The sequence below is a fragment of the Barbus barbus genome (assembly GCF_936440315.1).
Source record: "Barbus barbus genome assembly, chromosome: 9".
NCBI lineage: Eukaryota > Metazoa > Chordata > Actinopteri > Cypriniformes > Cyprinidae > Barbus > Barbus barbus.
The window spans coordinates 28,598,446-28,670,534 of record NC_136737.1 but is presented as its reverse complement, the minus strand read 5'-3'; the positions used below and the strand labels follow the sequence as shown (position 1 = coordinate 28,670,534).

The window sequence follows — 72,089 nt, the reverse complement described above, 5'->3', positions numbered from 1 at the left end:
GTTGTTATTCTTCTCGTTATTTCTCTACAGCGGCTAATGAACCGGAAGTCCCACATGGTCACAGAAAACGCCTTACTTCCGCATTGAAAAACAAGGTGGATATGTTTTTAACATCCTAAAAGCTCTATACTCCAAAGATAGCCTACTACAAGCTAGTCAGTGTATTCAGTAAGTGTCATGGATTATGAGTTGCTTCAGAGGCATAAGGCTTTGCAAATATTACATACATTACAACACCAATAAAGTTGACACAAAAAAGGAAATTTACTTTTGGTTCTTACAAGTAGTTTTAAAAGCAAGTTTGTACTTTTACTTAAAAGTATGGAGCAATGGAGTAATATTTGTCCAGCAGTATCTATACTTTTACTCGAGTAATGGAGTTGTGTACTTTGTCCACCTCTGGTTTCATCAGGGTTGGAGAGCTTTGCAGTAAAGTAGATATCCAGGAAAAGTTATATTTGATTATAGAATTGGGTGCAACAGCGCCGGTGATCTTTAGTGGAACTATGTGAAGGTGAAATAATAAATCAAGTGATCAAGACCTGATTATTAACTGAATTTTCTGAAGATGACAAACAAAGCTTTTTTTTTACTAATATTTTTGACCAATTTTCCATTCAGCAAGTATTTGAACAAAAGACTTTATGTTTATGGTTTATTAAATGGAGTAAAATTGTACATTGACAATATTGGAGACTTCTGAGCTTCCTCAAGAAAACATATGTAATGAGGAACAGGAAAATTACCTAAAGTAATTAACAACTTCTGCACTTCTTTTGTAATTTTAAATAAACACACATTTTATGTAATTTTATTCTGGGGGAAATAAACATTTTGATGAATTGTCCAGTAGATGGTTGCAGTGATCCTCACATGCTGCTCACTATAGACCAGAGGCTGCATGCAGAGCGCCCCAATGTTTTTGTTTTGTTTTCATCAAGGCACAGGTTTGTCTGTTTTAGTCTATTTAATATTATGTTGTCCTCATTTGCATGTGACACTGTATCCATGTTTACCTGATGAAATTATTTTCATATTTATTATTGTTTTTATTTGTAAATGTGATTGATATTCTGTTGATGTTTTGTGTCGTACAAAATAAAACGAGTGAGTTTCTGTGACAGCTATGATGGGCTGGCTTTAAAACCTGCTGTATATAACCTCCTGCGCTCTCACAGACACAATATAGGAGTTAGTGTGCATAATCTGTGAATATTTGATTTATGAATTCATGTCAGGCCCGAGGGTTAAAATCAGTGAGGAACCATACAACCAGAAGCAAAAGCACATGGCTAATTTGAAAGGTTTGCATGGGTAGAGCGGAAAAAGTGTTCAAAATCACGAATTAACTAAAAACATCTTGACTACAAAAGGATCAGTTATTAATACTTTGTCTGAAAGCAAAAGCAAAAAGACCTTGACATCTGCTGATTCATCTGTATTTTGTGTGTAAGGTTGATTAATTGTGATCTGAAACTGAAAAACATGTTTTATATATGAAGTGCACACAAAACTATTTGGAGTATTCATATTCTATAATAACTTTCCTTTTCTTTAGCCAGACATTTTTACTACTTTTTGTTATATTCTATGATATACCAACGTAACAGAGGACCTGACGCAGAGAACGAAGGAAGCCCGGAATAAACTGTGGCCATTGGTGGAGAAAGCCCGAAAAGAGGGTCTTCGTGCTGGTTTCAAGGGTCCATTTGCTATTGTTGATGGAAAGAGGATTTGTGCGGACCATATCTGACTTCTAATGGACATTAGAGGTTAGGTGCTCTTATGCCAGTTATGGTTATTGCCATTTTCACTGCGGAACTGTTAACTGGCAAAGTATGGAAGTTGACAAGCAGCTGATAAATACACAGTATTGTTGTAATATGTTAAGCGGAGACGGTTTAAAATAAGTTTACGCTGTTAAAGAGGGGTTTGGATAAGTTTTAAGTTTTACACTTTATTGTATTAGATTTGATATATTCTTTATTACTGTAGCGGTTAAAAGTTTTTCTCGTATTGTTCGTATGTCAGTTAAACTTTCTTGTTTTTCTCTCAATGTACGGGGGATTCGTGATTTATCTAAACGCAAAGCTTTATTTTTATTTTGTATGTCACAGAAAAGAGAGATTTATTTTCTTCGAGAAACGCATTCTTCTTTCAAAGATGAATCTTTTTGGTGCAATCAATGGGGAGGTGATATTTTATTCTGTCATGTACTAACCTCTCCGCTGGAGATCTGATTTAGTTTGATCCTCTATTCTTCAGTCCTTTTCTTCTTCTGAGGGCAGATGGATTATTGTTGTTATTCTTTTGGGAGATTTCTTGTTTATCTTGGCCAATGTTTATGGTTTTAACAATCATAAGCAAAACAGCAGTTTTTTTCATGATCTTTCTTCTAAAATCTTTGATTTAAAAAGTAAATATCCCTCTGCTGCAGTAATAGTCGGAGGAGATTTTAAAGAAGCTCCTGACTTATGTATAGATTTCCTTCAAAACAAGAATCACGCAGAGGTAACACCATTATTAATGATTTTTGTAACTTCCTTTCTCTATTGGATGCTTACAGGTTTATGCATACTGATGCTTGTTCATATTCTTGGTTTAGTGCAGATCTCTTAAAAAATCAGGTATAGATTATTGGCTTATATCTGATTTCATGTCTCCTTTTATTAAATCCAGTGATATCTGTCCTGCTCCTCCTTACTGTTCAGGTATTAAGAATATTATTGAAGAATTTAAAGGAAAACCATCAGTCTCAATATCTTCTAATTGGGAGTTGTTCAAATATGAGTGTAGAAAACTCTCTATTCGATTCAGTAAACCGCTGGCAAAGGCAAAATCTTTAAGGTATACCTCTACATTAAAGAGTATAACCTTGTATGAAAATACCATATGAACCGTTAATGCAGGATCTGAAAATGTTTTATTTAGGAGAAAAAGTGACGCTTTCCTTGACAGTTCTCAAAAACTGCTTTTTTTCAACAGCGCGTCATATTACATCACGAGAGGGAGTCGTGTGCATCTCTGCTGGTATTCAGTGGAGCGGGCGTGAGTCAGTGTGTTTTCGGCAGTTATGTTTATTTCTATTTATCATGGTCATGGTAAATTATTGTGTTTGTGGAGGTTGCACAAACTCCAGCCTGTCAGGACATGGAGTCCACAGGTTTCCTAACAAGAAATAGGACGGTATCTTCCGGGCCTCGGTGCGTTAGTGCAGCTGAAGAGATGGGACTTCACTAATGCATCTGCTTCAAACACCGCCGTGGTGTGTAACTCAGCGATCACTTTATACCAGAAGATTATCATCCCGGCGATATGATGCAGTTCAACATGGGATACTGAAGCAATAAGCGAGTGAGACTCAGAGCTGGTGCGGTTCCTTCATCGGGTCCCGGTCAGCCTGTGTTCGGCCGCCGGCGGGAGACATGATGCTCACGGATCCGTCAGAGATGCTGCTCCACGAAAACTGTGCACAGTAAGCCTTGTTTTTTAACATTTGCTATCTACCAAATCAGTGAACATAATTATTTAAATAATAAGACACAACGGGATGTATATAAATTGTTGTAAAGCACAGCAGCTAGCTTGTAAGCATTAGCAATAACGTTATATTTTTAAAAAACTGTATAAAATCGTTACCATATGAGAAGGCATAGCTGGGAAGTTAACCTCAGTTTGCTAATATTATAAGCATCAAGTCTAGTGACAGCTTAGTGACATTGTTAGCACAGCTAATTGGTAATGTTTTGTCATGTGGTGTGTTTCTAAGGCTTTGTAAGATGGGAGTGTGAAGATCTGAAGCTGTGGAGGCCAGCTGTTATGAAGCACCTCTACTAGACTGCAGCTTCCACTCCTAATGGAGATGCAGATGTGATGGAGGCCAAGTGGAAAAGCATGGTCAGCAGTGAATGTGATCTAAACTTGTGTTTGCTTCTCCCAGCATGCATCAGTCTGAGAGTGTTATACTGCAGGTCACCACAGGCTCCACGAGAAGGCAGCACTGTCTTGTCATGTCCACTACACCTGCTCCTCTCTCCAGATCCCTCCAGAGGATCAACAAGATCAGGCTGTTGGCGTCTATCTGGCACAGCATTCACCATTTAACACACTTTAACAACACATTAGTGTGATACCCACAATGAAAGATTGTTAGTATTTAGCTTTAGAGTAATAAATGATCTCTGCCCTAAACACACTCATGTCTGCTGGCCTGGAGAGGTCTATGCTCCTGTCTGTACCCACACTGAAAGATTGTTAAATGTTTTTAAATGGGTCACATGGTATATTTTTCTTTCGGTAGTATGTGTTTGGTGTGTGTATATATATATATATATATATATTAACAGTTGAAATGTTGTGTTTTGAGTTGGGTATTAACAGTGCTGTGTAATAATATTTATGACTTAGTGCTGTATAAATAAAATAAAATAAAAAAAAATAAATAAAACTGAATTGAATTAACCATAAATGCAGATCTGCTGGATTGTGATTATTTTTATTGATTATCACCAAAATGGGGCCATTCAAAACCTTTATAACGTCCTCCTTCCTCTGTAAACTGTCTTCTAATGGCTGACACAACACATGCAGGTAAGAGCTGCTCAGAAGACCATAGGCCCAGCGGACCACTTGCCTGTATGCTGCCAATATTGATTATCTTACACCAATGGCATCAAAAAGTGTGACTTATAGGTAGTCATGGCCTAAATAGAGTTAACTTGTATAATAATAATTTCATATAGGCTGTCTGTAGCACATGGGTTCAGACAGCAAGCCTCAAAGCCTGGGAGTCAGATACTGCACATCAAGTGTGGGGGTCACATTCTCCACTAAGACCCGGTATCTAACTCCCTGCAGCACTCACTTTCCTCAGCTGTGACCATGGCCTCGCTTTTCCCACACAAGCACATAATGAAACAAAAACGTGTTTATCTCTCTCTGTCCTGTGGTGAGGAGAAGCCGCTATATCACGTAACGTTAGTGTCGGATATTAACAAGTGTGACACGCCTGATCAACGCTTATTAGTTTCTATTACTGCTAGTATCAATACTAGCATTGCTATTGCCTGATTACATTAGCTAACGTGTGTATATCTGTAAGCTAACACTGGTCTCTCACCAAACACCTGCCCTGTTCTCCTCACATCAACTCAATTTGTCTCCTCTGACCGTTGTTCTGTCTAATCCAGGCCTGTCCTGCTCTCTTGGCTGCATAGCAGGCTCATAACTGTATCTGTGGTCCGTCATATGAGTGTAAATACACATTTAACATTTCCTCAGCGTCTGAACTTTCTGCGATCCATTGTTTTCCTGTGGTTTAAATGGACCGCTCTCCCTTTTGATGCGTCACTTCCGGTTACTGGTCGCTGAGTTTCTTAATATTTTTATTACTCATTGCTTAGATGTTCAGGGTATTCTAGTAGCGGAGCATACTTTTCTAATTAGTCAACTGGCGGATGACACCTGTCTGTTTGTAAAAGATGAGAAGCAGGTTCCTGTTATTTTGGATGCTTTGAGTTTATTTTCTAATGCTTCTGGTCTCTCAGTCAATGGAAATAAGAGTGAAATTAAGCCGTTCACAGTCTGGACAAAGATCAGATCGAAGGTATTGAGGTCAAAAATTCTGTAAGATATTTAGGTATTTTAATTAGTAAATCTCAGACTGATACAATTGTAGATCATTTCTCGCAACGGATACAAACATCTAAGAATATTTTCAATGGTTGGTTACAAAGAAACTTAACCATTTATGGTCGTGTTTTGATATCTAAAGCGGAAGGTATTTCTAGGATTGTTTACCCAGCTTTGTCTTTATATGTTGACCGAAAAACATGCTCATCTATTGACTCTGTTATTTACATTTTTGTGGAAAAATCAAACTGAATATGTTAAAAGGAAGACACTGATTAGAAATACTTTGGAGGGAGGTGTGAATGCTTTGGACTTTAGTAGCTACTCTCAATCAAGTTTTTAAAATTGGTTGGATTAAACGTTGCCTGAATGCTGACCCTAATTTGTTATGGTTTTATATTCCTAAAGTGATCTTTGAAAAATGTGGAGGTTTAAATTTTTTATTAGCTTGCGATTTTAGTTGCAGTAAACTCAGAGTTAAGCTCTCTAATTTTCATAAGCAAGCTCTGGACGCTTGTAAGCTTGCCTTCTGTCACAATATGTCCCCTCATAGATGTATTCTATGGAATAATCACAATGTGCTGCATGGAAAAATGTCCGTCTTTATAAAAAACTGGTTTGACAAAGGTGTAATTTTTGTTTTAGATTTGTTAAAAAAAGGATGGTAACTTCTATTCTTATTGGAAATCTCACCTAGAGTGTTTGAATGGGTAATTAATTCCATTTCACCCAAATTGTTACATTTGTTTAGGGCAAATTGTTACAGTTCTTTAAAATGTGAAATCCCCCAAAATTTGATTGGAGTTCTAGAGCTTTGTAATATTAAATGTAACAATTTCTGGATTAGAAAAACACTTATTAAGAAATGTAGTTCTCATCCTAAAGCATTTTATACGTGGAAACTAAAGGACCCTTTTCTTTCTACTATTCAAATTTGGGCTGGTGTTAACAAGTTTCTGTTACCTAACAAGATAAAAGACTTCACTATAAAATTCTTCATATGTACTATCCCTGTAATTCTCTACTTTCATAATTTCAGTTGGATATCTCGTCACAATCCACATTCTGTAATTCTAATTTGGAAACAATATCACACTTATTTTTTGAATGTGATTATGCACAGGATTTATGGAAAGAAATGTCTTGGCTTGTTTTCTCAGCTATTTAATTTTGAAATAAGTAATGTACTGTTTTTGATTTGGGAATCAGGATCAAAGGATGATATCTTGAAATTCTTAACTCTTTGTGGCCTATTTCATCTTCATACATCTAAAGTTACTGATTGTATGCCCAATTTTAGGATTTTTTGTATTGATTTGAAATTATTTTATGAATCCCTCTGCTCATCACTTAATAAGAAAGCTGTTAAAACAACTGTATTGATGGAAAAAATTATTACTTTGTCGTAAGGATTACCTCCTGAGTATTTCTTGAAGTTGACATTTTATGTGTAATTTTTTATTTTAGTTATAGTTTATTTTAATTTTTCTATAAATTATTTTATTGTTTACAGTAACTATTTATTTCCTTTTTCTTTACATTTCTTTTTTTTTGTTACTACTTTTGTTCAGGTAATTACTGTTTTGTATTCTGATTGTGTATGTATTTTTTTTGCTTTGACTGTATCCCCTGTGAATGTTATTTGTTTAATAATAAAAAAAGGGGGGGGATAAAGCTCCGACCAGAAACGAACAATGAAATGAATTGTCTACCTGTTAAATTGTGTTTTATTAACGTCTACACCTACCCCAACCTTAAACATGCCCTTACAATAATGAAAAAATATGAATTATTTTTGTACAGTGTGACAAACATTACACTGTATTGTTGTGCGCATGCCCAGTAGCGCCATACATATCCCTTCTAGCCTTAACCAGATACGTGTTTCAGCGATAGCAGCGTCAATAGCAACGAACTAAAGATAAAACTAAATGTAATATACATTCACTAAACGAAGACTGTGAACATAAAATGAAAGCAGCCAATGGGAAGAGAGAAAATAAGATGTTAATCTACATAGACCTGGATCTATAGCATTTCAAGCCAATAACAGCAGGAACCTCCTGTATGTGGCACACTCTCTGGCAGATTATGACTGTAAAATCATTGTAGAAGTCATTTATTAAGTCAATTACTTTTCAAGCGTGCTGTGACAATGGCTGAAAACACGGCTGTAACTAATTTAGAGAAAGTTGTATTGTAGAGTCAATACACCTGTATGTTCCCTGTTATTTTTTACAAACTTATAGTTGCTTCAGAGGATTCAATACTTTATTGTCATTTAAACTTAGTCAAAGGGGATTTGGTTTGGTGAACTCACAAAAACAAAGCACCTCACGCACATTGATCACATTTGTACATTACAGTAAATAAGTCAAATAATCACAATATGGTAAACACACAATTTGTCGTCACACAGACTACTGGTGATGTGTGTGCTTAAAAACAGTACCTAAGCTGATCAGACCTAGTAAAACAGCACATCTACATTATATTCCACCACCATTAACTTTTTCTGTGATCTGCTGCAACATATACATTTTCCGCTTTGCATTTACAATCATTCATTTTTCACAGGATACAATGATATCATACAACACTGGAAATGTAAATAATCTCCTGTGTTCACAGAAAGATTGAACTTCACACCTGGGGCCTCATTTATAAAATGTCCGTCTCTTTCAGATGTCAAATCTATGAATCGCAAATGATCTTCAACTCACACGCAATTGAATGGTTTCAGCTCTCTGCCTTGTAAACGACTCCTAATTAATGTCATTAACATAAAATATCACCAATCATAATTTAGACCAGCGTGCTGCAAGAACAGAAACCTGCAGTGCTCAAACAGTCTGTATAAATATGAGCGCTGGCGTGGATTAAAGCGTACTCACACTAAGATCAAATCTGAGCGTACGCACACTTTAGAAATGAGGCCCCAGGTGAAAGACAGATGGACGGGCTGAGAAACATTTCTCAAAGATGATGAGAAACAGTGTTAGTCATTTTTGTTGTGGGAGAAAATTGCCTAAGGAATAATTCCCAAGCAATTGCTTCCAGTCCTAGTTCTCATTGTCATCCTCATAGTCATCATTATCTCCATCATCATTGTACACCAGTGTCTGAAATCCTGACATGGGGAGGGCCTGACACAAGTAGGGACTGTCTTCAGGAACAATGTCTGGAACATGTGGGTAAAACATCACAGTGGCTTGATGTAGTTTTCTCTCCAAGTTGGAGACGTTGGATGAGAGCAGCTTTTGCACCAGGCTGCTCTGTGTCTTTAATGGCAGAGCACTGAAAGGTACACTGCTGATGGAGATGTTCAGTCACTCTTCTCATTTCCTGGTAAAGCATGCGCTTTTCCTCAGCTGCCCAAGTCTTCATATGCAAGGCATCTATCCCTCGCCTTTTTAGACTCCGTGAAACATCATCTTCTTCGATCTGGAGGAAGACAAAAGACAACTAAATGCTATGTCATTTTACCAGGTGGTTTCTAAAATGACTGTCAGGTAGTTGTGGTTAGTAAGCGGTGTCAGATGGTTACTAGAGTGACTGCTGTGTGGTTACTAGGGTTAGGTAACTATACTTACAGTGTCATCAAAGCAGAAGTAGACATGCCAAGAGGGATCGCATGCTTCCTGAAAATCAATTGTTGCAGGGAAGATGCTCATCTGTGGTGGCCACTGAATGCTATTGTATTCCTTTATTGCCTGTCTCAGTCTCTTGTTGGACAGTCTAATGGCAATGCCCTGTCCATCTGAAGCAAAGTTAGGAAACACACATGCAGAGAAATGAATCGATCAGTTTGTATCATGCTCCTTTTTAAAGTTTGATCATAATGTCTTATTGTATCTACTTATCCACAGTACTTTACCTGGATATTTTCTTTTCAGATGGAGGAGGACAGCTCGATTCAGTTCTAGCCTTGCAGATCAGTTGGCCTCTGAGCTCACAGTCAACATCTTTAAGGGTCGACTGGATGTCTGAATCAGATTCTTGCCATCTTCTCCCAATGCGGTGTTTTTTCTCCATGTTCAGCAGAGAGTCTTCAATTCTACATGGTCAGCAAATAAATATGATAAAATTTTATTTACACACTTGATCAGAGTACAGTAACAGACAGATTACTGCTTGCTTACTCTGTTTCACCTTCCATGTACGACTCACGAGTCCCAGATCTATACATCACAAGAAGTGCAGCACAAATTCAGTAGCTACCAAGCAGAAACCTGAGCAAACATTGTATATGTTATAAGGGAGGCCTTGGTGGTAAGTGATTACTTATTATACCACATTAAATTACTGCAGCATTATAGCAACTCTTCATTTATAACCACTGTGACAGTGTCCTTCAAAACTATGCTGTTACTGTATTCACACCTAGGCTTCCAGCAGGGCACTATAAGACGGCTGTAATTACCATTTAGTCTTACATAACACATTAAACTCTTACTTCTAACTGAATCAGCTTGATGATGTAGTCCCTTTTCCATCTACAGACAGATCATTTTAAGACATTACTACTGCTCTAATAAAGTGCTTCATTTAATGTTACTCCTTCACATATCTTACAGTATTCAAGACATTCACACATTCACTTCAGTTGCTTACTTATTGGTTTCTGTGTCTGTTGGGCTAGCTCCATCTCCCTTTTCTTCCATCTCTCCCTCAGAAACCAACACTAGACAACAAAAATAACAGGAAGCAAGACAAGCGTCAATGGTACATAGTCTGTGCAAAATGCGCTTGTAAATGGAATCTAAAAGTCTCCCATTTACAACTATTGTTACCTGCTTCTTATGTGCATTGTTTACCTGGTGCCTCTCTGATGACAGATGAGATATCTTCTTGAGCGAGAATCGATATTTTCTCTGCTTTGTCTAGTCTTTGCAGGAGCTGCACCTCAGTAAAGACAGTTTAATTTTCTTATACTGACCAATTTGTGTGTGATCAGCTTCACTCCAGAAAATATCAAATGCATAAACAGTGAACCACCAGCACAGAATTTTGAAAGGTTATGCAGCAGTGGACAAACCTAGGTCAGTTGATTTCCTCCGTCCATAATGCAAAAGGGCATCAGTCAGCAGGTCAAGGCGGTGAGATGGGGTCATCTCCTTTGTGACTCTGGCAAATCTTCGGAGGAAAGATCACACGGTCCGTGTATGTTTTGATAATTTCATTTCTTATTAGGAAGGGAAAAACGAGAAATGAGAAGAGGCTCGTTTGTTCGTATTTGTGTTTAATTGAACAAACGGAGAACGAAATGTTGTCTTGATTTCTCATGTTTGGTTTGCGCTTCACAAATGTGTTTCTAGCTTCATATTTCATTCGCACACGTGGGTGGCGCTGAAACGCCCCTTTCACCTGATTGGCCTGATTGCTCCGCTTTCAGTACAGGTTTAAATGCTGTCAGGCAGAATAAAAGTCCCTATGAATGTGGCGCAGAATATCACACTTTAATAACACATTGTCTGAAACCACCACTCACTGTTACTGAAATATAATAATGTGAGCTATAGTATGCTAATACATTATTTCTTGGTTATATAGCATTGTATAATAATCGCATGTCCCATTGATAAATGCTGTGCAAAAAGTTCTGTTCATTTGGATAAAAGTGAAGTGCAAATACAAATCAATATTGGGCTGAATAGTACAAAATGTGTCCGTGCCATTTCCCACTCTTGTCCACAAGTATTTACTGATATTTAAGTTAAACACTTACCAAACAATGGCTGCTGTTGACAACTAAAGTCATGTTGCAGTTTTTTTGGATGGAAGCAATCCAATCAGATTTTGATAATTTAAATTTTTCCCTTCTTTTCTGTAATTTTGCCTTGTATGGCTGACCAGTCTTGTTGTGAAGGCCACATTTATAATGGCTTTACAGCATGCATGTCTTTTTTGAGCTCCCGGGCATTCCTGGAGAAAAAAAGTAAAAAATATTATAAAAAATTATAATATAGTACATTAGACTTATTCCAGTCAGCCACAGTAAAGCAACCAAATGAATCTACAATTTGTATAGGATTTTTAAGGGTAGTAAGAGTTGTATACAGGGCTATTCTATTTATTAATGATTTCTGCTTGTAAAATGGCTTTATGTCATTCCAATAAAATCAATAGCAGAAATTCCAATAATCTGATTAAATGAATATGTTGTAGTATAGTTTTTGATGACATGAAACTGGAAATGTTAAAGGGTAATAACCCAAAACTTATCTTTAATGATGTCACTAAAGACATTCACTTTTATATTTAAAACTAAACATATACCTACCGTAAATCCTTCCAGTTTGATCAAATAATATAAATGTAAATGTAACTACAAAACCTAAGAGTTAAAATTACACGTGTAGATTAAAGACCCAGCGCGAGCTGTTACGTCAAATGCTGCAAACATACAAAATAAAAGTCAATGTAGAGCTTTATAAAATATTATCAATACTACTCTTCAAAACTCAAAACTTGTTTTTTTCCGATTAACACCATAAAGTGATAATTCTCAAAATCAATTTTAGTAATATAACAATAATAATAATATATTAAATTCACGGTCTCGCTGTCTAAATGTTCTCCTGTAGTTCATATCAAATGACACTTTTTTTGGCAGTACATATTATGACAGTCGTCTTATCTCTCTCCAGCATCCAAATAATCAGAAACAATTCAAAATAAATAATTTAAATATGTTTTATCTGGATTAAAATGACTGGACTCAAAATATAAATGTAACAAATGTATTTTTATTTTTTGTAATAAATCACTATGAAATTAATTGCTCCTGTAACCTGAAATGGATTAAGTATCAATTAAATACAAGAACAAATGAAACACACCCTAAGAAGAAATACTAAAAAGGTCAGAATAGTTATAACTATTACATATTTAAAAAAATAACATGAAGAAAGCAGTTTAAACACTTTAAAGTTCTTGAAAAGACTTTATCTATAGCCATACTGGAAGCTGTTGAGAACAAAATGGCACTTAAATTAGTTTCTAAAACTCATCTCTTCTTTTCTGTTACGGTATTTCTGACAATCCGGTGAAATCAAAGGCCAGTGAACTGAAAAAAGGGGGGAAACAATGTATTATTTCTATACTATATAGTATTTTGAATATTTGATCTACTTGTGTTCCTCTTGTAAACATACTGTACCAACACGAGCCTAACATAACAAGCACCTGACTGAAACCTAATGACCCATTAATATTCATATATTAATATATATTCCATGTACAGTTAACTCATACTCGGTAGTGAGACACACAATCTGGGTATACATACGAGAAAACACATATTAAATACACCTCAAAACTTCAGAAGTAATAAGTTAATACAAACGTTTTTTTTGCTGAGTAGACCGAGCACAGATACCTGAATCTGAAACGGGGAAGAATTATAGTATCATCATTATTACATGAATTGCACTGAAACTGTTATACAGTTGAATTTATTCATACCATAGTGTCTGTGTGTGTGTGTGTGCATGTTTATGTGGTTTATGAGGACACAAATTTGTATAATGACGTGGGTATGACAGAGGTATTACAATATGAAGGTGGTTTATGAGGACACTGCCTATGTCCCCGTAATTCAAAAGGCTTAAAAAACATACTAAATGGTGTTTTTTTGAAAATCTAAAAATGCACAAAGTCTCCTGTGAGGGCTAAGTTTAGGTGTAGGGTTGGTGTAGGGCAATAGCACACACAGTTTGTTCAGTATAAAAACCATTACGCCTATGGAGAGTCCCCATAAACCACAAAAACCAACATGTGTGTGTGTGTGTGTGAGAGATTTGGCTTCAACACCTAACTATGTTTATATGTTTGAACATTCCCTATTCAGGATAATTCACTCCATCTTATCTGTGTCACTAATTCAAAATTATATGCATAATGCAAAAATATATCTTGTTTATCACTCATTTTTTAGCAATATATATTTAAAACGCGCTTCGTGAACTGTATAGCGCCATCAGTGAACAACAAACAAAAAACCCCGACGCCTTTTTCATCATAGCCGGTGACTTCAACCACGCAAACTTAAAGACAGTTTTGCCAAAGTTCTACCAACATGTGAACTTTGCAACAAGGGAAAACAACACACTGGACTTTGTTTACACAACAGTTAAGAACTCTTACAAGGCTGAACCCCGCCCCCACCTCGTGTACTCCGACCACATCACTGTTATGCTAATCCCAGCATATAGACCACTTCTCAAACTCACCAAACCGGTTGAAAAGCAGATCACAGTATGGCCAGACAATGCCACCTCAGCACTGCAGGACTGCTTCCAGGACACAGACTGGAATATGTTTAAAGAGGCAGCCACCTACAACAACCACACAGACCTGAATGAGTACACTGAAACTGTGACTGCTTACATCAAAAAGTGCACTGATGATGTCACAGTCACCAAGACCATCACCACACGTGCAAACCAGAAGCCATGGATGACAGCAGTGGTTTGTGGGCTGCTAAAGACCAGAGATGAAGCATTCAGATCAGGAGATAAAGCAGCCCTCAAAACAGCAAGAGCCAATCTGTCCTGTGGCATCAAAAAAGCAAAACGGTCATATGCCCAAAAAATCAACAACCACTTCACAGACAGCAGAGACACACGGAGCCTGTGGCAAGCCATTCAGACCATCACTGACTACAAGCCCCCGCCACAGGCCTGTGATGAGGACACATCCCTCCCCGATGCACTCAACCACTTTTATTCACGGTTTGAAATGCAGAATGACACACCTGCACAAAAACTGCCCACACCTCCCAATGACCGGGCGCTCTGTCTGTCTCCAACCGACGTAAGGAAGACCCTATCTAGGATTAACCCACGCAAGGCTGCGGGTCCTGACAACATACCTGGCCGTGTTCTGAGAGACTGTGCTGCACAGCTGACAGATGTCCTAACAGATATCTTCAACACCTCGCTGAGTCAGGCAGTCGTCCCCACGTGTTTCAAATCCACAACAATCATACCGGTACCAAAGAAATCACCTGTGTCCTGTCTCAATGACTACCGTCCCATAGCACTGACTCCAATCATGATGAAGTGCTTTGAGAGGCTAGTCATGCATAACATCAAAACCAGCCTCCCCAACACACTCGACCCGCTCCAGTTTGCATACCGTCCAAACCGCTCTACGGACGATGCAATTTCCTCCACCCTCCACCTGGCTCTTACCCACCTAGAAAATAAAGACTCCTATGTTAGAATGCTGTTCATTGACTTCAGCTCGGCATTCAACACAATAATCCCACAACAGCTCATAAATAAGCTAAGCCTGCTGGGCCTTAACAATTCCCTCTGTAACTGGATCCTGGACTTTCTAACTGGAAGACCTCAGTCAGTCCGTGTCGGCAACAACACCTCGAGCACTACAACACTGAGCACAGGTGCCCCACAAGGCTGTGTGCTCAGCCCGCTGCTCTTCACACTGCTGACCCACGACTGCACTGCCAAGTTCAGCTCCAACCACATCATCAAGTTTGCTGATGACACAACAGTGGTAGGTCTCATCAGCAACAACGATGAAACGCACTACAGAGAGGAAGTGGCACAGCTGGCTGAATGGTGTGGCACAAACAATCTGTCCCTCAATGTGGAGAAGACAAAGGAGGTTGTGATGGACTTCAGGAGAAACTCCGTTGACCACCCCCCACTGACCATCGACAGCTCGACTGTGGAGAGAGTCAGCAGCACTAAATTCCTGGGGGTGCACATCACAGAGGATCTCACCTGGACCACCAACACCATGTCACTCTCCAAAAAGGCACAACAGCGCCTACACTTTCTCCGCCGGCTGAAAAGAGCAAGTCTCCCTCCACCCATCCTCACCACATTCTACAGAGGCACCATTGAGAGTGTGCTGACCAGCTGCATCACTGTCTGGTACGGGAACTGCAGTGCTGCTGACCGCAAGACCCTCCAGCGGACAGTGAACACAGCTGCAAAGATCATCGGTGCCCCTCTCCCCTCCATCCTGGACATCTTCCTTACACGATGCTCCAGCAAAACCAACAGCATCGTGAAGGAATCCACCCATCCCTCCCACAGTCTCTTCCAGCTCCTACCATCAGGAAGACGGTACCGGAGCATCAGAGCCCGCTCCGCCAGACTGCTCAACAGCTTTTTCCCCCAGGCTGTGAGAGCCCTGAACTCAAACCACCCCGCCCCCCTCTGAAACCCCATGCAAACCCCTACCTCCTGAACATGGACCACCCCCCACCCCAAACCTTACCACACCAAAGAAAAACTGTATGGAACTTTAATTATTTTTTTTAATTTATTTTATTCTTATTTTTCTTTACACTATGGACACTCTCCTCTATGTGCACTATGGACACTTTACACTATGGACACTCACACTCTACACTATGTGCACTATGGACACTTACACCTTATCGATCTAATTCTTATTTTTTTTTTTTTTTTTTTTTCTACAATATCCTCATTTGTATATTTGTATAGTTGTACATATGTTTAAACTGTATTATCTGTATCTGAACGTGTTTAATGTTAACTGTATGCACCAAGGGTCTGAGAGTAATGCAATTTCAATTCTCTGTATGTATGTACTGTACATGTGGAAGAATTGACAATAAAGCTGACTTGACTTGAACTTGAACTTGAACTTTACACTATGTGCACTATGGACACTTACACACACTGTTGCGTGTGCACAATCTCACAAAAAACTCAGCAATATATGTATGTTTACATGCTCATGCACTACAAATCATCCTGCACTGTTCCCCAACCAGCTGCTGACTCAAATGTCTCTCTTTGCACATGTACAGTATTTGTGAAGCATTCGTATAGTTTGTATTTTTTATCTTCTATTTTTTAGTTTGTATAGGGTAATATTTATGTGAAGCATTCGTATAGTTGTATTTTTTATCCTTTTAGTTTGTATAGGGTAAATACTTATATATAGTATACTTATAGTTAAATCTGTTAGTAGTGTATAGGTTTATAGTGTTTTTTTACTTCATTGTTGTAATGTCTGTATTTATGTAGCACCGTGGTCCTGCGAGACACGACATTTCGTTCCACTGCATGTCCCCACATGTAGCGGAATGACAATAAAGCTCAACTTGACTTGACTTGACTTGACTAAAAGAGAATTAAATGCTTGACATTCCTTTGACCACAGCAATATTGCTGCTCAGATTCATTTAAGTAAACACCTTATTTAATGCATTTACAATTGTCATTAGAAAAAAAAAAATCTATTGAAACGAATGTAGCTTAAACAAATGAATCTGGACGTGGTCTGAGACATGAAAACATCGACAGGGGAACAACAGAGTCTAATAATGATACAAACATTCAGTGGCGGCTGGCCAATAGAGAACCACACACACAAAATAATAACTATATCAATTATTTAAATGTATATTTGTATGATATATTAGAAAATCTTCTGAGAATATGTTTTCACCATCACCATATGACCTCTCTTCCTGTAAGCACGTCTCAATTTCAGCTGAGGGCCAGAGAGAAATCGTCTTTGTAGAATTTAGTCAAATGCTGATTCAAGATATAAATATATTCAAGATGTGACAAAAAATTTAGCTAATCGGCGTCTCAAATCTTAACTGAAATGGGTGATTGTTCTGTTGCCCCAAGTTGCTAAAATCAAGGCTGGTCTGTAGTGGCGCAATTTTCAATTACGTGACAATAATCAAGTTTCCATCCAGATTGTGCGCTGTTTTGTTATCGACAAAGAGATATGCGTTAAAAAAACTTTGCGAAATTTGCTGTCTAGAGCCTGTTTCCATCCAACTGGCCTTTTACAGATAAAATGGTGTGCGTCATGACGTCATCCCTAAAAAAACTAATTGTGGCATAAGTTTTGGTGTATCGCCAAAAAACGTTGCCCTTGACCTGTTTCCATACATAATTTATCCTATTGCGTAAATTATAGGCTAGGCTAGCTGTTCTTCATCTATTTGAAACAAACAAAAAAAGCCTATATTAAATTGTGTAGGCCTACATAAAATATTTTTTATTAAGTGTCAACAACAAATCATTTAAATTTAACGGTAGAAAGAACTCAGAACAAAGCAAGAATAAAAATATAAGAAAGCTAACAAGCCAAAATGAATTAATTTAAACTTTTGTACTTCACGTTCATGTAAAACTAAATGTGCTTGGTATAATATCACAGGGTTTCCCACACAGGTATCGTGGCTTCAGAAACGTACCCGCGAAACAGGACCAGTATCGGGGTCCACTTGTACGCAGTGACAGATCCGCCGTGGCTCCGCGCTGCATCCGCGATTAAAACCTTACCGACGCTGCGGGCCCGTTTGGGACCCGCAAATTAATACATACATCCGCCGCGGACCCGCAACGGATTCATAAAAATCCTGGCTCATCTGGCCCGGATCCGTTTTGGACCCGTTTATCTAATTTTCAAAATCCCTTTTGTTCTTGCTTTAGGATAAAATAGGATAAAACTAAAACCATCACTAGGCCTAGGCTACTACAGCAATATAGGCCTAAGCTTAAATCTGCATTGCCTTGTATTTTTAACCTAACAATATTGAAAATAGGCCTTACAAGTCAAGACATCAATTTACTGTACAAAAGTAATCACTACTCAATGGAAATATAAAATTGATATTTAAATTTATGGACAGTTATAGGTTATACTCTACATTCATTTTGTGGTCAAAACCTAATTTAGTGCTTTATAGGCCTAGGTCGGTGCAAACATAAAATATTTGATCTATTAGGCTACAACTTCAATGAAATGCTGCACTATGCACAGCTAAAATATCAGAAAATGAATAACTGGTGAACGACAATAAGTTCAATAAAAAGGTTTTTTATTGCTTATTTCTCCAATTACTCCGTTTGTGTGGATGGAGGCGGGACACGGCTCCTCGTTGCCTGATCCGTCGCCAGGTTGAACCACCTGATTGCGTGCTTGGTGACCTCCGCGTCCGTGGCTGACTGTGTCACCGTGTTTTTCCTCACAGCACCTGTAATCAAACAGACAGATATGTTTATGTTTATGGTATATAGCATCCAAAGCCAAGTATGCTTACTGTTGTATTGTTGACACTAGGTGTCGCAGTGGTAAAAAGGGGAAGAAGAAGATGATAGTTGGTTGTGCTGTTGCATACGATATTAAAGAAAGATTCAACTGAGTTACATCGTTCTGCCTTGTGTTAATTTAGTCAGTTGAGGACATAACAAATTGGCGACGAGGATGCTGAAGGCCTGCGCACAGAATTGATGCAGGATGTCTACATTAAATGCTCCATTTCCAAGCCCCTACCTTCCATGCTCGGGGGAGCCCGCCATACCATTTACAACATGGGAGAAAATGTTCCGCAACTATCTATTAGTGATTAAGGCATCCGGTGATGAGTGGCCCGAGGCAAGGACCAGAGCTCTTCTACTTCACTGTCTTGGAACTGAGGGGCAACTAATTTTTTACACTCTCCCTGACACAGGTGACACACTGGATTCAGCGATTGCTGCATTACAGGCACACTTTAACACTAAAATCAACGTCGTAGCGGAGAGACATGCATTTCGCAAACGTACTCAAGCAAACAGTGAATCAGTCCTACATTACGTTGCAGCTTTAAGAGACTTGGTTTCCAAATGCGAGTTTGGCGCTAATACAGATGATATGATCAGGGATCAGTTAATTGAACATGTTGCAAGTCACCGCATACGGGAGAGACTGTTGCTTGAAACTGATTTGACCTTGGCAAAAGCAATTACAATCGCTACTCAGATTGAGGCTGCGAGTGCACACGCAAAGAGTATTGCGGGGGACCAGGCCGCAGCTGTGCAAGCTGTACAGTCCAGGTCATGTGATTCCGCGGGCCGGAGGCGGCATAACGCATCACGCAAACCCGCTAAGCCTACATCTTCTGGCCATCTACTATCAACATCGTCTCGCACATGCTACCGCTGTGGGTCTGATAAACATTTGGCCAATGCGCAAAACTTCCCTGCTATCCGTGCAAAATGTAAAAACTGTCAGAAAACGGGACATTTTGCTCGTGTGTGTCAATCAACCGACACACGTTCGGTGCACGAGATTCGCTTGCCGGAGTATACTGTTCTTTACATGCATGACCAAGCAACGACAACTAAGATTGTGTGCCCTGTTTCCATAACAGCTTCTGATACTACTGTAGATGTTGAGTTGATGGTGGATACCGACTCATCTGTCTCCATCCTGCCAAAGGCGATATATGAGGCCAGCTTTAATTCTGTGCCTCTTCAAACACCTACTGCTCGCCTGGTCACATACTCACGTGCACCGATTCCTGTGTTGGGTTGCTTACCCGTCACTGTGTCCAGAGACTGGATTGCTTCCATCCCTCCCTACTACTGAATCCGAGATGTCCTCTGCTGCTGTGAGGTGCCTTTCAGAATCAGCCGCACCTTCGAACGCACTGGGATGCGCAAAAGGGTTCATTCACAAAGTTAAGCTCTTTGGAAATGTTGCTCCGGTCCGTCAAAAACTGCGACGCTTACCCCTGTCGGTGCGCTCTGCTGTTTCCAAAGAGTTGGATCACCTGCTTAAAGAAGGGGTGATTGAAAAAATTGATGCATCTCCCTGGGTTTCCCCGATCGTTGTCACGCAAAAGAAAACGGGTGGTATCCGGTTGTGTGTCGATCTGAGAGAACCCAATAAAGCCATCGTGACTGACAGCTACCCATTGCCACATATGGATGAGTTGTTTTCACTACTTAATGGGGTTACATTATTCTCGACCATTGATCTTCAAAGTGCATATCATCAGGTCATGTTGCACCCTGATAGTAGAGATCTAACTGCTTTCATTACGCACGACGGGTTGTTCCGTTTCTGTCGGGTGCCGTACGGATTGGCCTCAGCTCCGTCGGCGTTCCAGAAAATGATGCACCTGATATTGCAAGACCTATCGAATGTGGCAAACTATTTGGATGATATTATAATCTGGGGACGCACTGCTGAGGAGCACGAACTCTCTCTGAAAGCCGTTCTACAACGGTTGCAGGATTCTGGACTAAAAACTAATGCATCAAAATGCCATTTCAGCCAGACCAGCTTACAGTTCCTAGGCCACACAGCTACAGCGCAGGGTGTAAAGCCGGACAAGCAACACCTGTCTGCGATTTTACAGGCTCCGGCTCCTACAGATGCCGTGAAGCTACGCTCGTTCCTTGGCCTGCTGTCTTGGTACAGTAAATTCATTCAGAACTTTGCCTCTGTGGTTGAACCATTACGTGCCTGCTTGCGGAAGGACGCGGAGTTCTCCTGGTCGGAAGAAGCAAAGAACAGCTTCGCTTCGGTCAAAGAGGTGCTTGTTAATAGTCCTGCTTTGGCCCTTTACAACCCGGATCTGCCTACAATCATCTCGACTGACGCATCTGATTATGGCCTCGGGGCCGTCTTCTCACAAATACACCCTGATAATTCTGAACGCACCGTGGCCTTTGCGTCAAGAACACTTACCCCATCCGAACGCAAATATTCGACCGTGGAAAAGGAGGCGCTCGCTTGCGTTTGGGCGGTCGAGAAATGGAGGACATACTTGTGGGGTCGAACATTCAAATTGCGCACAGACCATCAGGCTTTAACTACTTTACTTACTACTAAAGGGGGGGACCGCGCAGGAATGCGTATCGCACGCTGGGCCGTGCACTTGCTGTGCTTCAATTATGAAGTGATCTTCCGACCAGGCTGTCATAACTTCACGGCCGATTGTCTGTCCCGTCTGTCTCTACCTTATGAACCTCTGGAAAGTGATTCTGACACTGAACCAGAACAAGTAGCTTTGCTTACCTCTGCGCTGACAGCTGTGACTCCGAAAGAGTTTGCAGCCGCTTCTTCCTCCTGTCCCGAGATGTGCAAGCTGCGCACACAGATTCAGCGAGGCTGGCCGCGCTCATCTTCACGTGTTGACCCCCTCCTGCTGCCATTCCACAAACTGAGACACGAATTATCTGCAACAGACGACTTTGTCTTGAGGGGATCACGTCTCATAGCACCTGTGTCCTTACGTCATAGGTTAGTGATGCTTGCACACGAGGGCCACCAGGGCATAGTACACACGAAGCAGCGGCTACGTGATTTATACTGGTGGCCGCAAATGGACGAATCAGTCACGCGCGTTATCTCTTCCTGTCAGCTGTGTTAAGCATCGGACAAAACGGATAACGGGCCCCAGTTTACGGCCGCGGAATTCTCTGCCTTTCTTAGAGCGAGGGACATCGCTCATGTGCGCACGCCAGTATATCATCCAGCTGCCAATGGGGCAATCGAGCGCTTTCATAGAGTGCTCAAGAGTTGTGTACAATCTGCTATACTTCAGTCGCAACCATGGAAAATTACTGTAACAGAATTCCTCCACGTCTATAGGGCAACGCCACATTCTACTACTGGCGTGACGCCTTTTGAATTGTTGCACGGGAGGAAAATGCGCACTCGCCTGGATGTCTTGCCCTCTTTAACGTCGGGAGGGCTTACAGATGTGGTGCGCGGGCGAGTTCCGGCAAAACAAGCTAAGATGAAACGGTGGTTTCATACAAAGCGCAGGGCACGTGCTACTGTTCTAAAACAAGGGGACAAAGTGCGTGTTAAGCTTCCGTGGCACGTACCAAAAGGACACCCAAGATTTTCAGAGCCAAAAGAGATCAGGAAGCAGGTGGGAAGGAATATGTTCATTCTTTCAGATGGAAGGAAATGGCATGCTTCACAACTGGCGCTGTCTTCTGCGGGATCGACAAGAGTGGATGTGGCTGATTGGCTTACGCAGCTTCCTCACGAGCAGGTCCAGGTACACAGATCTGGACCTGGTGATTGTAATTCACCCCGTTCTCAGAGGGTGAGGTGTCCTCCAAGGTGGTTAAAAGACTATGTGCACTAAAGGTCCAAATGCAATAATTGAATTAAAGGTTGTTGTTGTATTTGATATGTTCTGAGCCACGTTAAAAAGGTGCATAAGAATTGAGTTCAGAAGTCGGTGTCACAGAGAGGCTCTGTGACTAGAGATTTTTATGATTCTTATATTGACTTGGAACTATGAACATGCATACATCCGTTTTCCTATCCGTTTCACACAAACTGAACATCAGTTAACACAGATATGTTAGTCATTGATCATGTGGTATGTAATGTTGTTCATGTCCTCAAGCCATTCCTTTCAAAGTTTGGTATTTAATGAGTCATAAATTTCAGGTTGGTTTATGTATTTTGTTGTGTTGAGTAAAGAAGTAAAGTGAGACCGGTGATCAAGTTAAATGTTTATTGTTTCTGTATAACAAGTTACATATTATAAATAGTTATACTTACGTACTGGAACAGTTTTCATGTCAAACAGTCAAAACCCGGTCGCAGTAAATGCTCACCATTTTGAAGATCCCATTCCCGCCAATAGATGGCATGGTTAATTGTACTCAAGTAGGAAGGGGGATGTGGGTGATCTGCTTAATTCTGGGTTGAGCATTGTTAAGCCTTAATAATTGATTGAGTTTTTGTTTTGTTTCAAATTTCTGTGTTTTGTGTTATTATATCAGATTATCTCTTTGTTACTGTTAAAGTACATTTATTTGTTTTTCTTGAGTTTTTTTTTTTATTACCTTTAATTACAAAATGGTTTAGACCAAGTAGGAGGGGCTTTGTCTTTTTAAGATGGCCTCTCAGGTTCTTTGGGGACTCGTAGAGTGAGTTGTGAGAGAGTGTTGGAGTCGCTGTCTTTTGGGTCAATTTGTTGACATAGCCAAATGATTGTTTGAACAAGTTTTTGTTATTGTTTTTTTTTTATTTAATTTTTTTTTGGATTTGCACTGTGACCGTTTTTGTCACACTAGAAGGATGGAGACCTTCATTTTTTCACTCATGGGAATAAACACCCTGAACTTTTGACTCCATTGTCATGTCACCTTATTTTTACGCCTCCATCTGCCGGTACATTCGGAACAGTGGTGATTATACTATTCAGAACATCCTCGGGGCCCTTCTTATTATAGTTGACACACCACTGGCTCCCTTACAGTTGGTGTCAGAAGTTTGTTTTGTACCGATTTGGTGACGTAGACATTTTTTTTTTCTCAATGCCACCAAAGAATAGGAGTCAGCCTGGTGAGAACACTGGGCTAGATGGTGACCAGAGTGAAATGGAGAAGGATCCAGGCGGAAGAGTGCCGCCTCCGATGGTTCAAGGAGCTGGAGCGGATACGGCTGTTACAGCTCTGGCTCAGATGTTCAAGTCCTTTAGTATCAGAAGGATAGAGACGATCGACAAGAGAGAGAGACAGTTCGACAGGAACAACATTTTAAAGTGCTCAGTCACCATGTCACACAGATGCAACTGGACATGGAAAGGATCCGTCTTGGAGCAGTATCTGACAAATCACCACCAAAGGTGATAGACCGGGAGCCTCATCTAGCGAGACTTGAGGATTCTGATGATATTGAGCACTATTTGCTGACGTTCGAGAGGTTGGCAGAGGTGTACCAATGGCCTGAAGAAAACTGGGCCATCCACCTCATACCATTACTCACTGGTAAGGCCAGATCTGCATTTGTTGCAATGGACCCTTCACACGCACAAGACTATGAGTTTGTAAAGACAGCAATATTGAAAAAGTATGAGATCAGTGCAGAGACTTATAGGTTGAGGTTCCGTAACCTGAATACCCCTGCTGACGAGTCACCACAAGAGCTTTACACCCGACTCAAAGACTTGTTTTGCAAGTGGGTCCATTACTCCGGCAGCTCTAAAGAGGATATTATGGAGGCTATCGTTCTAGAACAGTTTCTACGTGTCTTGTACCCGGAGGTGAGGACTTGGGTCAAGGAGCATGATCCAACAACTGCTGCAGAGGCTGCCAAATTGGCTGAGGCGCATATTACAGCCCGTAAAGGAGCAGGAAATTTCCAATATGCAGGAATCCTTCCGGCCAGAGGTAAGTCTGAGGGGTCTGGGGGCTGTTCAAACTCTCAAGCTAGAGTCTTTAAATTCACGCAGAGCAAAGCCACTACTCCTTATGCAACTTCTCAGAGAGTAGCCAAGGAGGATGTTGTCTGTTTTCATTGTGGTCAGCCAGGCCATACTAGGCCGCTTTGCCCCCTGAAGAAGCCTAAAACGGCGAGCCTTTGTTACGTTCCTCGTTCAGTTGAGTCATCCCCCATGAAATGCAATTCACAGCCGGTAAGGTCTGTCTTGTTAAATGGTAGACCAGTTTTAGCCTTGGTGGACACTGGATGTACATATACGCTAGTGCAGAGCAGGTATGTGCCCAGACAAGATTGGAATGACACTGACACTGTTACTGTTTGTTGTGTACATGGTGACAACACTCCTTTGCCTACTACAGAGGTGTACATTGAAGTCTTAAATCAGGCATTTTTAATGAAGGTGGGAATTGCTGAGATTCTTCCCTATCCCATCCTACTTGGCACAGATATGCCAATGTTGTCTGAGTTATTGCAGGACACAGAGTGGTGTGGGGTAGTGACAAGGGCTCAGTCAAGGCAGGCAGTACAGACAACGCTTGATCCAGATGCAGATAATGCCTTACAAATCTTGCCTTTTTGTTCTGCTGATATTGAGATTGAGTCTGATCCAACAGAAAATAACAGGTTACATAAGCGTAGAAATTGGGTAGCAGACATAATAGATACTACAGAACAGGCTAAGGTAGAGGTTACTGAACCAGAGTTGGGTGAATCAGACATTGTGATTCCAAATGATCTAGCCCAGTTGCAGAGGGAAGACCCGACTTTAGCCGCATGCTTTGATCAGGTTAAGCAGCGCGAGGACACTGATGTTTTTCGTGAAGAGATCTTTGTGTTGAAACGCGGACTCCTGTATAAGCAAATAAAGGGGGGAGATCTTCAGCTTGTTGTACCTAAAGCACAAAGGAAAGAGGTACTGCAATTAGGTCATTCTATTCCATGGTCTGGTCATTTAGGGTTTGCAAAGACATGTCTGAGAGTCTCTAGAAGATTTTACTGGCCCAGGATGTACACAGACATTAAAGAATACTGTCAGACATGTCCTGAATGCCAACTCACTACTGGTTGGACTCCTGCATATGCCCCACTAGTCCCTTTGCCGGTAATTGATGTGCCTTTTGAAAGAATAGGAGTGGATGTTATTGGTCCACTTGAGAGGAGTCAGGCAGGAAATCGGTTTATTCTAGTAATCTCAGATTATGCCACAAGATACCCTGAAGCATACCCATTGAGAGATGTTACTGCTAAGCAGATAGCTTCAGTCTTGTTGAAATTCTTTTCCCAAGTTGGCATACCAAAAGAGGTTTTATCAGATCAAGGCACCAACTTTATGAGTCATACATTGCAACAAGTTTATCAGCTATTCGGTATTAAGAGAGTGAGAACAACCCAATATCACCCTCAGACTGATGGTCTCGTTGAAAGGTTTAATCAGACTCTAAAGAATATGTTAAAGAAGTTTGTTTCCGACTCAGGCAAAGATTGGGATAAATGGCAGCCGTACCTCCTGTTTGCCTACCGGGAAGTACCCCAGGCTTCGACAGGATTCTCGCCGTTTGAATTGTTGTATGCACACCAAGTGAGAGGTCCTCTAGATGTCCTGAGAGAGAGCTGGGAGGCTACAGACAGCCCAAGGACAAAGAATATCCTTACTTATGTGCTGAAAATGAGGGAGAAACTACAACAGAGCACTGCCTTGGCACGAGAAAACCTGGTAAGATCGCAAGTACAGCAAAAACACTGGTATGACAAGGCAGCTAGATCATGAAGCTTTGAACCGGGGGAAGAAGTTCTGTTATTGCTTCCAACATCTGAAAATAAGTTGTTGGCAAAGTGGCAAGGCCCGTACCAAATAAAAAGTAAGGTAGGTCCAGTGACCTATCAGATTGAAATCCCCTCACGGAATCTTCCTCTGCAAACATTTCATGTGAATATGTTAAAAAAATGGTACCCACAGCATTCTTCTGGCATAACCGAAGAGAGCAGTGACATGGTTATGCTGGTAAGAGCAGTCGAGTCTGAAGAGGAAGTGGAAGAACAATATTTGCCGACCGGTCGCAGTGACAGTCAATTAGATTTTCAACACTTGAGTGAAGAACAAAGACATCAGCTCCAGGAATGTATACCCGGTCAGCTGTTCACGGACACCCCAGGGAGGACAAATTTAGTCAACCATGTTATTATTCTCGAGGATCCCAAACCTGTCCGGCAGTCAGTGTATCGTGTGCCAGAGAAACTTCTGTCTGTTATGAAACAGGAATTGCAGACCATGAAACAACTGGGAGTTATCGAGTCTTCGTCAAGTGCGTGGAGCAGTCCCATTGTGCTGGTACCGAAGAAAGATGGTACCCTGCGGTTCTGCTTAGACTTCAGGAAGTTGAACAGCGTTAGTAAATTTAATCCTTACCCAATGCCACGGGTGGATGATCTGGTGGAGAGGCTAGGAAGAGCGAATTACCTGAGCACGTTGGATCTCTGCAAGGGATACTGGCAGGTACCGCTGAGTCCAGCATGTAAGGAGTTTACTGCCTTCAGAACCCCTTTTGGCCACTTCCAGTTCCGGGTCCTTCCCTTTGGACTTCATGGGGCTGCGGCCACATTTCAAAGGATGATGGATCAAGTCCTCTGTGGTACAGAGGACTACGCTGCAGCTTACCTTGACGACATTGTAATCTTCAGCCAAAGCTGGGAAGAGCATCTGGAGCATTTTAAGGAGGTGCTGACTCGCATTAAGGCTGCAGGACTAACCATCCGCCCAGAAAAATGTGCCCTCGCCAAACCGGAAACCCAATACCTTGGTTTTGTACTGGGTCACGGTGTGATACGGCCTCAGGTGGGGAAGGTGGAGGCCATTAAAGCAGCAGGGCGGCCAGAGACAAAGAAACAGGTTAGAGCTTTTCTTGGTCTTGTTGGTTGGTACAGGAAATGTATTCCAAATTTCTCAGCCAGGGCAATAACCCTAACAAATTTGACAAGAAAGTCTCAGCCCAACAAGCTAATATGGACGGAGGACTGTGAAAAAGCCTTTAGTGATCTGAAGGGTGCATTATGTCAGGAACCACTCCTACAAAGTCCTGATTTCGAAAAAGTATTTACAGTGCAAACTGATGCCTCGCAATATGGCATTGGTGCAGTTCTGCTGCAAGAGGAACAAGGTCAACTCAAGCCGGTTGTATACATTAGTAGGAAGCTCCTGCCTAGAGAGGTCAACTATTCCATTGTTGAAAAAGAGTGCCTTGCAGTTAAGTGGGCCCTTGACTCTTTAAGGTATTATTTGCTTGGGCGAAAATTCCGGTTGGAAACTGACCACCGAGCATTGGCCTGGTTAGGCCGCATGAGAGACACAAATGCTTGCATTACTAGGTGGTTTCTGGCCATGCAGCCATTTGATTTTGAGGTACTTTATAGGTCAGGCTCACAAAATTGCACAGCAGACTTTCTCTCGAGGACACCACAAGCGGTGTCTGGAGAGGGAGGGGGATATGTCACAGAGAGGCTCTGTGACTAGAGATTTTTATGATTCTTATATTGACTTGGAACTATGAACATGCATACATCCGTTTTCCTATCCGTTTCACACAAACTGAACATCAGTTAACACAGATATGTTAGTCATTGATCATGTGGTATGTAATGTTGTTCATGTCCTCAAGCCATTCCTTTCAAAGTTTGGTATTTAATGAGTCATAAATTTCAGGTTGGTTTATGTATTTTGTTGTGTTGAGTAAAGAAGTAAAGTGAGACCGGTGATCAAGTTAAATGTTTATTGTTTCTGTATAACAAGTTACATATTATAAATAGTTATACTTACGTACTGGAACAGTTTTCATGTCAAACAGTCAAAACCCAGTCGCAGTAAATGCTCACCATTTTGAAGATCCCATTCCCGCCAATAGATGGCATGGTTAATTGTACTCAAGTAGGAAGGGGGATGTGGGTGATCTGCTTAATTCTGGGTTGAGCATTGTTAAGCCTTAATAATTGATTAAGTTTTTGTTTTGTTTCAAATTTCTGTGTTTTGTGTTATTATATCAGATTATCTCTTTGTTACTGTTAAAGTACATTTATTTGTTTTTCTTGAGTTTTTTTTTTTTTGATTACCTTTAATTACAAAATGGTTTAGACCAAGTAGGAGGGGCTTTGTCTTTTTAAGATGGCCTCTCAGGTTCTTTGGGGACTCGTAGAGTGAGTTGTGAGAGAGTGTTGGAGTCGCTGTCTTTTGGGTCAATTTGTTGACATAGCCAAATGATTGTTTGAACAAGTTTTTGTTATTGTTTTTTTTTTTATTTAATTTTTTTTTTGGATTTGCACTGTGAACGTTTTTGTCACACTAGAAGGATGGAGACCTTCATTTTTCACTCATGGGAATAAACACCCTGAACTTTTGACTACATTGTCACGTCACCTTATTTTTACGCCTCCATCTGCCGGTACATTCGGAACAGTGGTGATTATACTATTCAGAACATCCTCGGGGCCCTTCTTATTATAGTTGACACACCACTGGCTCCCTTACAGTCGGGTTACCTATTCATGATTTCAGTTGGAATTTATAAAGAATTTTCTAAAAGGGAAAAATGTTCTTGAGTACGAGGGGAATATGTTGTATTGTTGACACTAGGTGTCGCTGTGGGGTAGTGGTAAAAAGGGGAAGAAGAAGATGATAGTTGGTTGTGCTGTTGCATACGATATTAAAGAAAGATTCAACTGAGTTACATCGTTCTGCCTTGTGTTAATTTAGTCAGTTGAGGACATAACACTTACACAATACAATATATGAGATAGGCATTAAGGAGTTTATGAAACATGACTTACAAAGTTATAAACAGGATTGTGGAGGTTAAAATAAGAGGTGGGTAAACTATGAATTCGTGATCAGGGTAAAGTGTGCTGCGCCTTTCGCTATTGGATGTTTAAAAAAGACATCCAAAATGTTCAAATAATATCAGTGGTATTAAGCGGTTCCTTGATCAGTGCACATATTGTATGTGGATAAATCAGTGTGGTTTTGTAATGCTTTAAGTTTGTTAGGGTCCTACATACATTCTATTTGGAGGTAAACTCTTAACATTACATTACATAAACTCTATTTCTGACATTTGAGCAGTGGGTAAACTCCATTTACTTGCGTTTAGTCTCCACTACAGCCCTGGTTAACATTACATTAAGTCATTTAGCAGATGCTTTTATCCAAAGCGACTTAACATTCAAGCTACATGTTGCAGCAGAGACCTTATTGTTAGGTTAACCATTCCAAAAGCAACACTAAATTAAAATACAACTCACCTGGTAATTTACATCCCACACAAAACTGCATTCCATCAGTGTGTATTATTATTATTATTTATTTATTTATTAAGACAAATGTACACGAGCGAAGCTATCGCAACCACCAGGCGGCCAATATGTTTGCGTGCGTTTATTTGATAACATGATGGGCCTGTTACCCACACCTGGGGTGCGTTTCTCTTGACATGACAATCCACTGTGATTCCAATCCCCAAACTTCGACCACTCTTACGCACAAGTGCAGGTACGCCACTGTTTCACCTAAGATTGTGCCGGAAGTTGGCGTCTGCACTTTCTCGAAGCGCACCCATGGTCAACGCCGTTTACAGTGCCAGCAACAAACTGAAGGAATCAAAAGGAGGGAGTCTCACAGCAGAGGGGATCCCACAGCAATTTCGAATATTTACTGCATGTCAGAAAGGTAGGCTTTTTATTATTATCATTATTGCACTGCCTTATAGTGAACAGGAATATTTTTAGTAGCCTATTTTCCCTACTAAATAAGTGACCTTGTCAGGTTTTCACTGACGCGCTAACTATTGCATTGTGTTAAACATAACATCAGGTATATAGGCCTACCTGATCGAAAATTTGTGCATGCAAAGTAGCCATCAGCCTCAGGGAGTCATGGTCATGCCCTGTTTTTTTTTTTTAAAGCAATCAAACGTCAAAAAAGTCCATGGTATAGTAGCCAGTCTAAAAAAATCTACACGGTCATATTGGTATGATGGTTGCTACGATTTTTAAGGCTGCCCCAATGTAACACAAGTAAGAATTCAGCTATTTAAGAAGCAGAAAGAAAATAATATAATTTTCAAATAATTATATTTCTAATAAAATACTGAAAGTATTAAACAAAAAGCTGAATAACGTCATTGCAGTTTAAAATGATAAATTGATAAAATGACTAAATGCCTAATTAACATATTGACGGAGATTGCGCGTGACGTCATCGAGACGAGACGCGAAAGCAACGAGAGACACACACATTGGCTGTGTCCAAATTCAGGGTCTGCATCCTTCGGAGTACTCATTTGAAGGATGTTACGTCACAGCGCCGCGACGAAGGCTGTCCAAATTCGTAGGATCCTTCAAATGCGGCCCACAAATACGTCCTCCTTTTCCCCGAATTGGAAGGATGGGTGTGGTGGATCCTTTCCCGTCCTACCTATCCCATAATTCTTTTCGGCAGAGCGTAATGGCGGACGAAGCGAGCGGTAGCGGAGTGGGAGAGGAGTTTCTCTGACAAAACAAGCTAAAGTTTATGCTTCGGCTCAATGAATTTGTAGGAGAAATTAGTAGAATACTTAAAAACAAATAAAAATAGGCTATAATGGCTTACCTGGATGTGACTGTCTTGTAGTCTGATATAAAAAACTCTCCGACAACGAGCAAAGAAAGTATTTAATTTATTTAATTGCTTTATTTCTTCCAAAAGAATTAAAATGAGGAGAATAACTCTTTGTTTGTCCATTTTCCCGCTTCTTGCTTGGCGCTGTCACGGTTGCTAGGCGACAGGATATGAGCAACGGGTAAGGGATGGAACTGAAAGAAGGGTAGGCTGTCCAAATTCACAAACACCGACTTCCGGGTTTTGCGGACGTCAGAGGATCCCTCCTCCTTCAACCGGGTAGGAAGGATCCTAAGGAGGATGCAGACCCTGAATTTGGACACAGCCAACGCTGATCGCGAGAGAAAAAAAACTAAGATGAATCTGAGGCAAATATCTAAATAATCCTTTCTAATATTCAAATAATATGATGTATAATATGTTGCAGACCTATTATTTAACTATATTGAGTTATTTTTAGAATGTGATTGTTGACATTGCCGCTGATGATTGTTGATTGAGAACCCCTGTGAAATCCAGTGTGGGTTAAAAGCATATGAACCCCGGATTTGGTGAGTTTCTAAGTAATATTTGTTCAACTTACTGAAAACTGAATGTTATAATTGTTTATTGAAGTTCTGAAGTGTTTTATGTTTGTAATAGTTTCTGAAGGAGTATGAAATGTGACGTAATATTCCAATTAAGCACTTACATGCTATATTGCGCATAATTGCATATTCTGGTATGTTTTATATATGCTGAATATGAGAGAAAAGGGTTTTTGAATACTATTTTCAAATAGATTGATAGATGATTGATGAATGTGTAGTGTGTGTACATTGTTTTGTTCTAAAGGGAATGGTGTGTAAATGCTTTTGAAACTTAAGACGCTGTTTGTATGAACCCCGGATTTGGTCAGGTTTTTTGGTGTGATTGGATCAAACCCTTCATACCATGAGATGGCGAGCCTCCCAACTGAACCTCTGTGAATTTGAGAAGTGCGGACGGAGTAATCCTGTGCGTTCCAATGGATTAGTGCTTCTACTGATCAGGTGGAATCCAGTTCATTGCATATATTCTGATCGGTAGGATCGGACTTTTCCTTAAGCGATCATTTTGCACCATTGACTGTTGAAACAAAGTTTTCATCTACACCAAGAGACTTTTGCACACACTAACATATTTTTCCACTTTGGATGACAAAGAGACATTCATTTATACACAGACTGAGAAGTTATTGACTGTTATATTGTTGGAATTGTTTTCAAATTGTTTCAAATTGAACTATTGTGATTTTGTACTTTTCTTTTCTTATTTCAATTGTTTTAATTTGGGTTCATATTTTCTATGATTTGTTATATAAAGATATAAAAAACCTAAAGATAAGAAAAGCTTTTATTAAACTAACAGTTAGTAAAACTAAATATCTATAAACTAAAGTAGAAACTAAACAACTGAAATATAAGTTGAATACCTAGAAACAAATAGAAAAGAAAGCTTTTATTAAACCTATTTAAATAGCGAGCAGAGCTCAAAAGAAAAAATACCAAAAAGAACAACAAGGGATTGAAGAGAACAATTATTTCATTTGTTTTTATTAATTTTTCTTCAATTGTTGTTGTGGTTGTATTACATTTGTTTTTTATTATTATTAATTTTGCATCAACAAAATACATTTGAGTCATTTCCAGCTATTATCTGTGTCCTTGTGTGCCTTGATCACTTACCCTCCTGTAACGAACCTAGTCACTGGTCCAATATCGGGTGCCTAGAGTGACCCGTCCCTGTGTCAAGTAACTCTTAATGTTACACCAACATTTACAAACTATTGACTTTGAACTTAATATGAATTTAATATTACTTTGAATTATATACTTACTGAAAAGCAAGGTCTTCGTTGCCATCCTACTGAAGGGCTTTTTGTTATTAACACCCTTCCAGTTTATCTGATGAGACACCTCATCTGTGAAGAGCCTGCCCAGGATGTTCCAGGTCACCCTCTTCACATCCTGGCCTCCAATGGTGGCTAAAGAAGAAATCTAAAAGGCAAAGACATTTTTTTAAATAGACAGCAAGGTAAACATTTCTAAGCTTAAGTTGCATTTAAAGGTGAATTCAAAATGTTTTTGTTCCAGTTGAAAGCGTCCAGAAATGGAGAAAAAGATCTTCTGTTTCTTCTTTTCTGTAAAAAAATCCTGTTCTCTTGGATTTTTCTTCTTTTTCTAAACATGTACTTGGCTCACACCCTCCTGGACCTGTGCCACCTTTACACACAATGTCAAACCAGGGAGATTGTTGCTCACTGACAGAATCTTTCCACTGGGAAAAGGCATTTCAGGAGAGGGCTGTTCAGGGCTGCTTCAATAGAATATTTGCAATAATCATGGACAATCAATAAACCTAATGGCACCATTCATATTAAGAAAACTCACCACTCTCTGTCGAGCAAGGCCATTTGAAGGTTCCTTTGAAACCATTTCAAATGCCTCCACTGCCTCCAATTGTTCCAGGGGATATTGTTGGGCATCTCAACATCTGGCCCTGGGGTGCTGTTCAGCCTGCTGCTGAGGTTCACAAGCTGGTCTTGTTGCTGTTTAATGGTTTCCAGCAGGCTAATGATGTGGACCTCAGCCGATGTTGACAAACATGAAATATAGCTTAAATGTAGTGTATAAAATATATCACGTTATAGTGTTTATCCTCATTGCTCATAATACTGACATTAGTTATTGACATTAGTTAATGACAAAATTAGTTATTGCTCACCAGAGCAGGGAATGGTATCGGTCATCCTTCCCCCTCGCCATGTTGGTCTGTAGGTCAGGCTTGAACAGGGCTCCTCTGTTCGCTGCATGTTGAGGGCTGGTGCGGGGGGTGGAGGGAGTTATGTAGGGCCTGCCTGTATATCCATTATAATTAGCAGTTTAATGCAGATTTATTTGAATGAAAAACTACTCTTTACAATTACAAATGTTCTGAAATAAAGGGCCTTTTTGAAAGGATGCCTAGACTTTTCTTGACATAAAAGCTTACAGAAGCTAAATTTTTGAAAGAATCATCCTCAAATTTAAATCAAAACATGATCAGACATTCAGTTTTATATTTAGGTTATTTTCAAGCCCTTAACATAAAAGTCTCATAATTTTTTCCCTAAGTGAATTTCAATAAAAAAAAAAACATGAGTCACTTACATGTATATTTTACCTGGTTTTACTCTGTTCCTATAACACATTGAGTTATTATTACTCTTGGGTAACACAATTTCAAGTGTCTAGTTTAAAATAAGACCAGATGGATTTATGAATATAGACCATAGGGTTTAAGAGCTGCAGACATTTTTATTTGGGCATGTCGTTTTCAGAAAATTCTCAAAAATAGGTGCGCAGATTAAGAGGTTAATAATTATGCTACTATTAATGTATAAATTGTAGTTATTTTTAACTTTGTGTAATTTGATTGGTTTGAACTTGGAAATATCGAATAGGCAAGTCAGTATGTTGGAGAAATGTGCTTTTTCATCTCAATGTGGTAATGATAAAGTTTAAATGATGTTACTTAATTAGATTTTCAGCTGTATTTAGCTTTGGTATATCCACTTCATTTGTTTTTTAATGGCGCATACGTTAAGAGGACTCATTTTTATGTGCTACTGTTCAGCTCAGGAAAGACTAAATGTGTCCAACGGCATTAAGTTCTGTGAAGACAAATGAGTTGAACATTGCATCTTTATTGAAGCCACGCAGATGGCGCTGTGGGATGAGCTTAACTCAAAGAAGTCAATGGGGCGTCTCAATTAAAAACAGTCTTTGTTCCCTTCCAGGAACTTCGAGCTACGTCCGAAGACGCTATGGGAACGCCATCAGCGTAACCGGCGCTCTGAATATTTTATACAACAGTCTAATGGATGGGCGAGGCGTCACGGGCGGGGTGACGTCACGACCAGGAAGTTATATAAGCACGTGCGGCGGAGCCGGCATCAGCTTTCTGTCATTCAGCAAGCGCTCTGTGTATTGTCAGTCTGATTTGTGTCTTGTGAGTCTTATTTGGTGTTGTCTGTCTTAGAAACCCAAGAGATTATGCCTAAAGCCAAGGCAAAGACTAGGGGCGATCCCAGATCGCGTTTCAGGTTGTGTGTTAGTCCCTGCCCTCGTTACATCACGAGTGGGGACACACACAACCTGTGCGTGGTCTGTTTGGGTGCGGAGCATGCGGCGTTGGCTCTCGAGGGAGCCGATTGCCCGCACTGTGAGCGGCTCCCGCTGCGCACACTCCGCACCCGGAAGGCTCTCTTTGAGAAGGGAGCCTTCGCGAGCCTCCCACGCGGTGCTGGCCCCGCTGCTGCCGAGGCAGAGCGGCTGCTACACTCGTGGGGCTCGCAGGCTGATCTGGCTGGCGGGAGTGAGACGGGCATGTCTCTATCTCCTCCCGTGTCCGCCAGATCTGGTGTCCCGTCTCTCGGGGAAGCGGTTACTTCCCCCAGAGATGAGGACTCAGCGCTTCGTCTATCTTCCTCCGAGGAGGTTGATGTGACGAGCGTTGAAGGGGTTGCGCCGCCTCTCTCGCCCCAATACGAGGAGCTTTTAGAGGTGGTAACTCGGGCAGCGGCCAAGCTTGACATCAGTTGGCCCCCCGAGAAAACAGCTGTGCCGCAGTCCAGCCTCCTGGACGAGCGTTTCCTGCGCTCGCGGCCGCCACCTCTACGCAGGAGCCTTCCTTTTTTCCCCGATCTCCACACCGAGGTGTCGAGATCCTGGGCGAAACCGTATACATCCCGCCCTTTCGTTCCCGCGTCAGATTACTACGGTAATGTGCGGGAATTGGATGGGCGTGGATACAGGGCGATGCCCCGGATTGAGCAGACGCTTGCGGGCTATCTGTCTCCTTCCACGGCGTCGTCCTTGAAGGCTCCTACCCTGCCCACTAGGCCTCTGCGCACCACATCATCCCTAGTGGGCAAGGGGTATGCGGCAGCAGGACAGGCTGGTGCGTGTCTGCACACGATGGCTGTGTTGCAGGCGTACCAGGCCGAACTGCTGAAGGAGTTAGATGAGTTCGGGGATATCAGAGCCGACGATATCGCAGAGCTCAGGAGAACCGCCGATTTGTCTCTCCGCGCCACCAAGGAGTCGGCCCGTGCGATCGGCCGCTCCATGGCAGCTATGGTGGCAGCGGAGAGGCATCTGTGGCTGACCCTGTCCGACATCAAGGAGAAGGACAGGGTCTGCCTCCTGGACGCCCCGCTTCAGCCTTCTGGCCTGTTCGGCGACGCTGTGAGCACCGTCGTCGACAGGTTTCAGGAGGCCCGCAGGCAAGCGGAGGCGTTCCGGCGGTTCCTTCCTCGCCGCTCTCTAACTCTGGAGGCTGCTGGGCCGGAGCAGCCTCCTCCGCATACCAGCTCCTCGCACAGGGCTGCGCAGAAAGAGAGCGTCGCCTCTCGTGCTCCCCCGAGACGGAGCCGAGGGCAGCGGCGCTCCGCGCCGGGGACTTCAAAGCCCAAGACAGACCTGAGGGATGTCTTGGCGGCCAAGAGGTCCGCGGCAAGGAAGTCCTGATGGGCGAGCCCCAGGACTTCGGAGGACGACCCCTACTGGGGTGGAGCGGCTCACACCGCGGCTCACGGTGACCGTCTCCCCTCGGTGCCCTCCGGGGATTTGTCTGCCAACCCTGCAGTTCCAGGGCACAGCAGGTCCCAGCGAGCGTTATTCTCAGGTTCTACCGCCTGTGACTTCAGCGGGCCTGAGAGACTCGCCTCAGCCGCCAGATTACGCGTCTCCTGTCGGTGCGCCACAGCAAGACAGCGGTCTGGCCGCTTCTCTAACACCAGAGGTCAGTCTCGAGAGACTGATTCCCTTAGTAGATCGTTTGGCAGCCTGGCAACGGCTGCCGAACGTGTCTCTCTGGGTCCTGCGGACGGTACAGGCTGGCTATTCCATCCAGTTCGATGGGCCACCCCCACGGTTCAACGGGGTTTGTGTGACTACGGTCCGCCCCGAGCAGGCTCTGGTCCTGGAACAGGAAGTCAACACTTTGCTGAAAAAGGAAGCCATAGAGTTGGTTCCACCTCACGAAGTGTACACCGGCTTCTACAGCCGATACTTCATTGTTCCGAAGAGGGACGGAGGGCTGAGGCCCATACTGGACTTGCGTCTCTTGAACCTCTCAGTCAGATCGCTGAAGTTCAAGATGCTGACGGTCAAGCAGATTGTATCTCAAATCAGGTCCGAGGACTGGTTTGTCACGATAGACCTCAAAGACGCCTATTTCCATGTGTCCATCCTTCCCTCTCACAGGAAGTTCCTGAGGTTCGCTTTCGGGGGCAAAGCGTACCAATATCGGGTTCTTCCCTTCGGCCTAGCACTCTCACCCCGCACTTTCACCAAGTGTGTAGATGCGGTCCTGGTCCCGTTGCGACTGCAAGGCATCCGCATACTAAACTATATCGACGATTGGTTGATCCTTGCTCAATCAGAGCAGTTGGCAGCTCGGCATCGAGATGTCGTTCTTGCCCACATGAAGGATTTGGGGTTAAGACTAAACGCCAAAAAGAGTGTGCTTTCTCCAGCTCAGAGAACCACTTATCTAGGCGTGGTGTGGGATTCGACCACGATGCGGGCTCGTTTGACCCCTGCTCGGATCGAGTCGATCCTCACGGCAGTCAGGAGAGTGCGAGAAGGCCAGCCATTCACTGTCAAGCAGTTTCAGAGGCTGCTTGGGCTCATGGCAGCTGCGTCCAGCGTGATTCCTTCTGGCCTGCTGTACATGAGGCCCCTACAGTGGTGGCTCAAGACCAGGGGGGTCTCCCTGAGGGGAAACTCGCTCCGCGCTGTCAAGGTATCACGGCGCTGCATCCGTGCCTTAGACATGTGGAGGAAACCCTGGTTCTTGTCCCAGGGCCCGGTGCTGGGAGCTCCTTGTCGCCGCGTCTCGCTAGCGACGGACGCTTCCCTCACCGGTTGGGGTGCGGTCATGAGTGGCCACCCTGCCCGCGGTCTGTGGAGTGGTCGCCACCTGACGTGGCATATCAACTGGCTAGAGATCCTAGCTGTGTTCCGTGCTCTCAAGCACTTCCTCCCAGACCTGAGAGATCGCCACGTGCTGGTCCGCACCGACAGCACGGCAGTGGTCTCTTACATCAACCACCAAGGAGGTCTGCGATCGCGCCCCTTGTACAAGCTGGCACACCAGATCCTTGTGTGGTCCCAGGGCAAGCTCCTATCATTGAGAGCTGTGCACATTCCTGGGTATCTCAACATCGGAGCAGACGTCCTGTCGAGACAGGGGCCGAGGCCCGGGGAATGGATGCTTCACCCCCAGGTGGTGAAGCAGATTTGGAAGGTCTTTGGCCAAGCACAGGTGGACCTCTTTGCGACTCGAGAGTCGGCGCAATGTCCCCTTTGGTTCTCTCTAGCTCCTCCAGCGCCTCTGGGACTGGACGCTATGGTACAGACCTGGCCGAGGCTTCGTCTGTACGCCTTCCCCCCGATCGCTCTGCTCCCGGGAGTTTTGGCGAGAGTGCGCCGGGACGCGGTAAGCCTACTGTTAGTAGCGCCGTTCTGGCCGGGCCGAGTATGGTTCTCGGATCTGATTTCCCTCCTCGACGGCACCCCGTGGCCGGTACCGATCAGGAGCGATCTCCTCTCACAGGCCGGGGGCACCCTTGTGCACCCCCGCCCGGAGTGCTGGAGGCTGTGGGTGTGGCCCCTGAGGGGGCACAACTCATAGCTTCCGGTCTGTCAACCGAGGTTGTCGAGACCATCCTCCAATCCAGAGCTCCCTCTACGAGGAAACTGTACGCCTTGAAGTGGAAACTCTTCACTTCATGGTGCGGAGACCGCCAGCTCGACCCAGTCAACTGCCCGATCCGCGCAGTTCTGGAGTTCCTGCAGGCCCGCTTCTCCGCAGGGTTAACCCACTCCACTATTAAGGTCTACGTGGCAGCTATCTCGTCGTACCACGCCCTTATCAGTGGCCAGTCAGTGGGCAGACACCCCCTGGTTACACGTTTCCTCCGCGGTGCGCTGAGGCTGAGGCCGCCTGTACGGCCCCGTGTCCCCACGTGGGACCTGGCGGTGGTACTAGAGGCTATGGGCAGAGCACCCTTTGAGCCTCTCGGGGAGATAACTGATAGACTCCTCACGATCAAGACCGTCTTCCTGCTGGCTATCACCTCTCTGAGGAGGGTGAGTGACCTCCAGGCCCTATCTGTGGCCCCTTCGCATATCGACTTTGCGCCCGGTTCGGCGAAAGTCTTCCTCTACCCCCGTGCGGGGTACATACCGAAGGTTCTGACGGTCGTACCACAGCCGGTCGTACTCCAGGCCTTCTGTCCTCCTCCCTTCAGGGAGCCCGACCAGGAAAGGCACAACTGTGTGTGTCCAGTGCGAGCACTGGACGCATACATCCACAGAGCTGCCCTGTGGAGAAAGACGGACCAATTGCTCGTGTGCTTTGGTCCGCCTAAGAGGGGTCTTCCAGCTTCGAAGCCCACTCTTAGCAGGTGGATAGTGGATGCCATCAATCTGGCGTACGAGACCTCTGACCTTCCCCCGCCGCTGGGAGTCAGAGCGCACTCGACCCGAGGTGTGGCGGCCTCCAAGGCCTTCTGGGCAGGTGTCTCCATGCAAGACATCTGCAACGCTGCTGGGTGGTCCACGCCCCTGACATTCGCCAGGTTTTACAACCTCGACATCAGAGCCACTCCAGGCTCCTCCGTCCTTTCAGCCTGACACTAGGCAGGGACTTGTCAGTCTGGCGGCGTTGGTATTGCGTTCCCATAGCGTCTTCGGACGTAGCTCGAAGTTCCTGGAAGGGAACGTACCAGGTTACTTATGTAACCCAGGTTCCCTGAAGGGAACGAGAGCTACGTCCCGAGCCACACTTCCGGCATCCCTGCCAGCGCTTGCTTCATGACTTGAAGCTGATGCCGGCTCCGCCGCACGTGCTTATATAACTTCCTGGTCGTGACGTCACCCCGCCCGTGACGCCTCGCCCATCCATTAGACTGTTGTATAAAATATTCAGAGCGCCGGTTACGCTGATGGCGTTCCCATAGCGTCTTCGGACGTAGCTCTCGTTCCCTTCAGGGAACCTGGGTTACATAAGTAACCTGGTACGTTTTTCCTTATTTTAACCTTATGCAGTGATTACGGTACCACGGACAACTATTTTAGGTTTTTGTTATTAGACATACAGTTAGTTGGCCTGCTCTGAGCAGAAGTGCTGGTACAAGTAACGTTAACGCATTTTAAAATGTTGCTTGTTTATTAGGAGTGACTGTTATTGGCATGATATGGCACATATTGCAGGACTAACGTATGATCTATGAAGATGAATTTGGTGCAACTGAGCGTCTGTGACAGCAGAATTTGTAGATGTAGAGAATAGCCACACATGTGTATCAGTAAACTTGAAGACAGACAAAAGTCTCAAACTTGTAGATGTTTTTCTCTCTCTCTCCCACAAACACAACACAATAGTTACACCTTCTCGGATCCTTCATTGCAGAGACACAAATCCTATTCTACGAATCACAAATCCAGAAACTCGTACTCTCACATGTTGTGCTACTATTGCAGAAGTGAATATGGTGCTAAACACATTCACACACCTGCATCAAAAATGTGAATTTTGTACATCCACAGATCAGTGAATTCTTGCAATGAGATTTGCACACTTGTAGAATGTTTTCTTACTTATATATGTTTTTTCCTCAGATGCTTTTTCTAGCACAAACACAAGTACATAAGGACAACGGCTTGAATCTGCTGCTACGAGTCTTAACGCTGTTTTTCAACTTCAAATGACTGGTTTCTCCCTTCTGCACCACATATCTGTGATAAATGGAGCAAAAGTGATTTGTGCATCTGTAGAGGCAACTATCTATCAGCAGAGAGGAAAAAAAAAACTTCTTCCGGAGTGGAGAGCAGTAAACAATAAAGGTTGTTTTCTTTAGTTTTTTAGAGTAAATTTCCCTGCAGAGTTAAATTGTGGTAACAGAGAACAGAGTTAATTTTCCCTAGTGTTAAACTCTGGTAACACTATTCAGTGTTGAGCACTGTTCATTTTTTACTTAAAATTAATTTAACTCTGAAAAATGTAGGAGTCATGAACTTAGAATTAACTTTAGACAAAGTGTTCTCTACATGTTCAATGAAAGACAACATTTATACTCAAACACCTAACTGAGCATAAAAGATGTTTTATTAACAAGGTTCGGGAGGAGCACGATCAGATAATTAACTAATTTGGCGCAGGTACAACTCGATTAGCTAACTATCCTAACGTGCGCAATGTGTTTGCGCTCTGGATGGTAAAGAAGTCAAAAAAGCGCTCTTGGATGTTACCATTGGACCCGATGTAGCGAAGCACAAGCACCAGCTTGTCTCGTCAGCTTGAATGGCGATGAAATCAGCCGCAGTTACTTCCTCCAGAATGTAATCCTTTACCACTGATAGCATGGAGTCCAACAGCTCGTTTTGTACCGTCTTTGATGTGCTCTTAAAAACGGTAGCTGTCTTAAGGTGCTCCTCTAGCACATTGTCTAGCGAGGCAACAAAATCCCCTAAACCCCTAAAAATGCCAGGGTTGTCTGAGTCAGTCTCATCGTGCCCACGCAAGGCCAACTCAAAAGCCCCACAAAACTTAACACAAGCAATTATCTTGGATAAGATATACCTGTTTTTATCCACCTCCTCGTTATGTTTTCTTATCGCAATCCTGTGGCCATCGTCTAACTGAGTTGCGATGTTTACTCTTCCCAAAATGGCTAGTTTGACGGAATTATCCATGTGTGCCCTCCCTGGTGTCCTCATGTTTTCTTTCTCGGACAGGTGCTTCATATCTCACTCCCGCAGCTGTCCATGCTGGATCTGCCCCAGCTGCTTTAAACAGCAAGCACGGGAAACAATATAAGGCTTTAGCAGAGACGCATCCACATAGCCAGGCCTTTTTGGTGTGAGTTACCAACGGCAAGAGTAGCTTCACCTATACTTCTTCTCTTTTTCGCTTGTCTGCTGTCTGATTAAGAGGTCAGGCTGATCTGGACCCAGCTCCTTTACCTGCAGTTTTTCTGCCAGAGTTCTCCTCTCAGACGGACACTGGAGATATTGTACAGAGTTAGGCTCGTGTCCAGAATTAATAACACCTGAGTCCGCCATTAACCAGGTTTCCATCCAAGGATTTTTTTGCGGAAAAATATTTAGCGCTTTAAAATATTTACGATATAGCTGATGGAAATGCCAATTATATTTCTCATGTGTTGACAAAATCTTTTTCCGTTTAACTTTAGCGCATAAATTATCGATACTTCAAATGTCGCAAAAATTAGTTTGGAAACACTTCTTGTCGAGAAAAGGGGCTTTAACGCAAATAAATGTGGAGTCGCATGACAGAATTAGCCTATAGGCAGCTCGTGTTCATGGTGTTGCTCACGTTAAAGCACCGTTTCCCTGTAGTTCAAAAGCGCATTAAATCATATTCATATTATTAAACTGTATCTAAAATTATTTTATACATGGTAAGAAAAAGACGAGTTACCTCTCAAACATACTTATCTTAATTTGATGTTAGTAGGCTAGCCTACGTTTACATGATTATTATAAATGTTATTTTTTTACAGTGCACTGTTCAGTTTAAATAGCCTGTAGTCCGTGCCTTTCATCTTAACCTCCACAGCAGGAGAGTCCTAGGCGAATCCGCCTTCAAGTCGCCAAACCCGCGTGACTGTCACATTCGTTTGGCGCCACCCAGAGGATCAGCTCCACCGTAATTTCTACTGTCAATCAGCGGATCCTGAGCGAATGCTCAATGTGTGATTGCGAGCCACCAATAAAAAATGAATAAGAAGAAGGATCCTGAGCGGACCCATGTCGGACCCGCAGACGCGGACGCGCCTTTACTGTTACGGTTGAACCACAGTACACCAGAGCCGAGCCGAGAGCCATATCAGTGGAGACTTTCTTTGCTGGGACACGGTTGCGCTGAACGCTCTTGAGTAAGTTTATTGATGTATCAATATCATCATGTATATTAATGACTGTAATGACGTTGTTTGATACTAGGACAACTTTAGCATGTTCACTCGTGGATAATGGTTTAGCGCTAGCTTCTAGCTAGCTGTGCATTAAGTTTGCATTTTGGCAATTTTGGTCTCATGTGTAGTGTATGCCATGCTCTTTACAATGAAAATTAAGCTTCGGCATTTTAATCACCGTTTGAGTCGGTTCAGACAACTAATGGGTATTGGCGCCTGTTTGAACGTCAAAAAGTACGGGCTTATCTGCTAATGTTAGCTACCGACTATTAACACTACCTTGAAACCATCCAGCAAATAGACGGATTTAAGGCTCATTTTACACTGTTTAACAAGAAAACAAAACGCTGAGTGAATGTTACGTTTTTCATGTTGGTTTTGAGCGCTATATGCACCCCCGCTAACCAGGAAATCGGGTTTAACCTCAAATATTAAAATGATGTTTTAACAAATTAAAAGTGCTTACCTTTTGGCGCAAGGCAGAAGAAAATGTCGACGAGACAACTTTTGGCTATACGGGGGGCTGCAGACCTGGAGCAGGCCCCTGTTGTTCCTGATGCGTCCAGCAGGGGGAGGAGGAAATACAGATCAATTATTAAACCACCAAGCTCCAAATTTCATTAATAACCGTCCCGTACATAAACACTGACTAATTGAGAGTTTTGTTGTTTTTGTGTGAATTTATAAAAATGACATTAAGATATCAGATGATCTGCACTACAGATTAAAATATCTGCAAATATTCAATGTTGGTCTACATACATAGCCTACAGGAGACAAATGAATTTGTGTTTTTTTTCTTTAAATAAATAAATGATCATTAAACATTTAATTAGTGAAAACTTAAAAAGTTAATTATATACATATTTGGATCAAATGGACAATGTAATGGTACACGATCTACTGTAGCCTATATATTCAGGTTTTCATACAGGAGATGGAGTGATATATATGTTGTTGTGAATTTATATATAAAGTTACATTCAGATATTAACCATATCCAGCCCATCAGACTTACAGTGTAATCATATGGACCATCAATGAAATATTTAATATTTATTTATGCTTTAGTATTCACTATTGGTTGTCATACAGCTACAGAACAGTGTCCTACAAAGCATTTTATAAAGACAAACACAATTCACCCCTTTCTAAAATTACAAGAGCCATTTAGCCATCTGAGAAGAAAAAGACCACTTTGTGTCCAACAATCTTATTTATTAACACCATTTATTAAAAACATGAACTAGGATGACTCCGGTTGATGACTCTCTTTTAATTGTTGTTCGGTCCTCCTGTCAAGATGCTCCACTCACTGGTAAAAAACTAAAGCTGGATAGTTGTAGAAAGAAATGGTTATTTGTGAATAATGGCAGGATGTCATGTTTGACCACATTTTCCTTTATAGTATCCTTGCAGTACCTTATGTAAATGACAGGTCCTCGCAGAAATTTCTCCGCAGCCTCCAGGATGGACAGATTTTCCACAAAAGCCAGGCACAGATAATGGACTACCAGAGACAGAACTGAGATTGATCACACATCCCAAGTAGCCAAGTATCATTTCACATGTTTAGCTTTTTACAACAAAATGAAAAGTGTCTCTTCTATAATAACCACAAAAACATTGTTTTTAGAGCAATGGTCTCACATTATGGATAAACTATTTGACATTTAAAACAATGTGAATCTGACATAATGCAGAGCTCAGCTAACACATGAGACCCACCTCTGGAAGAAGTGCATTCAGATGAATTTGATCTGGTCACTGTGGGTGTGCTGTCCAGAACTGAAGTCAGGAGAGAGTGGATTGCATCAGTCTGCTCCTGATCTTCAGTGTATATCGGCACAGGTGACTCGGAGGAATGCTTGGAAAAAGTGTAAAGCCACTTTGAATTCTTTTAGCCACTGCCTTGCCTTTCAAAAGAAAGAAAACATTTTAATTTGCTGACCCCCCAATACGACAACTCAGTAAACATTAAACAGATTCATAATTTAAAATGTTTTAATTTCATTTAAATTGTTTGAATGTTGGTTATCAAGAATAGAAATGTAAGTATTGCCATGTGGGAATTTGACTAAGGTGATTATGAAAACAATGACGAGGCATGATTGATTGATGCCTTATGACTATACAGATGATTTATTGCATGTTTCATCTGTGCTGTGTTGCTGTGTTTGGTCAGTTATTTCCATTGGCAAGGAAGAGACTTCAAGGATGAAACAACAAACTGAGATGTTCAGAAACTAGTACACATACCCCTCTGTCTCAAACTGCTCAATAAGACTCTGATTGCTGGAATGTCAAGCTAACAGAAATTGAAATGTTACAGCATTAGTATTCAGATCTTATTGTTAGGACTCAATGTCCAGCAATAAAGTACAACAACTTTCTAGCAACCTTTTAATGAAGAAAGCAGAAAAGCTTTTTGACACGTGTCGCTCCGCCCACCCCCAATTTCATTGGTTTATAACACGGCAAGCCTTATTGGTGTAGACCCGAGCATGCGCATTCCTTTGTGTACAATTTTGTAAAATTGATTTGGACATACTACAGAAATATGTGCTAACTCTAGAATCATAGGCTTTAATTATTATCTGTTTAGTAACCATAGTAATTTTAGTCAGATGAAGTCATTATTTAACAAAAATAAACTTTTGATGACAGCACCTCCGGGTTCTTCAGGTTATAGCGCTTCATTCATATTTCCTTGAGGATCGGAAGGCCACGGATCAGCACTAAATTGGGATTTTATACGCAAATGGTGATAATTTACTGTATTTTAGACATGGACAAACACGAATATAATTTGTTATATAACGCGAATATGTTTTAAATTATATGTTTTAAAGCACAACCGTTTTTTTATTGTTATTTATAGAAATGAGTTAGCCTATATGTTGCTCAATGCGTCACAAACTTGTAGGTTATAAAGTGATATTTTCATGAGAAGCTCAATGTTTCCTTGTTTATATCTCAATAAAATATTTGAACACATATCGATTCTCTTACAGTTTTTTTAAGTTTCCTATTTTATAGTAAATAAGTGTCCGTGACATCAAATATAAAAAATCTTATCATTTCTGTATCCGCACCCTCATTGTGTGTGTGTGCGTGTTAATCTGTGTACGGGATCATTGTAGCCATATAGACCTGCGTAAATATCAAATATTAAATAACTCGGCGCTGTGAATCTGTGCAAAAGGTGCGTGCGCACTTTTAATAAAAGACCTTCTCTGTGATTAATATTTTTATTTATTTATTAAAGACTACATAGCTGCTAAAAATCTAACATCTGTAGGCCTAATATAGTACAGTGATTGGTTCTTTTTAAAGGATTGAACCACACAACCAGTAATTCAATTTGTGCATAGTCTATATAAAAGTATAAATAAAAATGTTTAAATACGCACTAAAGCACATTAATAATAATATTTGCTTTAGGTCAGATTTAATAACAGCTCTTTTAGTAAACAAAAACATTTAGGCATATATATGCAAATAAATAAATAAATGAGTGTGTGTTTCAGCAAGGTTTTTATTCCCATTATCCACACATCATACCCCAGTTCACGCTGATGGGCTATTTGGTATTATTGTCTTATTTGTCACCGCAGTGTTGTTCTTTAAATTAAAACCATTTGCGGGTTTGTCCTATGTCTTCCTGAACAACAATGAATGAAGTTTGTGCTTATCCACCGATCCTAAAATAAAGAATATAGGCTACATGTAAATATTAATTATACAAAACAGCTAAATCTCAAACAGTGGATCATTTTTATCAGCATCGCCCAGCTAAAACTGCTCAATGTTTAAGTATGTCTGCTTCGTGTACTGTGAAAAGTGCAATAATATATGAGTTAATTTAACGTGCCATGATTAGGACTATATCATGGCCACGAATTAAGAATTTGTTCTGAAGACTTAATTCGTGAGCCGCTCATATTAAACAGCTCTGTTCTGCCCGAATACTCGGAGATGTATGTACACCAAGCGTTTGATAGGAACTTACTCTAACTTATTCGTCATAAGTAAAACAATAAAACACATTTGCTAATTGATTCTAACTAAAATCGCGGTTGGTAGCATTTCATATTTCTGTAGTACAGCCAAACAGCGTAGATCATACATAAAAACGTATATAAAAGAATGCTCATGAGCAAACTTCTACATCAATAAGCTCCGCTGTATCATAAGCCAATGAAATTGGGGGTGGGCGGAGCGACACGTGTCGCCCCACCTTAATGTGTCGCCCCGCCCCATCGTCCAGACTGCACTCTGGAGCTACTCGCCGCATGCGCTGAGTCTCTTTCAACAGTCAGTTGAAAGCAAATCTGCAAAGGCTTGTTTGCTAGAGCTATATAAAGATCTTTATTAGATGAACACCGCGTGTGCTGTCTACTGTTCCACAGGTATAGGCCACGATACCACTATGACATCACCAGTTTGTTGTACATGTACCTTACATTAAATACAATGTATAATCTATACATTAAATAAGCTGTCACCGAGTATGAAATGAACACCCGCGGAACCCGCGTTAGCTCTGTGCAGCGGCGCACGGCCTGTTCTAGACACAATTAATATTCATATTTTTACAATATTTACGCTTGCAAAAATATAGGCTACATTTGTTTACATTTTGCAGAACAGAAGATCCGTCAATATGCATTTGTTTCGTTATGTTCAGAGCAGTCATGTGAGGCGTTTTCAGAGGTTTCCGTGTCAGAGGTTATAGGATAATACATAATTAATTTACTTTAAAATATAATTTAATTCAGTGATGCAAATCAGAATTTTCATCAGCTATTTCTCCAGTTTTCGGAGTCATATGATCCTTCAGAAAGCATTATAATATATAGATTTATTACCAGTGTTGGAAACAGTTTTGCTGCTTAATATTTTTTGGAACCTGTGACATTTTGTTCAGTATTCTTTGATGAATAGAAAGCTAAAAAGAGCAGCACTGATAATAAATCAACATGATTTCTGAAGGATTATGTGACTCTGAAGACTGGGGTAAAGGCTGATGAAAATTCTGATTCGCATCACTGAAATAAATTACATTAAAATATATATATATATATATATATATATATTGAACGGCAGTGTGTGTGTGTGTGTGTGTGTCTGTGTGTGTATACACAAACACATTACATAAATGTAATCTATATATCTAAATAAAAATAGACTATATTCAGTATATGATCCAAAGTAATTAGTAACTAACTACTTGAGTAGTTTTTTTATCCGATACTTTTTTACTCTTACTCAAGTAACTATTCAAACTATTACTTTTACTTGAGTAAATATTTCTAGAAGTACTTTTACTTTTGTACAGTTTTTGGGTACTCTACCCACCTCTGATCTGTGTTCATGCAGGGAACACAAGGGCATCCTTCATGAAAGCATTATCCTAAGAAACACACATAACACCAATAAAGAATACCTTTTATGTTACTTCTGACTTATGGTAGATGTCAAATAGTATGATTTATGTATTCAATCCTCACTGGATAGTAGGCTAGAGGATTGTGGCAATAACAAGCATGTTGGCAGTGTCCATGTCTTTGCCCTGTGAGAATAAAAGGAAAAATTAAGCAGACTACCACTTGCCCTTCAAATATGAAATGAAGAACTACAGAAGATAAACTGCAGCTGATATAAAATAATGTGAAAAGATTTATACATGTGCTCAAACCTCTTCATAGACGAGTTACCAATCTGCAAGAGATAACAATCAAAACAGCTAGCAAACACACAAAAGTCGAAGCTCTTTCTTTAAACAAAGAAAACAAACAGCATGACGTTACCTGCAAATGTTACTATTTACCTGACCCTCAATAAGTACATTTTAGGCCTATCTATTAACATATTAAAACTAATCGTCATCAAATCATTTAACTTTAAATGTTGCAATGTTGCACGATTGCTGAACAATAATAATTTTATTGATTATTTGACATACCTCTTATTCGTGTCGCTTCTAGACTTAGTCTGTTCTGATGCTCATACTGTACAGCCTCCCCCTGCTGGACCCTATTGGACGCATCAGGAACAACAGGGGCGTGAAACAGCCTGCTCCAGGTCTGAAGCCTCCCCCTAAACAAAATGTGGAGCAGATGCGATCTGCGGTCGGTCGACAGGCGGCGCTAAATCACGGGTTCAGGAGGCCACTCGCTAACGAGTCGTTCTTTTGAGTAATTCAGTCGAACCGATTCGCGAACCGTTCGTACAGTACTGTATTGTTTATAAGAGAGAACATCTGTTTAGGAATAAACCTGTAGGGTCAGCCACATGCTTGAACTTATTACCATAAACAATGCAACATTTGACAATATAACAGGCCTATCAAGAATAAATCAGTTATTTCTTCTGCACTGGAAGCGGTCGTCTAATTCCTTGTGTGTGTAAACATAGTTGATAATAAAGCTCTTTTTGACTTCTGAAGAAAATATGGACACTGTAGCATTTATAAGGAAAAACACAATTAGACTCTCAGACAATATTAGATCAGTGATGGAATCAAATGGTAAAACATACATTAGCATACATTCTGAAAAACACACAACATACTAATTTATAAAAGTTGAAACATAATGCTAAAAGTAGTGTAGTGTAACAGATAAATATAAATACAAAATAATGTTGTTTTTTTTGTTTTTAAATATGAAAAAATGAAAATAAGCAAAATGTTAAAGTTAACGTCTTAATTATGATTTTTCTCTCTGCCTTCTCTGTGGTCTAATGGGTTCAGGATCAAACCTGGCCTTCATCTGTTGTGCTGTAGGTTTGGTTAAACTGTACTTGTGCGCAGTGTCTGGATAAAACAATCAGAGACGGCAGTTAACCTTTATCCTTCAATAATCAAGAAACTGAGTTTTCATTTTAGAATTTAAAGTCATGTGTAAAGTGGCATAATTTGGTTATGTGTAAAGTTATGTGTAAAGTGACATAATTTGGTTATGTGTAAAGTTATGTGTAAAGTGGAATAATTTGGTTATGTGTAAAGTTATGTGTAAAGTCATGTGTAAAGTGGCATAATTTGGTTATGTGTAAAGTCATGTGTAAAGTGGCATAATTTGGTTATGTGTAAAGTTATGTGTAAAGTGGCATAATTTGGTTATGTGTAAAGTCATGTGTAAAGTGGCATAATTTGGTTATGTGTAAAGTCATGTGTAAAGTGGCATAATTTGGTTATGTGTAAAGTAATGTGTAAAGTGGCATAATTTGGTTATGTGTAAAGTCATGTGTAAAGTGGCATAATTTGGTTATGTGTAAAGTCATGTGTAAAGTGGCATAATTTGGTTATGTGTAAAGTCATGTGTAAAGTGGCATAATTTGGTTATGTGTAAAGTCATGTGTAAAGTGGCATAATTTATACTTGGAGCACAATGACTCATATATTTGTGCATCATGAACAAACCCTGGCATTTTGCTTCCATGTTTGTGATAAAGTGAGATGCATCACATATCGTTTAGTTCACAGAGAAAAGTAATGAGTTGTAAATTATTGCTTAAGCTTTGACTCCCAGACAAATTACTCTTCCATTACCTGCATATTAATGCTGCAGAATGTTATTTTACTGTTAATATTCACATACTGAAGAAACTGTAGCAGGATTGTGGGATCCAGTTATATTTGTAGATATATTAATATCACTAATTTTATGTATTCATCTTTTTCAGACGTGACTCTTTCACTCATACGCTGTATTTATGACCATCATGTGGTAAAGTGATGGGTAAACCCAAGGCCCTCTCATAGGCCCCTTATCATGTGCATGTGTGTGTTTGGTCTGTAACAGATGGTAGGGATGTAAACGATGGCTTAATTGTGGTGTGTTTGAGCGCTAACGGTGTGTGTGCACCCACAGCTCCTTAGCAGGTAAGAAAACTGAAACAATAAGGATGTGTGTAAACCAGTGCTGCTCTGTCACACAGCCTGTGCAATAAGTTGGTCATTTTATGCAATAGAGCAAAATAAGTTGATTTGTGTACAGAGTAACAACAGGTTAATTAAGGTCAACTCATATTGTAGGATGATCTACTGCTCCTTCTGAGTCACATGCATCAATCTGCATCTAATCTCACTTTCTGACTGTCCACAAACCTAGTATTGGGAGCCCATTCATTAAATTGCACATCTTGGATGTCTTCCTGATCTAAAGCCTGAGACACCTCAACAGCTGAAGTCCAAAGACATCAAACTCAGTTTAAGGTGAGTGATGAAAGACAGCTATATTAATCAACTAATTTGTCCAATTCTATTCAATTTGAAATGTTATTTTCCAAAAACTGACTTGTAATCTTATCACTGCATTCCCAGAGATGCTAATGCTGTCTTTATAGTAATAGGACTGAGTCACAGTTGTAAGTCATTATTTTCACAAAGATTCTGATCTATGATGCTTCTCAGTAGACACCAAACATGTTTGTGTTTGTTTATTTATAACATGACAGGTGAACAGGTGAAGAATAAAAAAGGAAGACATGTCCCTTCAAATAAGAATAAGACAGGATATTTCTGGATACTGTTGCTTGTTTTCATTGTGTCCTGAAATGCCATGCTTTGGCAATAAACTGATTATCATAAACAACACATGTATTTTTCTAGGGATGTGGCATGACCAGGGGATAAATTGTTGCAGTCGTTAATTTAGCCTGATAGCTTGAAACAACTGAAGTATTTCTTATTAATATTTATTTTGTAAGTGTAATCCTCTGAGCTTACTTTAAGACACCAAAACTATTTGTGTGCTTTTCAGGGGTAAAGATATATTTGACCCAATATGTCTTAATAAATATATTAAACAGTATTGTTTTTTATTTATTTTATTTCCATGACAAAAAAGTTACCATAAAAGAGAAACTGAATAATGAGTTTCTTATTGAATAATACACATTGGAAGAAAGCTTGGCAAAAAATATTCAAAGCAAAGATTTATTAAGATTTGTGAATCCCAGAGGGGTCATAGTTAGATCTGTTAAAATAGAGATCTATTTTTAAATAATTAATGTTGTACATATTTAATTGATTTAGTTTATTACAGTATGATTATGTCAAACTCTCTCCTTGAGACTGGAGCACTCTGCTGGTAAACTGTGATCTTATCTCATGACTCTCTCTTGAGGCTGCATTAGGACTTAAACTATACCATGACTGTCATATTCTATTTCTAGAATTACATTTTATGAATTTTCTTATCATCTTCAGGCTTATATTAAAATCTACTGTATAAAGAAAAATATGTTAAACCCACTTAAAACATTCTAAGTTATGTCATGATTTCCACATTTACCATGTATTAACAATATACAACATTTTCATGAAGATAGCAAAAAAAAATAAAAAATCCATCCATCTTCACTGTAAAAAATTGCCAGGAATTTACAGGATTAAAGAGTAGTATTTTATAATATATTACTGTATTCAGAAATGTACTGTGAAATCAAAGCATGCTGGGTAATTTTCTTACAAATGACTGAATGAACAGCAGAATGATGCTAACATCACAGTAATTTACTGCTCGTTTTACTGTGAATTCAATTTATAAAGTTGTCTTGAACTGTTGTCTTTGACCTTGCATATTCATATTCAAAATAAAACTCTACAGCATGATCTATTCATGCTGCATTACATGCTGGGAGCCTTCATACATATGCACAGCACAAAACACAGTATGACGCTGTTTGTTTACAAGAAATTACTGAGAGTGCAGTTCAATACAAGAGAAGTCCCACTGTGAAATTACTGTGAAAGTAATGCAGTTATTAACCTGGAATATACTGTACTTTCACACTAAATTATTACAGTGCAGTTAGTATGTCCAATCTAATTTTTACAAAAAATGTTCCCATGAGACTGGAAAAGCATGTAGGCTGAATAAAAATGAATAATAAAATCCTTCTCATATGAAACTGCTGGATCAGTATCAGTATTAATGTCCAGGTGACAGTCTTGTTCAGGACGTGTTGTTTTGATTCACTTGTTTGGAGCTTGTGGAGTTTCCTCTGTCAAATACTGTATAATAGAGAGAAAGATAAAATACACTAAGATCTGCTTTAATACAATATAATAAATTACATCATTGAATCAATAACTTACTGTAGTTTCTGTAGTTTACAGTGTGGATCCTCCAGTAGAGCAGAGAGCAGCTTCACTCCTGAATCTCCTGGTTTATTATAGTTCAGATTCAGTTCAGTCAGGTGTGAGGGGTTTGATCTCAGAGCTGAAATCAGAGCAGCACAGCCTTTCTCTCCAATACTGCAGTTACTCAGCCTGCAGAGAGTGAAGAACATGAATGATCTCTGGGATTGTGTTTCAGCTTTAGGGTGAGAGTGTGTTTGTATGAGCTCTGCTTTTCTCTCTCACACCAGGATCGGTGCTATAGAGATTGTATCTTGCCAGCAGCTGAGACATTAATTTAACTCACTCTACATGATTCCTGATTGTGATGCTGAACTAGTTCATCGTTTTCACTCCTCAAACCGTTTGTAGTACTATACAGGTGATAATGTTAAAATAAGAGTAACATTATAGTGTAACTATGATATATAAGTCTTGTAAGGATCACTAATCGGCTCAATGATGAAATCCAGCGGCGTGGATGAAGGTATAATGTGTGAAGGACTACTACTCGTGCTTTAATCTAACTCCAATTCTCAAGTGATCATTAAATTTAGAATGTGTTTCTAATTAGTAACTAATCACAAATATTGGTTAGTTTAAATAGAGATATTTGATTATTCTGTACATCCTATATTTTCAGTTATTCATTCATCAGGGACTCGATGTTGTGTTTGAGTCTGACTCCGACCGGAGGACAAGAATCTCACGATCACAAACTCTCCAGTCTCAACTCACTCAGAGGATGCAAGGATAACCACAAAATATATATTGTGTGTTTAATAGCCTGTTTATTAGCTTGTGTCTAATAACATATTAATTTTTGTTCCTTTAGATTCACAACACATTGCTACAACTCCTGCAGCAAACCGTAACAAGAGGAAAATGCAACAGATTTATGGTAACACTAGTTAGTGGGTGCTTTTTTGAAGCACTCACTATTGTTATTGCTCATACTTATTATTTTCTTTATTTTCTTCTTTATTCCGCCGTTATTTCGGCGTGCTACTCCTCCCGCAGCTTTTGTCACAGACCCACGAATGAGGCGTCAAATCGTGCGGATTATTCGGGAATGGTGTGCTGTGACTTCTATAAGCGATCGGGGGTCCGGTGTTCGCCCCAGGGGCGAAAAAGTAGCCCAAAAATGCCATTGACTTAACATTGCGACAAACTTTGACGAGTCATAGCTCAGAGCGAGGATTTCACAGAAACTTGTGATTTGCCATATTTGAAGAGGCTGGCAGGCTCTGTAAGAACATACCTCACAATGGGGTAAAAGTTGCACCCCTGGGGGGCAGGAGCTGCCCAAAGTTGCCCCATTGACTTACTATGGAGCAGGACGGCCCATGAAATGCATGCGTTTAACCTACTATGGTAAATTGCATAGGGATTTTGTATTGAACATAGCTCTGGATCACAGTGTCATAGAGACAAGGGGGCGGGCTCATTTTACTCAGATGACCAATCAATCTCTCAGGATCATTGTGAAGCTATCAAGCCATGCCCTAGCAACCATTTAGAGCACCTTAGCAACAAGTTCCATAGACATCCATTGAAAGATATATATCTTCCATTCTGAATGTCACAGAGGCATGGGAGTTGGTTTATATCATTCATAGTGACAAGAAGCCTTTGCAGTTTCATCATTGGCAGCTCCAAGCAACTCCATAGCAACCAAACAAAATCCAAAGAGGGATATCTTCCATTCTGAATGTCACAGAGGCATGGGAGTTGGTTTATATCATTCATAGTGACAAGAAGCCTTTGCAGTTTCATCATGCAACTCCATAGCAACCAAACAGAGTACCCTAGCAACCAAAATCCAAAGAGGGATATCTTCCATTCTGAATGTCACAGAGGCATGGGAGTTGGTTTATATCATTCATAGTGACAAGAAGCCTTTGCAGTTTCATCATGCAACTCCATAGCAACCAAACAGAGTACCCTAGCAACCAAAATCCAAAGAGGGATATCTTCCATTCTGAATGTCACAGAGGCATGGGAGTTGGATTATATCATTCATACTGACAAGAAGCCTTTGGAATTTCATGATTGGCAGCTGCCAAGCCACTCCCTAGCAACCAAACAGAGTACCCTAGCAACCAAAATCCAAAGAGGGATATCTTCCATTCTGAATGTCTAGGGTACCCAGGATGGTTGCTAGGGTCATTGCTAGGGTACTAGGGGTGGTTGCTAGTGTGTAGCTATGTGGTTGCTAGGGTACTTGAGGTGGTCGCTAGGGTGTTGCTATGCGGTTGCTAAGGTACCCAGGATGGTTGCTAGGGCCGTTGCTAAGGTACCCAGGGTGGTTGCCAGGGAACCCAGGAGGGTTTCTAGGGCTGTTGCTAAGGTACCCAGGGTGGTTGCTAGGGTGTTGCTATGCGGTTGCTAAGGTAATCAGGGTGGTTGCTAGGGTACCCAGGATGGTTGCTAGGGCCATTGCTAGGGTTCACAGGGTGTTTGCTAGGATGTTGCTATGTGGTTGCTAGGGTACTTGGGGTGGTTGCTAGGGAGTTGCTATGCGGTTGCTAGGGTACCCAGGATGGTTGCTAGGGCCGTTGCTAGGGTACCCAGGGTGGTTGCTAGGGTATTGCTATGTGGTTGCTAGGGTACTTGGGGTGGTTGCTAGGGTGTTGCTTTGTGGTTGCTAAGGTAATCAGGGTGGTTGCTAGGGCACCCAGGATGGTTGCTAGGGCCGTTGCTAGGGTACCCAGGGTGGTTGCTAGGGTATTGCTATGCAGTTGCTAAGGTAATCAGGGTGGTTGCTAGGGCCGTTGCTAGGGTAACTAGGGTTGTTGCTAGGGTGTTGCTATGTGGTTGCTAGGGTACTTGGGGTGGTTGCTAGGGTGTTACTATGCGGTTGCTAGGGTACCCAGGGTGGTTGCTAGGGCCATTGCTAGTGTCATTTAGAGCAGCCTAGCAACCGTTTAACTATAAAAGGAAGCCACATCTAATCTCCATAACATCATACAGACATGCTGGCTGGCTATAGTGGCAAATTTTGGCACGCCAAGCACCCACTCACATTTTCTTCAGGAAATGTACATTCTAGTTTGTCTTATGATTTAGTTCTCTAGACTTGGGAAGTGATTAATAAAGAGGAATCTGTCTGTTCAGTTCATGAATGAGGTGTCAAATCAACCGGCTCATTGAGGAGAGGAGTGCTGTATCTTTTCTAAGCGATCGAACCTACGTTCGATATGTTCACACAGCAGACGAAAAAACAGACAAAAAAATCCCAAAGACTTACAATGACGGAATGTTCATGAAAGCATAATCTAGCCGCTGCCGTTTTCAAATTCAAAGCAAAACTGTGACATTTCATTCACTGACGCTCTTCAATCAGCGGCTCTAAACCCGGAATAATATAATCTAATACATAATATATCAGTACCATATTGGTAAATGTATGAGACACAAGGAATACGTTTCTGCTATAACTATTTATTTATTTATATATCTTTTGTTATTTTCCACAGAAGAAAGTCACACTGTATTCAAATGACTTGAAGATAATTAAAGTGAGGACAGTTTTAATTTTTGGGTGAACTATTGCTTTAACATGAAATGTTTTTGTTTGGCAGCATTTTCACACAGTTTTTATGTTTAATAATATAATAACACTTACTGTAGTTTCTGTAGTTTACAGAGTGGATCCTCCAGTAGAGCAGAGAGCAGCTTCACTCCTGAGTCTCCTGGTTTATTACAGCTCAGATTCAGTTCTGTCAGGTGTGAGGGGTTTGATCTCAGAGCTGAACTCAGAGCAGCACAGCCTTTCTCTCCAATACTGCAGTTATACAGCCTGCAGAGAGAAAGAGAAAAACTAAAGATGAGTTAAGTTCATTCACTGTTCATCACAGACCCATGAATGAGGTGTCAAATCAACCGGCTCATTGAGGAGAGGAGTGCTGTATCTTTTCTAAGTGATCGGAGCTACGATGTTCACACAGCGGACGAAAAAAATCAGGCAAAAAAATCCCATAGACTTACAATGACGGAATGTTCATGAATTTGAATCTCAACTGTCACTTTCACACACTCACACACACACACACACACACACACGCACACGCACAGGCACACACAGACACAGGCACACACACACACGCACACACAGGCACTAGGGATGGGCGATATCTTATCGTTTGCGATATACCGTTGAAAATTCTCCTCACGATAAAAATTTGTCTCCTCACGATAATAACGATAAGTCTAGTTGATGACGTAGTTTTGTGCGCGCCTGATTCACTGTTCACGTGCGGAGTGAAAACAAGCATGGTGGAAGGCGGACGTGAGGCTGACAGTGCGTTCACACCGGGCGCGAATAAATCGCGCTATTCGCGCGTAGTTGGACGCGTGAACATTTTGGGTTTACTCGCTTCATTCGCGCGTGAAATTCACTGCACAACAGACGCGAATTCGCGTCATGGGCGGGGCTTCTGCCAGGCGCACATGTATGACTGCCACAGAGAGCATATGTATAGAATTTCGCTCTAAACGCTCAATTCGCGCTGCGTCATTCGCGCGAATTGCGCGGCAGGATGTCTATTCGAGTCTTTGCATTGACTTAACATGTAAATCACTCGCGCTTAACGCTTCATTCGCGTCTGGTGTGAACGCACCATGAGGAGGAGCTTGTTGTTACGCGAGGAGCTACCTCCACAATTTGCAACTGGTTTGGTTACAGAAAATCAGATGAGGAGCAAACTACCGTAATATGCAAAGTGTACAGAAAAATGGTGGTTACAAAGAGTGGAAACACGTCCAATTTGAATTTGACATAAAAGATGCCATACTTTTAATAAAGTTAGAAAAATGCCATTACAAAGGTAAAAACAAAATTCCCTGTAAATCACTTTAAGGAGTCAAATATCACCTCGTAATGGGAAGGTTCATTTTTGATCAGAATGGTTGATTATTGATTTGAAGGTGCTGCTAAATTTTTGACCGTGCTCCTAAATATTTTAAATTAGAAGCACAAGCGCTCCTAAAAAGAAAAGTAACGCCCGTTTCACACATAATCCGTGTGCAGTACGTATGCGGTGCGGAAGCCTGACGAGCCATTGTGCTTTCACACATCACACGTTTGCAGTGCGCTACTGATCCGCAGTTTCTGTGTGCAACAAATTCAAAAATGGGTAATTAATTTTGATTTTAAATCCAAAACGTTAACTCTGACATTGTTAAAAACATTGAAACACTATGAAAAGTTATTTTAATCATTGTGATTCTTTGTTTTATATGTAGTTCGATTTGTTGACAGAAGAAAAGCTATCGGGTCATAAAGAATTTTGTGTTTTTCCACCTCCACGATGAGACGAGTGTCATCCATATCACCTTCTTTTTGAGTACTTTTCTGTCCGACAACCTGTCACGTGATTGCCAGCGAGTGTTCCCCCCAAACCCCTCCCCAACATATATATTATGTATTTCTTGAGGGAAAAAAATAGTAATATCTGATCGCATTTTGCAACTCTTGGGACTATACTGATTTTACTTTTTTTTACTTCTTGACCCTGTAATTTATTAACTGTAGAACACATTAACTGGAATTATAAATGCTTATATGATGAAATTATTATAGTTTCTTGTCAATCTGTGTTTATTTTAATGTGAACAATGCGCTGCCACTTTAATTCACTGCGGTGCAGCACAGCAAAAATAGACTCGGTGCGGAAACGATCGCTGCATAGCTGTATACGCACCGCAACTGGAACGGATCGACGGACTGCAACCGCGTGCTGTGTGAAAGCTCTAACCTGATAACATGGGTACGGAAAAAAATACGCACTGCAAACGCACTGCAGACGGAGTATGTGTGAAACGGGCGTAAGCGTAGAGCCCTGAGAAATATTTCTCATGTATGTGACGAGCCCCAATTTTAAGTTTTCTTTTTTTAATTATTATTATTTTAAGTTGTTTCATTATCAGGAAAAAATGCAAGTGATCCGCGCGAGCACCTCACTGTCATGCATGCGCATTCTTTTCCGCACAAACACTTGCATATGAATAATAGTCTAGACTCTAGAGCATAGCCTCATAAACTTGTTTTAATAAATCGCTTATGCATTAAATAAAGATACAAAACAGGTTGTTAAATATGCTGAATATATTGTTCAAATATTTATAAAATGTGAAACTGTCTTATTATAATCTTATTCGCAGTGTAGCGTTTTGCATCTGCATAATATAGTGAATTGTTTTTAACATGCAATGATACAAAATAAAACCAAACAAGATTTGTAATGAAGAAAAAAAAATGTAGACAAATAAGAATGATGTAGCCCACATCTCTTGAGCGTCTCACACAGCATGCGCGTGCCGAACACGCAAAATCTTGCTCTCTGCATGAATGCAACGCAGATGGCGACATAAGTTTGTTTGAAATGCATAAAAAGTTTAGATAAGATAATAATATTAACAATGAACATTATATGACATTTAAAATAGTTTTGGCGATTTTTCCTTCAGTCCGCCTGTGCATTTCTGACCCAAACAGCAAAGCAGTCTAAATCTCCGCGATGTTCTCGTTAAATATGCAATTTCTGAGATATTACAATGAATTAATTTCTAAAATGTTATGATATGGAAAGCCTGAAACAGATCACAGCAGTATAGCCGTACACAGGCTTTCAGTCATCAGCAATGTGGTAAACGTGTGCCAGTAGCCTATGCATATGATTTAATATGAAGCATCCGTAACGCATTATTATGGTTGATAAGAGCAATTAATGGAGATGAGCTGTTGATCATAATTAGCATGGCCATAAGTTGGCTGTGTACAGAAAGTTCAAGTTATGGGGTGGTGATGGCGCAGTGGATAAGACACATGCCTTTGGTGTGAGAGACCCGGGTTCGAATCCACTGTGAGACACCAATGTGTCCCTGAGCAAGACACTTAACCCCTAGTTGCTCCAGAGGCGTGCGACCTCTGACATGTATAGCAGTTGTAAGTCGCTTTGGATAAAAGCGTCAGCTAAATGAATAAATGTAAGTTAATTGCATTAATAATACTATATGAAATAAACTTAATCTTTAAAACTTAATCTATTTATATGTATAAATATATATATAATCGTCATTTGTATCGTTATCGCAATAAATACCTGAAATTATCGTGATAAATTTTTTAGGCCATATCGCCCATCCCTAACAGGCACACACAGACACAGGCACACACACACACACACACACACACACACACGCACACACTCAGGCACACACGCACACACACACACACGTGCACACACACACACACACACACACACACTAGTATTTGTAAATATTAAGCCGCATATTAAAACAGCAAAAAGTAATTCACAGAGACATTTAATGTAAAAGGCAAGGAAATTATGATGGAAATGAATGCCGGCACAGCCGTGAGTATCTTACAGTTTTTTACAATAATTTTTGCACTAATAATAGAACCTTCATGTCATTTTTCAAAACTCTAGACACAATTCACAACCGATGATCAAAATGCACATTTTTCAAAACACTTAACACTTTTTACAAATGCTTGGATAAAATACACGAGCCAAAGATCTTTTGTTCATTGAACTAAAATCACAGGTTCAAATTGACACAACTTAACATTAAAGTATTACTATTTCTCGCATAGTACAACTCGCACATTACATCTGAATTGAGTGTTTATTCATTTCATTGCAATGATCTAAACATCAACTGATACAGCTGCTCAAAGTGCAATTATGAACAACATTACGAAAGTGAAGCAACTGAGGACTGAGTATGTTCAGGTATGATCAGTTTCAAGATGCCTGTTGTTGGGAGAAAAGAAATCCCCAAAAATCTATATCATTGTTATCAGTATTTATTTTTCCTAGTCTTTTTAGAGGTTGATAGAGCTGGAAGCTGATGAAAACCATTCATATTTTTGGATGAGGCAGGCCATGACATGGATGAAAGGTTGAGACGGGCCCAGAACGATGTTCGCTGGCGGCCTAACCACCCCACACTGAATGTGATTTTGAGGGGATCCAAAGCAAAATCAGTGCAATGGGCCCAAAACTCCTAGCGGCGGCACTGAGAGCAATCATGGTTTCAGGCCCATCCACAGTTTATCAGCTTGTATTTACCCCATATTCCCCTTTCCTTACTGTAACCCGACTGAGGAGTTTTTCTCCACATGGAGGTCAAAGGTTCACAATAGACCTCACAAACAAGTCCCTCTTCTCCAAGCCAAAGATGATATGTGCAATGATATCAAAGGAGACCGATGTCAGGCCTGTATTTGCCATACCAGAAGATGTTTTCCAAGATGAAAACATCCATTATGATGTGGATGAGAACCTGTGGCCAAACTCACAAGACAGGGTTGATAAAAACATAGAAGTGCAGTGAGGGACACTCCAGTTGACATTTTACTGTAGGCCTAAAGTCGTTTTTTCTTATCTTTTTTTTTTCTTATTGAAAGTTTTTTGAAAAACCTGTTGTGTTGATTATTTCATCAATAATTTTCAAATTGTAATTTTTCCAGTGTCTGTACTTTTCTCAATGATGTATGAATGTGTAGAATCATAATGAAAGTTGCATCATGTGTTTTGAACAACTATATTTAATGATTGTACTAACAACTAAACAGTGAAACTATGGGTATCTTGTGAGTGGGGGATCTAAAGTAATGTTCTTATGATATTTCATAAATTTGTATTTTGAACCAATGCTTCTGCAAATGCAAGGCTTCTTTAAAGATATGAATGCAACATGCAGAGTTTTGAACATTGGATAGCCTGTGTTACAAATAATGACTGTTTTGAGTTTTGTGTCTAGAGTTTTGAAAAATGACATGAGGGTTCTATTATTAGTGCAAAAATGATTGTAAGAAACTGTATCTGAGAAACATTTCCAGGCTGCGTTCTCAACAGAGCCACTGGAGGACACTAGAGTCATGTTGAAAACATACACAGGAGAGATTATGCCTGTGTTGGGACAGTTTATTACTCTTCAACTGATTCAATTGTACAAGACTTGGTGCCACAGAGAACATGTAAATCATGGATTGGATACCTTTGGATCTGTATGTTTAATTTTTGGACAGTTAGCAGTTGTTTAATTTCAAAAGAAAACAGACTGTTGCCACAATTGATCAAATTCAGTTAACAGAAATCCAGTTGGGCCGATGGAGAAATGTAGATGTAATCAGTCACTAGAAAATTTGTTGGAGAGTTGAGGAGGTCTGAAATTTTTACAGTGTAACCAAAGTTTGGGTATTATTGCTTTCCATTGTGTGGATAAAAAACATTTCTCTAAATATCTTCTCTTATGTTCAGAGAAGACAGTCATGCTGTTTTGAAATGATTTGAAGATAATTAAAGTGACGACAGATTCAATTTTTGGGTGAACTATCGCTTTAACATGAAATGGGTTTGTTTGGCAGTGTTTTCACACAGTTTTTGTGTTTAATAATATAATAACACTTAGGGCTGGGTATTGTGACCAATTCTGCGATTCGATTCGATTCTTATTTTTATGGTTTGATTCGATATCGATTAGCTATCAATATTTCATTTAAAATGTTAGTTTTGCAGACATGGGATCCATATTTTGATATAAATGCTGGTAACTGAAACTCTCCTACTTAAGTTTATTACTGAAATACACATCTATATAAATAATAGGGTGCACACAGTTGTTTTTTTTAGTGGACAAATTCGAAAGATAAGTGAAGTGACATTCAGCCAAGTATGGTGACCCATACTCGGAGTGCAATGGCCAAGCCTCGCTCTGGGTGAACCGCCTTCTTGATCATGGTGTCTCCCCTGCCAGGTAAGTATATCTATAGATGGTGAAACCTTCAGGACGAGAGGTGAATATTCATATCCTCTTACTTCACGTACGTTCATGCACGCGCATTAAGAATCGAATCGATATCGTTGCGTTAAACTGAAGATCGATTAAAATCGGAGAATCAATATTTTTTACCCAGCCCTAATAACACTTACTGTAGTTTCTGTAGTTTACAGCGTGGATCCTCCAGTAGAGCAGAGAGCAGCTTCACTCCTGAGTCTCCTGGTTTATTACAGCTCAGATCCAGTTCTGTCAGGTGTGAGGGGTTTGATCTCAGAGCTGAACTCAGAGCAGCACAGCCTTCCTCTCCAATACTGCAGTAACTCAGCCTGCAGAGAGAAAGAGAAAAACTAAAGATGAGTTAAGTTCATTCACTGTTTGTCACAGACCCATGAATGAGGAGTCAAATCAACCGGCTCATTGAGGAGAGGAGTGCTGTATCTTTTCTAAGTGATCGGACCTACGATGTTCACACAGCGGACAAAAAAGCAGACAACAAAATCCCATAGACTTACAATGGAGGAATGTTCATGAATTTGAATCTCAACTGTCACTTTCTCTCACTCTCTCTCTCTCACACACACACACACACACACACACACACACAGACACACACAGACACACACACACACACACACACACACACACACATACACACACTCTCACACACACACACACACACACACACACACACACACACACACACACACACACACACACACAGACACACACAGACACACACACACACACACACACACACACACACACATACACACACTCTCACAGACACACACACACACACATACACACACACACTCTCACAGACACACACACACACACACATTAGTCAGAGGGTGCAAGGATAACCTATTCTTTAAGTGGCTGCCTACTGCTAATCTAGTTCTTGAGAATAAAACTCCCACACAATGATGTACAAGTAACAATAATATTTGCAAAAACACATCGATTTGTTGAATAATTAAGTAAATATACTTCCTTAATTTCCCTCTGTAAAGAAACCTCATTGCTGGCTACTCTCTGCTGTCTCAGACTACGTCATCTTAGCCCTTTATCGGCCTCCGTAGCTTCTCTAAAGGGAGCGGTGAGCGGGAGACTGAGCCGTTGCTTGCAATTCACAAACTCAACCGCTACATGCTGCTAAAATCTACACACTGCACCTTTAAGTCGGCCGCCTACTGCTTGCTCAGAACAGAAAGTGTAGTTCTGGTCACTTCAGTACAACTTGCTAATCAGTGATAGACAGAAATCAAAAGGTCTCTGATGACGTGCTACTGCTCCATTCATCCATGAGCCTTTAGTCTGTTCTGTCCTGGACACAGATTTGAGGAAACATCAGCCTCCACATGATCTACTAGTCATTATGATTTCAGAAGAGCGAAGAATAAATAACAGTTTATTTGTCAGGTAAGAATGTATCATGTTAATTACATAATTAAAGAATAAGAAACCAATTCAGAGTCAGAGATAATAAATACATAACATCAATTGCTGAAAGATGAATCTAAGAGAGAGAGGTGCAAACCTGACAGAGGAAACAGTAGCATTTATGAGTGCTGTTTACTCTGATATAAATACTCTTCAACTTTGTTGTTCATTGGTCTATAACGCTGCCTTCACATGCTATCGGAAATGTCCTATTTCCCACTTATGAAGTCGTGATTATGAGCTTGTTGTGTTCAAGTGCTTTAATGTAGGAAATAATAAAATGTAGCATCCCATTGGTTGACAATCATATAAACATTCACCGTGCTATACATGCAGTTTTCTGACAATCCTGGAATTTCAGTCAAATACATGTTTATTTCACTGCTTATAAAACATAAAATATGCTTTGAATGATCGTTCATATCTAGCCTATAAATACAGTACTTAAGCGACAAGACAAAGGGATGTAGTTGTTGTGAGAACAGACAGCAGCAATGGTTGTCCCCTCCACCATGTTTAAAGATTATGACCCGCCCAACTCAGAAACTCTGGTATCAAAATTATTTCTGAATTTCCCAGTAAATATGACTTGAAAGGCCGTTCACATCCAATCTCCGATTAGGAAACTCGTATTCACGATTACTCTGATAGCATGTGAAGGCATAATAAGTGTATATCCCAGGGGTGCCCACACTTTTTTGAGCGGGGATCTACTTTTCAAATGAGAAACTTACCGAGATCTACCAAGTGGAAAATAAATAAATAATACAATGCATTTAAAATAAATAGGCCTAAATAAAAAAGCTGGTTGGGATGTATCTTTATATTGCATTAAGTTAAATTTTTATTTAAAAAATAATAAAATAATGTTCAATAATGCCTGCAATTCTTAGTACCCCATAAAACCGTGCCTGCATTTACCTAAAGCATTGCTTCTCAACCTTTTTTACTCCAAGACCCCCTCTTCTCCAAATCAATACTGCAAGCCCAAACTTTTCTATTCACTAAAACCTTCGTATTTTCATGTCATTTTTTTAAACAAAGCAAATTCAAGAAAGATTTAAGCATCCCATGAACATACTTCACAAAAATGTCCCTTAAGTTGTGTTTAATATCTACAAAGTATGTAAAAGTATGTATCTCTGAACTCAGCGATCTGAAGGCAGCTCGACAGCATCAGTGAATATTTCCTCTGTCAGAACAAGCTGTTTGAGCGTCTGATGCCCGTATGTACATGAACACCACTGATCCTCACAAACTTCTCCAAAACACGCGAGCATCCGTTATTAAACTCTGTGTATTCAACTAGGTGAATATCCTGAGCTGTGTTCAAGCAGAAATATGATATTATAGTGATCAGTGCACCGAGAGCACAAATACACACGGTTCGTTTGTGCATCAAATAACAGACACAACACACACCTAATGCACCATCCTGTATGTGACTGTAATCATCTTTACCTTGATGACAATCATCATCCATCAAAACTTTAGGCTACTAGTGTGACCCTGGCTTCTTTTATCCAGCCGAGATAAACATACATTAGTCTTGAGCACATTCAGTATAATCATTGTGTTTGTCATGCTGTTTGGAAATGACTTGAAGATAATTAAAGTGAAGACAGAGTTTTAATTTTTGGGTGAACTATCGCTTTAACATGAAATGTTTTTGTTTGGCAGTATTTTCACACAGTTTTTGTGTTTAATAATATAATAACACTTACTGTAGTTTCTGTAGTTTACAGCGTGGATCCTCCAGAGCTGAACTCAGAGCAGACCAGCCTTTCTCTGTAATCCTGCAGCAGGAAAGACTGCAGAGAAAATACAGAAAAAATAAAGATTAAGTTCATTCACTGTTTGTTACAGACACATGAATGAGGTGTTAAATCAACCGGATCATTGAGGGGAGGAGTGCTATATCTTTTCTAAGTGATCGGACCTACGATGTTCACACAGCGGACGAAAAAGCAGACAAAAAAATCCCATAGATTTACAATGGAGGACTGTTCATGAATTTGAATCTCAACTGTCACTTTCTCTCACTCTCTCTCTCTCACACACACACACACACACACACACACACACACACACACACACACACACACACAGACACACACAGACACACACACACACACACACACACACACACACACATACAGACACAAAGAAACATTTTTTTTTTTATTCTAATCCAGTATTTGTAATATCAGAGAGTAACAATCCTGTTCCTGGAGGCAGCTCATCTTTGCACAGTTTGGATGAATCTCTCTTATCAAACACACTTGATTCAACACTTCAGGTCATTAGTAGAGCGCTCTGTGATGTTAGCTGAGTGTGTCAAATAAGAAAGACCTCAAAATATACAGAAACAGTGCAGAGAAACACAGGCCTACTGTTCACAATAAAGTCAATAAAACAAAGACACTGTAAAATACTCACTCAATCTTTCTAGATGCTTTGATCACTGGCAGCAGCCTCAGGAGACCTTCTTCTGATGGATCATATTTACTCAGATTAAACTCATCCAGCTCTTCTTCTGAGTTCAGCAGCACAAACACCAGAGCCGACCACTGAGCAGCAGACAGAGAGACTCCAGAGAGACGACGGGCACCTGTTCTGCTCAGGTATGTTTGTACCTCCTGCTCCAGTGAACGATCATTCAGTTCATTCAGACAGTGGAACAGATTGATGGATTTCTCTGGAGAGGGATTCTCCCTGATCTTCTGTTTGATGTATTCAGCTGTTTCCTGATTGATCTGAGAGCTGCTTACTGTCTTTCTCAGGAGGCCTTGTAAGAGAGTCTGATTAGACTCTAGTGAGAGACCTAGAAGGAACCGGAGGAAGAGGTCCCAGTGTCCGTTCTCACTCTGTAAGGCCTTGTCCACTTCTCTCTTCAGTAAACTGGTCATGAACATATGATCTGATCCACGTGACCTGAATATATTCCACAGTCCTGTGTTTTGTTCAGAAAAGGACAGCAGCTTGAATAAAGCAGCAAGAAACTCCTGAATACTCAGATGAACAAAGCTGTACACCTTCCCCAGCTGCAGTCCAGACTCCTCTCTGAAGATCTGGGTACAAACTCCTGAGTACACTGACACTTCTCTGGCATCAATGCCGCTCTCTTTCAGGTCCTCTTCATAGAAGATCAGGTTCCCTTTTTCCAGCTGTTCAAAAGCCAGTTTTCCTAGAGACAGAATAGTCTTTCTAGCCTGATCAGAATCAAGTTCATATTTCCCATCATACTTCTGCGTCTTCAGTTTGGTCTGAAAGATCAGGAAGTGTGTGAACATTTGTGTGAGAGTCTTGGGAATCTCTGCGCTCTCTGCTTTACCCATCATCCTCTCCAGAACAGCGGCTGAAATCCAGCAGAAGACTGGGATGTGACACATGATGAACAGACTTCTTGATGATCGGATGTGTGTGACGATCCTATCAGCCAGACTCGGATCATTTATTCTCTTCCTGAAATATTCCTCCTTCTGAGGGTCGTTGAATCCTCGTACCTCTGTGACCTGGTGGACACACTCAGGAGGGATCTGATTGGCTGCTGCTGGTCGAGAGGTGATCCAGAGGAGAGCAGAAGGAAGTAGATTGCCCTTGATGAGGTTGGTCAGCAGCACATCCACTGAGGCTGATTCTGTCACATCAGACAAGCTCCGATTGTTTAGGAAATCTAGACGCAGTCGACACTCATCCAGACCATCAAATATGAACATTACTTTGTAGTCTTCATAATCTGCTGACTTAAATTCTTTGGTTTCTGTGTGAAGGTGGTTTAGAAGATCCACAAGACTGAGATTCTTCTGTATCAGATTCAGCTCCCTGAAAGGAAGTGGAAATATGAAATGAACATCCTGATTGGCTTTTCCTTCAGCCCAGTCCAGAATGAACTTCTGCACAGAGACTGTTTTTCCAATTCCAGCGACTCCTTTAGTCAGCACATTTCTGATGGGTTTGTCTTGTCCAGGTGAGGGTTTAAATATGTCATTGCAGTTGATTGGTGTCTCCTGTGTCTCTGGTCTCCTGGACACTGTCTCAATCTGTCTCACCTCATGTTCATTATTGACCTCTCCACTGCCTCCCTCTGTGATGTAGAGCTCTGTGTAGATCTCATTCAGACGTGTTGAGTCTCCATGATTGGACAGTCCTTCATTGATTCTCTGATATTTATCCTGTAGTCTGGATCTGAGTTTTTGTTGATACACAGGTATCAGTTCTGAGCAAAGGAAATAATTCTTGTTATTGGCAGAGCAATATTTTAGAAATGTATTTTTAGGTTTGATATGGTAGATATTAGATTGTGTCATGAGATTCAGAGACAGAAGGTTCATAATAAAAACACAGGCTATAATCAGCTGATCCAGAGCTCTTACTGGTCTGTAGTGTGTTAGCGAGGTCTGTCTGGTTCATCTTCCTCAGGATGAACAGTGTGATCTTCAGAAGCCCCTCTCTGACTCTGCTATGATCCTCGTCAGCATAATGGTCTCTTTCAGAGCATTCTGGGTAATCTGGACTCAGTAGTCTCTTAAAACCTTTCAGCTCACTCTTCATCACAGAGATGATGTTCTGCTCAAGCTCCTGAAATAGAGAATATTATTTTGTTTAGTCAAAGGCATGAATACTAAACGTCACTGAATTATATCACACCTGCTAAGAACTTCCACTGTTTGCTCAGACATCAGCGTCTACAGATACTGAGGTTAAAAGAGGGAGTTTGACTGCATTGGCTGTTTGCTAGATTGATGTTCATCTTTGTGCAGCAGTCAGGTTACATATGGACTCAGCTTCTCTACTTTAGTGATCATTGATCTGCTTTATAGTGGCCTACAAATGATCTTACACTGGTAGGAAAGTAAATGTGACTATTACAGAGAGGATTGCACAGATTTATGAAACATTCGTATGCCGTCAATCCCAGCGGGCACCTTGATGTCAATTTGACGTCAAATATTAGTCAAGATTTGACCAAGATGCTTTATAGCATAATTTTAATTTCAGTTTGGATGCCAATTTCTTCTGATGGTTAATTATGGAAAATAGGAGGTTATCCTGCACTGAAATTGGTTTAATATATATGTAGGCCAATATATTTGACGTTCAATGTACGTCAAATCAACGTTTGACCAAAAACATTTAATTGATGTCATATCGACGTCGTATTGACATCAATGATTAGTATGTTTAATCAGGATTTATGTAAAGTTATGGTGTACTATGAATTTTTCATTAGCTTGATTAAGTTTAAATAGCATTTTTTTCTTAAATGAGGTGAAACACATCCTTGTCATCTTTTGAACCATGATGTGTTGGATTTGTGCATGGAACACAAACTGCTGTATGTGGACTTGTAACTTCTACTCGAAATTTATTGTTATTATTATTATTTTACTCATGCTGAAATTGAAGGTAAACAGTCGAGTGATTATTAAATTTACCAAAAATACTTATTTATTTATTTTTATTTATAGTGCTATCATAATACTGTATACTGGCAAATACAGCATTATGGATGTGACATTTTGTGTTGGATGTGACATAAATTCTTGAAAATGTATGTGTTACCAATATCCTAAATAATCTGCTTATATTTTAATAAACCCTCGTTGATAGAGTCTAAACATCAGAAAAATATCAGTCTATATAGTTTTCTATGTTAAAAAAGAGAAATAATCATGTGTTATGGATGTGACAAAAAAGGACACTGTTTTTGAGAGAATAGGTCTATACTTTGTAGGATTTCTTCAAATTAAAATGCACAAACCAGATGCAATAATACCCAACAAATAGAGAAGCGATGGCTCTTCAAAGAATAATGTTATTTTAATTTTGATAAATATGTACTGTTATGGATGTGACAAGCCTGAAAATAGCACTTACCAGACTATGGAAAATCATGCACTAAAAAAAAAAAAAAAAAAAATGCTTTAAAAACCTTAAGAGAGACCTGGGTCATGGGTATTTGAACCACCAAATGTTGACATCTGTGCTGTCAGTATAGAAAAAACTTTGGTAAAAACGTTATTTTTTCATGGTAAGGTTGACTTTTGCATGGAATTGCCATTTGCTGTTATTACGATATAATTGTAAAACCAGCATTTACAGTAACAATTATTAATTATTGTAAAATTTACATTAGGCCTAATTTTTCACAGTGAAATTTTTCACTTTGACATTTCATGTCTGGTGAACAAAAACAGGCTCCCCTTCAGATTTTACAATTATTCAGATTTCCTTAATTGACCAAGATGTAATGTATGACCCTATAAAATCAATTTTATTTTTTCCATTTTTTTTCTTTTTAATTTTTCTTGACTCCAACAGACAAATAAAAAATATATATTAATAATAAAAAGTATGTCTAATTAATTGAAATCATGAAAAAAGTAATTTAACAGTAATTTATTAAAAAAAGTTATTAAAAGTTTAACAAAAAAAATAAATTTTTTTAGGCTCTATGAAACGTGCATTTTATTTTCTCAAATTCAGTTTGTGTTTTCCAATAATTTTCTGGAATTATGAAAAATGTAGGGCCATAATGGCCATTTATTGAGAAAGCATTCCACATCTGTAGATGGTGCTGTTTTACTCATTTCCGGGTTTCCGTTGAAACGCCTCATCACTGCCTTGATTGGTCCATTCTGAAGTCGAAGCTTCCAGAAAGCGGTTCTCTGACACGTTTTATCAGGTGAGTAAATGTGTTATCTTATAAAATATAAATCAAGTTATATTGTGTAACTATTAACACTTAGGAGGTTGTGTTAGAATGAACTATGACTTGCAATGGAACTGCAACGTGCAATGATTTTTTTGTGTGTATTCGAATTTCCCGCCAGTATGTGGCCTAACGTTACCAGTGTGGTTGAAGCTTTGGCTGTGTGAACATATAAAATATGACTATAAGCATTGTATTGTAAGTCTAACATTAATGATTTTGAAATGTTAAGGGGATGATGCGTTAACCGTTTGTGTTCGGACTAGAGCTCCGCGACGAACATCTCCCTGCTTTCACGGGGGTCCGTGTATTTTTGAGTCCATTCATTTTTTCGTTATTTATCCCAGAAATTAAATACGGAAAATGCGGTTTCTTCTCGTTCAAACTGTGATTAATAAGCAGAAACATACCTTTTCACTATTATTTCATTAAGAGATTTTTTTCATTAAAATCAAAATAATGATATAAAAATAGTTTCATAGTGTACGCTAAATTTAATTTTTAGCGTCTCTATGCAGACTGTAATAACAGTGGACTGGCCATCGGGAGCACCTTCACGGTGAGCCGCTGTAAAATGTGGGCCGACCCATTGCGTAATTATAAATAATGAATTCTAGTTAGCTGATGGGCTGAGCTGATCCTGTATGCACAATTATAGCACCCGACAGACAATTGCAAGTCTTATATTCAGTAAATAAACAGTGTAGCCTAT

The 72,089-nt window shown here is 40.5% G+C and overlaps 1 protein-coding gene across 1 annotated transcript; it reads right to left on the bottom strand.

Annotated features, from left to right (window-relative positions):
• Nucleotides 1-53,381: 53,381 nt before the first annotated feature.
• On the bottom strand, nucleotides 53,382-69,216 carry LOC306874698 (NLR family CARD domain-containing protein 3-like; the record flags this gene model as incomplete). Its single annotated transcript, XM_079424909.1, has 5 exons — nucleotides 53,382-53,559; nucleotides 57,035-57,208; nucleotides 63,372-63,545; nucleotides 67,102-68,881; nucleotides 69,039-69,216. The coding sequence occupies 5 exons, from the start codon at nucleotides 69,214-69,216 to the stop codon at nucleotides 53,382-53,384; spliced, it is 2,484 nt and encodes an 827-aa protein (XP_079281035.1).
• Between the last annotated feature and the right edge of the window lie 2,873 nt (nucleotides 69,217-72,089).